Consider the following 52,381-nt stretch of genomic DNA (forward strand, 5'->3'; position numbering starts at 1 on the left):
CATTAGAGACTGTTTAGGACAGTTATAAGTTGAGAAGATGCTGAACTTAGTCTGAAAAAACAAAACAGTTCAGTCACTTCAACATGCGTCTGTATTTAAAGAATATATTTGCTAATTACATCAGTCCAAATCTTGACATTAAAAACCCAGTCAGTTAGGATGTTTTATCTGGATTTCACAGTTTTGCTGGCAGTTTTTGCAGACTTCCTAGTCAGTTTCAAACAGCAACTAGAGTAAACATTTAGTAGTATTTAGGAAAACATCTTTAGACTTTAACAATACTAAATATGTCACAGGATCTGATTTCATTATTTCTCTCTACATACTTGGATATAAACTGGATTTGTTTGCATTGTAAAGTGCATTGAGATGGCATTTATAGTAAAACTGATTCTTGTCATGCAGTAAATGGACAGCTGGTGCATGACACATATCTCAGCCTTCTTTTCTATCCTGCAAAGACATTAAATATGACTTTCAGATACTATTTGTCAGCTCTAGATGTTTCTTTAGTTTTACATTTCTTCTATTTTCATTTACTTGTCCACATTCTTTTTTATATTAGAAACAAACTCCATAATAAATTCAAAAGGACGAGACAAATTTGTCCAAAATAAACTTTTAAAGACCATCAGAAAGCTTGAAGAACAACTGATCAAGACAACTTACAAAAAATACAAAAAATAGCTCCTTAAAAGCAAAGTATAAAGAAATTGTGGTGGATTAAGACTTTTGCAGAGAGATGTATAAATATGGAACAACAGAAGTTAATAAGAAACCCAGCTTTGCAGTGAACCAGAACTGGTGATCCATCTGGACTTGTCTGCTGTATCCAAGTACAAACGGCTGCTCCTCTAACAGTGACAGGCCTACTGCTATGTCACTGTGCACTTTTACTCAGTCAAGCCCCGCTGCAATAAGAGAAGTGACAGCAGCACTCTGTGTTCAGCCTCTTCCTCTATGGTGGCTCTATCTTGTGATCCTAATCTGACCACCTCCATCTTAGAAGTGCATCAGTCTTGAAAACAGCATTTGAACAGAACTGCAAGGCAAAACAGAGAAGCTCCTCTCCTAACCTGACTAAGTGAGCTCTGCATATTCCAATTATACAACAGTTTCACATAGTGCACAGTAAAGCAAGCAGCAGTTTAATGAAAACTTTTCTTACACTGACAGTGTGCACTCCAAATTTCAGAAATTATTTCACAGTAATGAATTGACATCTTTCTTTTTCTCCCTGCATTTACCGTTTCTTCCATTTCCATAAACAGGAAGTACAATAAATCTGAACATTTTTCCAAAATAAAAGCTGCGTATCTACACATATGTTTTGCTTACGTTGTTGGTGAGGAAGCGGATTGCTATGCGGATGATGAGAACGGCCCAGAAGATATGGAGACACTGCAGAACCATAAGCAGGCCATTGAAAAAGTAGTAGCCGAAGAAAGGCGGGTAGATGGTCACTGGGTAAACCCAGGTCCAGTAAATGATCCTGAAACACACAGAGAGGATCAGGGAGGAGGAAAACAACATTCAGCTGGTTAAAATGTGTGAGAACAGTTTTAATCTTATAGTCTTTTACTTTTCAGTTTTAGTGCTACTGTTGTCTCGTTTTTATCTATCAAATACTGTTTTTGAATATAGCTAAAGTCTACATTAATCTTAGAGACGTGCTCTGTACTTATACTGAAGATCAAAAATGTGTGTAAGCGTGTGTGTGTTTGTACCAGAAGGGGAAAAAAATGAGGCGTGTGACGATAAAGACTGCAGCAAAAATGATGAAGATGTAGTTACAGGCGTTTCTCCACCCAGCATAGTTGAACATCTTAGCAGACTGTCAAAGGAAAAAGAAAGAGAATGATTCACAAACAAATGTAAACACATGAGCCGAATGATTATTGCTAATCTCTTTAAAAGCAAATAAAACTTAAATGCACGTTTTCAAACACCAGGTGGCAGTGTCAGCTTCTTTGCGTCAAATAATCCTCTGGATGGAAGTGGCTCATAAATAAAATTAGCACATATGAGATGTGGTTCCTGTCTATTATCAGGGTTCCTACAAATTTTCACATTAACATTTCTACATTTTTCTGTGTGTTTGTACAACATTATGGGCAGTTAAGTAGAAAACATTTACTAAAGTCAGGTTTTACCACTTCTTTGCTATCCTCAATCTTTAAAAAGAAAATCTCAAACTTCTAGATTGTAGTATCCATCACTATGAAATGATGCTTTATAGCAGACAGGTATTTTTTTTATTTTCATTGTTAAAATTCAAGACTTTGTTTAACCTGGAAAATGATCAAATAAATCAATGTGTTTCCAGTCAGCGCAAACCTTTTATCATGTATTGAGTAGCGATGAAACACTGGAGGTAAAATGTTGTCTGACATTCAAAAATAATCCAGTGAGGGACATTTACCTCGAGGAAGTAATCGGAGGAGTCGTGCACCAGCATGATTAGAGTTCCAGCACGGATGTAGTTCACACACCAGGAGAAGCTGATGAGGAGGATGGTCGCTACGTGATGAACTATCTGCTCTTTAAAGTCCTAAAGGGAAAGCAGGGAAATTATTCGCTCGGGTCATGAGAGAAGGAAACGTTTAAATGTGTGTTGCATGTTAAAAAGTTGTTGGGTTTAGAGCGAAATCCTGCTTAAGATTATTTCAGATTAGACCAGGGATCTGCAGCCTTTACAATACAAAGCGCTATTGAATAAAACTCGGTCAGAGTCGCAAATGTTACATGACCTTATAAAATAGGACAAATTACTATAATAATAATAATGGCGTTTGAAAACGTTATAAATCTAATTGATTCAATTTGCTGCCATTTTTAATCCACCATTTCATATCTATTTTTTTTTATCTAAAATACATGAAAGTATTAAAGTTTAGCAAAAGCCTTAATGCTATGGGATATTAGTAGTGGTGAAAAATTATGCAAACAAAAAAGCACATAGTTTCCGACGTAAAGTCAATAATAATAGATCTAAACATATATTGGTGGTGCTATTGCTGTCAGTCTGTTGTGGATATCCAATGAAAAAAAAAAAAACATAAACTGCTAAAACCTGAATTTGTGTTATATCCACATTTAACAACATGAGTTGGTTCTTTGACGTTTTTAGCCAGACTTATTAAGAGTCAACATGGAGGGTTTAAATGGCCACTGTAACGTCGGAGCCGCAGGTTTCAGAGCCCCGGTTAGACGTGTGGTGTTAGAGGAACAATCTGTGCCTCTTTTGCAAGACTTTTTTTTCCCTCTGCTCTGCACAGCTGAGCAGGCAGAGCATAGTCCAGCAAAAACACAGAAAAACACACGTGTAACAACAGTCTAATGTCCACCCACAGTCCGCAGATGTGTCACAGCTCAGATCATTCAAAGGTTATAGAGGTTTTCTCTGAACATAATGTAATAGCAGCACACAAAAAGAAAGCAAATATTACAAGTTATGCTACAAGAACCTACGACATTAATTCTAACTTTAAGTATTTGTTGGTGTCTGGACTCCACAGAAGCAGGATCTTGAGATCATCTCCAGATTTCAAATTGACAAATAGTTTGGGTCACATGTTTGTGCCACTCTTACTTTGTGGATCCGGTGTTGAAATGTTTGGGAAACCCTGTGCAAGTAGACAGTTTCTTGCAATGTCTTTCATTTGTTCTCAGAAGAGAAAACTGCTGCTGAAATATATTCACTTACTTTACGTTTGACGTCAGAAGCCACGCTGAAGAGCAGAGAGCCGTAGAACCCCAGCTCGATCATGTAGTACCAATACTGAGATGGCAGCAGAGTCTGAACAAGAGAGATGTCTTTAATACATAAAATCCATGGGCTAATGTCATAAATTCAGACTGTAAGAATTAGATTATAGATAAGAAATGCATTAGCCATTTTTTCCCCTGACTGATAAATGAAGAAGTGTGCTTTCAGGTCCCTTAACAGAGGCAGAAATTTCATCTGAAATTAAATGTAATAATAGAAAATTATCCCAATGATGAATCAAAAAATGTGCTCTACAGTTATGTGTATTTTTAAATGCATTAATAGTGAATGAAAGTACATGAAAGTAGGACGAAATATCTTCAGGACGATCTAACAAACGTTTCCTCATTATTGCAAGCAGCTCCTGGAAAGTTATTAGATTAAAGACGCATTTACTGTTTAACATGGTAACAGGATGGTTTGGATTGTTTTATTCCCTTAATAAATCAAATCATCAACTGAAAAGAGTTTCTTTATTTTTTCAGGTTATTTTGGTGTGACATTGACATTTGTTTAATGATCCAAAACATATAAGTGTCACAAAAAAAACAACAGCAAAAAACTGCAGAAGAAATCTGTAAGGAGCAAATTATTTCCAACATAATCTCAATATTTATATTTATTCCCAATTTCTGACTATAATCCATCGCTACACAACCATTTAATGCCTATTTTGTATTTATGCTGGATAATTTGAGTCAGTAATCTGATGCATTTGCTATTCTCATCCCTCCCAGAGACGTACCAGCACAGGAAAGCCTTGCCACATCTCCTTCGTGTCATACAGCCAAGGTTTCTGGAAGGAGAAACGGGACGGGATAATGAGACAGCAGGAATCAGCAGGTGTATTTATATCCACTGACTCAGCACCGGGATGAGTCAGGGCTTCATCTCTGCAAAGAGGCAAAGTTATCAAAGCAAAAAGAGCAGGCAGCTGCAGAAATATACAAGTTACAGCAACGGAAGCACATGATGGATGAGACTTTGTGTGGGTTTACATGAAGAGAAGAGGCAGTACTCACATCGATGAGGGCGGCCAGGCCAGCAATGAAAGCAAGAAGGTAAAAGGTAAATCTCCAACTGCAAGAGAACAAACACACACACACTTTCTCTTCAGTCAGTCGGGGAAAAGATGTTTAATAACTCATCTACCAGGAAACGCATAATTAAGGTGTTTTCACACCAAAACTGCAACTTTTGTCACATTCTCAGCTGGTGCGGTTGGTTTTTTTCCCAAACCAAACCGTTTGAAAAACCTGTTCACCCACACGCCTGTGGGGGGCGCTGCACAAAGAACCACTGAAGAAGACAACACAAAAACCTCAAACCAAGACATGAGGGCAACATCCTTCTTTGCAAAAATGTAAAACAAAAATAAAGTGGCATCAGATTTTAGTCGTAGGATTTAACTTTTGTTTAATAGAAAAAAACAAAAACACGAGTCATTTCTCCTGCTGGAGCAAGCTAGCGTTTGTTTTGACTGTATTTACCCAGAATGCCCTGCGCTGTAGTTTGAGTCCTGCTTTTGAAGCGGCCTCCAGTCTGGTTGCATCCACATATGCTTTCAAAACCTCGACAGAGTTCACTTTCTCCGAGCCAAAACCTGTTTGCATCAGCGTTTGATTGCGCACTCACCCCTTCCCAAACAAATCAGACTAAGTAGACAAACGAACTGGGGTTTGATTAAAACAGACTAAACAGGGCTGTGTGAATTCATCCTTAGATTCCGCACATGGGAAAAATCTGATGAAATACATCATTAATGTTCAACAACGACACGCAAACAAACAAAGCTGGACAAATGTTGATCAAACGGCAGAAATACCAGACAAAAGAGGGAGCTGTTAATATCCTGCTTCAGAGATGGAGCGAGGTCACAGCTCCCTTTGCTCAATCACACAGGTGTGGCGAGAAGGCTTCAGACAGAAAGCTGGAGCAGCGAGAGAGCAGCAGAAGCTCAGTGAGAAAAGGACAGTGAGAGCGAGGGGACACATCAGCCAAGGGGAAGCAGGAAAGACAGAAACCCTGTTGTCCGCACGCACACAATGGGTTGATTGAAAAGAAATAATGTCCTTATGTTGCAACCAACACAGTGAAAGACTCACCATAACCAGGCAGGGACAAACATCCAGTCACGTGCACCCGCCTGCACAAAACCAGACGAATCGTCCGCAGCTCGGATATAACTCACATGCAAACACAAATACAGCTAAAGCGATGACAGAGTCCCTGACACAGCTGAGGCCGTGTAGTAAATATGTTTATAGCTGGAAATGCTTGTGGGGAACCGGGCCAGAAGGGCAGACTGGCACGGTTCTGAGTGCAAGTTAAAAATAGAGGATTCACTTCGAAACCCAGAAATTTGTTTGTACATGCAGCGGGTCTGGTTAAGGTCAACGGTTGTTTTAACCTGGTTCGTGTCACACAGCTGGGCTCCAAACTTTACCCACTGTTATTAAAATGTCAGGTCACAGCAACTCTGATCAATCACCTCTGAGTTTCCTCCACCTTTAAGAGTACATATAGTAAGAGCAATTAGAATATGGAACAGATAAAAAGCTCAATAACCTGGCAAATACTTTGTTCTAGCACTTTGTGATTTAAAAACAGGATTCAGTTTTCTCTGCCAGGAGATTATCAGCCAATTACGTCATGATTTAGTTATATTTGACAACTCTGGCTTATAAAAGGACATTTATATTTAGTTCTGTTATTTGTTTTTGTGCCACATAAAAAAGTGGCATCATTAAATTAAAAAAAAGTGAATTCTTACAACTCTTATTTTGACAGATTTTTGCTCCGACTCCTGCTAACTACAGCTTAGCTAGAGAATAAAAATAAGGACTTTATTCCCTCAACAATTGACCGCACTAGTGAATTTAATACGCTGAATGCTGGATATGAATCTAAAGTTGCTTCAATAAAGTGTTAGTTTGAGGTTGAACACACCTCCGCAGCCAGGTTACGCACCTGAATCGCATGGGAGATATGTCACATTAGATGTGAAAAAAGGTTTTGGAAGTTTTTATCCAATGCTTACTTTTTATCAGCCCTACATCCGAACAGACTCTTAAGAACAACGATGTATCTAGAAAAGAGCACGCTCGTGTTTTTACCTGGCTTCTCGGAACTTCTTGAGCAAACTCGGTCGGTCCTGGTTCCTCCTCCGTCTGAACCACCGCTGCACTTGTCTTTCTGAATAACCCGTCTGTTTGCAAAGGCTTGCTATTGAAGACTGAACCAACAAAAGGAGGTTTGATTTTTGGTATTTTCCGGTACTTCACATCCTACAGCGCGCTCAGTGTCACGAGAGTTACCTGTGTTGGGTTTTTGGTCACTCTACAGTAATAGGACTCGAGGGAGGGGATGTGAGGCGCTTTGAGCCGAACCGTCTCTTTCACGCCGAGTAGAGAGGCCAGAGGTGTCGCCACTGTCCTGGGATTAAACAAGGGATTAAAAAGGAAGGACATTTTTTAGAAGAAATAGGTGAAATGAATGGAAATCAATGTAAAATCTAACCCTAACCCACAGATGATAAATGAAAGTATTATACAGGATGTGTACTGATGGTACAGGATGTTTACACAATATTTCTGGAAGCTAATTAATTACATTCAATAAATATCTGGCAACATAACAAAAGACGGAAGCAGAAAAGATTATTTTCCACATCTGACAGATAAAAGTTAATGCTTTATATAACAGACAATGAGGATTTTTACCCTTTTCTAAGTAACCGGATGAACATTTCAGCAATAAAATGCTCAAGCTAGGAGCCTAAAAATCAAAAATCAAAAATATTCAGAATGGCATTTCCAAAGAAGAATTATAAAAGAAAACTGTTTCCTTTGAAACACGTTTTTATTTTAATGTTAAATGTCCTCAGAGGTCAATGACGATGTGTTTTCCCTCAAATATGTACATACTTCTCAAAACAGATAATTTTTATTATGTAAATAGAAAAGTTATAAATAGAACCTGAAACCACATGAAAAAGGAGGTCTAAGAAAGGACTAAGAAAAGTCTGACTGGATCCAACTTTTAAACAATAAAATCCTATTTTTCAGACTATGCAGGAATCTAGAACGGCATAAAAAGAATAACTAGCTAATGAAAGTAAATGTTGTTTTTGATTGTCTGCATTTTATTCTAAATAGGTTTTAATTCATGTTATTTCTGAAACATTGGGATCCACGTAGAGGCATCTGGAGAAAACAATCTAGTAGTTGGGAACTAGGGGATGTCTGACAAAAAAGTATGTTTTATAATTAAATTAAAAACATTGCAAATTTATGAGCAACTGTGAGCAGCAGCTTTATAGGTTCATGCAAATGTTACAACTGTCTCCTTTGCTGTTTCTCTTATCACGTTTCCCAACGTTAGAGAAGGTGAGAGGGAAGGTAACAAAAGATAAATATAATGAAAGTAATAATTAATAGTGACTTGACAAACATAAGCAAGTGAAATATATGACTGCGAAGGGATATAAATACTGTTTTAAGTTGGAGATAAAAGAAGAGATAGCCGACCAAGAAAGTCACGGACAAAGCAAGGAGAAGGTAGAAAAGGTAAAAGAACAACAAAAGAGGAAGACAGGGATAAATGTGTGAACACGGAGAAAGTAAATGTTTAAATTAAACACAGCTGAGGGTCACAGGTAGGCCAGAGGACAGAGTGAAAGATGGACTGACCTTTCAAAGATTTGCCGGATAATGAGGAATACCAGCGCAATGGGAAGCGCCACCCATAAATCACGGCCCTTCGCGTAAACTCGTCCATCCCGATCCTCCAGGTCAGCCCAGCCCAGACCCTCCGGAAACCACAGCCGCTCCTGCCAGAACCACTCGCTCAGCTCCACCAGCATCCTGAAGCACCAGGACTCTGCACCACCCTTATGGCTTTATCAGCCTGCAAATATAAGTCAATTAAGCTTAGAGACATGCGGTAAAGGACAAGTGAAATCTTCATTATGAGACAAATGGGGAAAATACAGTGGTTTAACTTTGGTTTTATTTGATGCTCACTGGGAGCATGTACATATTTCCTAATGCATATAACGGAGCACAGAGACATATGAAGATCCACCTCAGGGATGAGCGAATGCTTTTCCTTCACACCTCCACGATGAACTCGTGAATAGAGTCATCTGCGATCGCTGCTTCTTTCTCTGACGTAATGATGAATATTTCGGCTGCTATGTTCAGGGAGTGGCAAGAGAGTAAAGGGCTGGCTGCAAAGTGAGACGGTACATCTGTGGGATGTGAGTCATAACTCATCTATAAGAGCAGAGCGAGTGGGGCCACCGTTACGCACGCCATCAGCGGAGTCCCCTTACAGAGCTACAGCAACTCCCACTCCTGCAGCTGCAAATGCCAAAGCCGTGTAACCGCCTGGCTTCCACTCCCATTCCCACCCTGCTGCTGCTGCCGCCGCTGCTGCCAGTAACTGAGGAGGATTCCCCCTTTGGCTCAGAGAAAGGCAGAAACATTTCTACTGCTCTTATTTTCATAACACGCCCAATAACACACATAATGTTATTGATAGGGCAGGAGCGTCAAACTAGTTTTCTTTTAGGCGCCATGTCAAGATCATGAATGTTCTCAAAGGGCCGCTTGTGCCAGGACGTGTTGATAAAACCCATCAACAAACTGTTAAAATATTAATAAAGAGCTGTCTCTGCCGTCGATAAGTACCTATTAAAATGAAGTAATGTTTTCACAATCATCGGTCTCTCCAGGATTTCAATATTGTTTTTATTTTTTGCAGTGGAAATAGCTGATTTTGTGGATTTAATTTAGTAATTTAAAAATAAATTTTGCGCATTTACCATCTTTTTTTGGAAGATGGTAAATGTGGCTTTTTGTTGCTCTCCACTTTAAACACAGACTATAAGTTGATATCAAGTAAGGCTGAGGCAGCAGTGTAGCTGAAGTAAGAAAGTTAGCAGCCGCATAACTCCAATATTTCCAACCCTTTTTGAAGGAAAATTTGCAATAAACTCACAATTATGCAAAATATATAAACCGCTTTGATATAATTGATAAAATAATATTTAAGCACACAACTGTTATCTTCATGGTTCTATTTATGTGTCAGCTTGGAGTCCGGAGGGCCATATAGAAACTATAGCGGGCCAGATATGGCCCCCGGTCCTTCAGTTTGAAGCATTTAAAATAGTGAATAAAAATGCATTAATGGATAGCAGGAAAGAAACTTTGACTATGTAAAGACACAAAAGACACAAAACACAGGAATGCAATATCAACATATATGAATGTTTTCGCATTTTAGCTAAATGATGTAATGATAATAATAAAGCTGATTCTTCTGATCTGGCTACTGCTGTAAAAGGTGCTATGGATGAGTGAGTGTGTTATTTTCCACATACAGTCATGTCAGTCGTCACAATCCCTCTATCCTGTTGCAAAAACCTTGGGCTGCCCTATTTTTCCTTTTGGAGAAAGGGGAGGATGACATATTTTTTCCCTATAATTTTTCCAGTTCTTCCACTTCAGAGATTCAACATCTGACTTTTGGTGGTCATGCATAATGCATTTGAGTGCAAAGATAGCCGCAGAAAAAGGTTCCTCGCAGTCAAACCTCAATAAGACAAGTAAAAATCAGCTGTCCAAAGGGTGTTTGATGTGTGGAAATGATAGCGACAAAATACTCCAAACTCCTGCAAAGTGTGTTGGATACAATTAAATGTAACAAGCTGGACAAACACGCCACAAAGTGAGCATGAAAAATTGACAAATACACAATGAAGCCAAGAAAAATGTTTAAAAAGTCACACTGTCCGGAAGCATTGCAACATTTTAGCATTTTGCAAACTCCAGGAGAATATTTTTAGGGTCGCTTGTTTAGGTCATCCATTGAATTCAGCATGTTTAAGCAGTTCTTCCCCCACAGCTTCCCAAAATCCTCCTGCCATTGGTCTAACAGATCACATGACCAGACTCTGACCATTTCAAAGGTCCAATAAAAGTAAAGAATGCCTCCAGCGGGTGGGAGGGAGCAAGGCGGTTCTCCCTCTCTCTCTCTATGTCAGACAGACTTTCTCTTCCACACTATACACTGCAAGCGTCCGATGACTGTAAACAGTGATTTCACATCAAGCTGGCTGAATGTCATTCCAGATATTCCTGAATCCTGGGGTTTATACACCTATAATGCTTACTCTGATAAAAAGCATCAAACAGAAGTTAGGAGAACCTAAACAAATCCAAGAAGAACGTGGCACAAAGTCCAGGAATATTTAGAGAATGTAAACACGCTGGCACCAAACAGAGGAATCACTCCACTCCGTCCCCATTTGCTCCCCTGGTTCATAAAATCATCCGGTGCTTTACAGTCCAATGAGTATTGGAAGGCAGGAAGCTGAGCAAGTCAGGGGAACCATAAGTCATAAGACTAACAATGTGCTCTGACTGTGACTCACTACTACCAGACCATCTGTGTTGTACAACCACATTTAGGATGCTCACTTTGGAGGCTGAATCATTCAAACCACAGCATTTAGCAACCATCAGAGGAATACAGATTCATGAGAGAGACCAACACCATCTGGGTTACGAGTCCAAGAACAGAACAACACAGGAACTGGGAGACTGATGCAAGAAAAGCTTCAAGAGAGCACAATAAAAACATAAACCTACAAATTGCCAATAACTAAACAGATTACAGCAGAGATGTCCAGTGTCATTCAGATGAATGCCATGTCCTGGGTTTATGCCCAGCATTAGCCCTCTTCCTTCCCCTCCCATCCCTGGTACTGGATTCAGGAAGTGGTTCAAATACTCTACAGAGAAACGGGACACTCCTTCAAGAAGCACGATCAGTTCTCACTATTACATAACCACATGTGACTTAATATACCAATATGTGTTGTGAAATCACTTGCCAAGCAGGCACTTACCAAGCAGGCACAACACGCTATTGTTACGCCTGTAATGGAAGAACAAAAATTTACAGCCAGATGTAAGGCTTACTGTATTTCCGTTTCCAGTAATGTATTGACAATATGCTGACAAAAAAAAAAAAAAAATACTATGTGTTTCGAAGATGTTCTAAAATAGCAGACTTTTAATAATCTCCAAATATACATAAGTATAATCAGTCTGAATGAGAGTTGTTATAAATGTGAATGAAATTATACTTTGTAGACAGGTTCAGTCTTTAATTTTGACATTTTAAGCCAATATTATGTTATTCCAGTGTTTCATGATAAATAACTATTTGTTAAAGAACAGTGTGAGGACGGGGACGTTTGTGAATCCGGGTAGAGGGTTGCAGACCTTACACCTGCAGCTGAAGAGAGAAGAGCTGGGCAAATTCGAGAGGAAGGGCTATTGTGTGATTTGGTGGGGGTAGTCGCTTTATAAAAGCTGTTGTTGAGGCAACACCTCTGATCACTTCGGGCTTTTTGCTGTCAGAAAATATCCCAAAGATATGTGTTTGTATTCAATAAATGTGATTGATTTTTATTTTGACTCTTTTTGTGCTGGTTTGATCCTTCACATCAAGGATCTTTATTGGGTCATAGGTATGTCAAAACTTTAAATATTTAGCGCACTGATGTTTCACTGAGATAACATGTCGGAATACATCTATAAATTACAATGCATGTCCCGTTTTTGTTCTTGAAATAATATATTTTAAAAAGATGAATACTACGTCTTCTCTTGCTTGTAAAGACAAAAAAGAAAAAAAAACATTGGCATACATTAAACTAAGCATTCTAATACTTTCTAAGTAAAACCAACCCAGAGCTTTATGTACAGCTGTATTGGTAACAATATGCTGTATGATAGACCATTACAGTCTACGTTTCTAATCAGACGTTAAGAAGTTGCCAGCGAGAGCTAACCGATGTTTAATAAAGGTGTTGAAATATTAAAGACTCAAAGTCCGCTCAGTCTCAGACCGCTCAGCCTGACCAGCCAGAACCACTCAGATAAGTCTGTAACACAAAAGCTATTTTGCAAACTGATGCACTTGTACAAAAACATCAAACAGCAACGGAGATAACAGCTTCTCTGCTAGGTGATATTAAATCCTTAATGATCTACCATCACCATGTTGCTCACACGCAGGTCGACATAAATCCGGTTTCATTTCCTGTTATATTTTCCCTGGCATTGTACTGAACTCCTGCTGCTCTCCTGTGTTTAAAGCTGATTTAAAACGCCACTACATATACACAGTGTACATAATGAGAGTGGTTAATGAAAAATACAATGTCTTTTAAATAAATTAGATTGAACAGGAGGAATACAGTTTGATTAGAACTGTTCAGGTGCAAACAGATGCTACTGCAATAAACTGAACTTAATGAAATGAGATGTAAAAAAAAAACAAAAAACAAATAAATAAAAGCTGCATAGAAACTTATCAGTTGCTTCATAAATGGGAACCATAAATAACAGCACAGGTCGTTAACTTGCAATGGATCATTTTTATAGCCCATGAGATTGTGATTAGTTTGTTTCTAAAGCATGTAGTGATACAGTAATTAGTGTCGGTGCAGTCTGAAATTGAGATTTTAGTTTAACGATTGCAGTATCAAGGTACAAACTGTCGTTTCAAAGCTTTTAAAATGCGAATATTTAGTATTTCTGTGCAGCAAAATGCATTTGTGTAACAGGGGGAGGGAGAAGAGGAGAGGGCAGCCGGCCATGCTCTCTGCTGCACATGGTCCGTTAGCCCTAACTCAGGTCATGCTTTAAGCATTTTCCAGCAAGGATAAATGATCAACACGCATCCCGCCCACATTTTAGGAATTCTTTGGGAAAGTAACTCAAAAGACATGGAGATTATTTCTCTTACAAAAAAAAAAAAAAAAACATTCAACAGATAATCTCAGTGTGTAAGTGGCAGTCTGTGTTTCATCATCCCAAAGCAGTCGGTTTATTGAATTGTTTCATGACCGTTAGCCTCTCTGCTGTGCTGTGGGTAAACATCACAAAAAAAGTCAGGTTTTAGTGACACTGATCTGTGGCTCTCATGAATTATTGATGCTGCAGGTCAGTCAGTCAGCATGCGGCTGTGAGTGGGTCTGTTTAGGAGGCACTGTCATGCTGAAATGATTTACCTCAGTGGATGCAAGGCCATGGTTACATTTACCTTTTGGTGACTAGTTTTACTCATTCAGCGGAGACCGAATTCCACTATGTTCTACTGAAGCTCCGATTACTCACTGAAAGCAGTCAAAAAGGAAGACGTAATCACAGACAGATCAACGTTCAAGTTGCTTTTTTCGATCTCAGGTTAAAGTAGTTAACTGAGGTGTGGCAAACTCATTTTCATTTTGGGCCATATCAAAGATCTGAATTTTCTTAAAGGACCAGAATGTATTGATAAAACCCATTAAACTGTTAAAATATCAAGAAATGGCTGTTTGTTTCAGTATTCAATAAGCGTTTCTTAAAATTACATCGTATTGAACGTGTTTTTACACTGATCAGCACATCCAGGATTTCGTTAAGTTTTTGTGTGTTTTTTTTCTTTTTGCGATCAAAATCACAGATTTTCTGGCGCTAATTTAGAAATATTTGTAAGGAATTTTTATGATATTTGCGCTAATGTATGGTGTTAAAAGTCACTTTTTATCAATCGCCGCATCAATCACGGACTATAACTGTACTTCAGGTAAGGCTGAGGCCAATTTGACCAATTTTAAGAAAAGAATTGCAGTAAAAGTCTGAAAAAAATGTGGATATCTGTTGATTTTGTGTGAATTTTGCAAACTAACTGATGTAAATTGGAGTCTAAAAGGCCACCTAAAAAGCTAAGGCGGGCCAGATGTGGCTCCCGGGCCTTGAGTTTGACACACGTGATTTAACTCGACTGACTGCTCTTGACTTCAATGCAGAATTTCAGTCAGAATTAATGATTTACAAACACACTGTCACATATTAGGACTAAGCAAATTAGGTTCCATGGATGAATCACCAACTGCTGAGGCTCATTTAAGGAAACTTAGACTTTTTTTTAGACTACTGCTGTTTTCCAGGTATGCCACTCCCATTCTGGTATAACAAATGAACGAGTTATACAATTATTCTTATTCATGTATCAAAGCACTTGTCCCTCACCTTTATATGAAACAAACAAAACAAAGTGGGTCGGAGAAAAATGCCTTTTCAAACCAAAAAGGTAATATGTTGGTCCATCACCTATTTATGTAATAAAACATAAACAGGCGTTTTAGGAGTGGTAAAATGCAACACAAGTTTCGATTATAAGATCTGAAGAAGCTGCTTAAAGGTATTCTCAGAGAATCATTCACAATAATAATAATGCCTTTGTCTGCGTTGTAGAACAGAAATGCAGGTGAGCCTTCATTCCTGCTGCAACAAGGCAGCAGCACAACACCTCCATGTGCATTTATACGTACCACAACTACCATTGTGTTTTATGGTACTATAGTCTTGGTGTGCTGTTGTGATTTTAGGTGCTACCTGCACACACAAGTTTCTCTTGTAGGGATTAAGAAAGTATTTATGAATCTATTTTATTAGTGCTGAAAAATGTCCGATTGAAAAATTATTGTTGAGTGTTGGGTTGCTTTCAACCCACATTTTCTTCAGTCATACCTTAATTTTCTCATTGCAATGCTCCAGCAACTTTTGCTTTGGCTTTGATTCCCATTTGGGCTTCTTGGCTCCATTGAAAAGCGATGGATTAGTAGTCCTAATCAAACCAGTAAGGGTTGGGCTACTTCCTGCTTCCACTGCGAGATAAGAACTGAGATAGCGTTGCTATATGAAAGGGCAAATGGGAGAACTGACCGTCACCTCCAGAAAATAAAACAAAGGTGGGTAATAAAGCAAGAATGTTCACAGCAGGATTTAACAAAATGGAATGTTTCCTAGCAGACCAAAAACCACCTCCTGCTAATGTGTATTTGGGTCAGTTACATCACAGGAGGCACAAGAATTGAGCAGGTCAGCCAGCATTGTTGGACAACATAGCCGGCAAGCTACATTTACAGATTTCCACTGATTATGAAGCGCTGGACGAACATTTTATTATTAAGCCCTTTAGGCTCCAAAGTCTTGACTGATGCTGCTGTGGATGGAGAAGCTAACCCAGATAAAGAGAACGATCGCTTTAGGAACTTTAACTGACGCATATCTACTTATATTCCAACTTGAATTTTTCCATCTCGTTGGATGACATGCATATTGTAAAAATGCTGTATCCTGCGTACATCTATGTTGTTTATAACTGTGGAAAAATGTTCATATTTTACAATAACAATAAACTTTGATGCCTGCAAACACCCCAAACTGACAATATTAGTTGAAATTGTTGTTTTTGATTATTTAATTTAAATATTATTTCTACTCTTCAAATGTACTTATAATCACTGTGAAAATATGCTTAGGTTATATTAATATTTGCCATTTAGCACTACAATTACACTGCAATAATTGGTGTATTGACTATATGTTAATGGGGAAAGTTTTACTTTTACAGCAGAATAATCTATACTAAGAATTGCAAGTACAAACTATTAATTAAACCAGTGGCACACAATGCTGTAAATTATCTATTTATTAATATGTTTATTTTGTGTTTATATGCATAAAATGAAGTCAAATACATAATCTGCTTATATTGCAAACAGTAGTTAGCAAAACTACAAGCTATTCGGCTAGAGGTGGTTTACTCTCATGTGATGTCATTCTCACATTAGAGCTCTGACTTAAGACACCAACTAATTAGCATTAGTTAAGGCCATACAGTGATAATCTCACATCAGGCCAACCCTACTGAAGGATGGAAATGGTTTAAAAAACAATGCAAGTACAAAAAAGATCTGATTAGTGATTAGCCGCCTTATGTGATGTCATCAAAGCCATGCAAGCTTGTTTTTTCCAAAGGGAATCAAGATCTTATTTTATTTCAATGCAAAGCACTGAAAGAAAAAAACAAAAACAAAAAACAGCTGGAACGAAACATTTTGTTACATGTGACAAACTTTATATCAACAGTGGACTTTGTTGCTTTTTCAGAAAAGTGTGGGCAGCAGCTTTACGGTGGCTACTTTTTTTGGGGGGGGAGTTCACAATTGTGGCACTGGAGAACATGTCCCAGTCAAAGTCCATTTAACCATTATATGTGATATAAAAACTAATACATGTAAAAGTCAACAACAGTATAAGCTCTTTTACTAAATTCCACCTATGTGTGTGTTAGCTGAGATAATCTCGTCTGGTTGGCAAACTTTGTTAGCATAGATCAAACACTGAGCCACGCGCCATCATTTCCTTACATTAAACGGCAACGCTTAGAAACTTTACGGCTCCTTTCCAAACACATTCACACATTAATTCCCATGTCTTTTCTCATTATAGTAAGTGAAACAAAACTGCTTTGCTATGTCGCATTAACGGATTCCTTCATGAATGCGTAATGACGTCTAAGCAGAAACAGGATGCAGAACGTAGTCTGCCGCAGCGCACACATTAACGAACAGCTAACCGCTTTGCCGACGTGAAAATGAAACGGTACTTACTTTGGCGTTTTGTTTATTGGAGAACAGAGAAATTCGGTAATTTTCGGGGAAATAAATGTAGTTTCTTTCCTCTCCTCCTCCGTAGTCCGGGTTCTGGAGATCCGGCTGTAAACCTAACGGTTCTTAACGGTGTGTGTCCAGCCGGCTGGTTGAGCTCAGAAAGGTGCAACCGCTCAAGATCCGGGCAGGTCTTTTCATGTTTTCATGGAGTATAAAAGTCAGGGTTGTTTTTTTTCTCTCTCTCTCTCTCTCTCTCTCTGCGGACTGGGGAAAAACTAGAAACCTGCTTTCATAGTGGGAGATACGCGAGGAGCTCCGATGAGAGTGGTCGGATTTTCTTCCAGCAAACGTCCAGGCTGTTCTGTCCCTCGTCGTGTCCCTGCTAATTTCATCCCCCCCCCCCTCCCTCTCTCGTGTGCGGTGTCTGCGTGGGCGTATTATCCGGACAGATGTGCGGGTCGGGCCTGCTGGAGAGAGAAGTGACTGGGATCCGGGCAAACAGAAGGAGGAGTGAGAAGGGGATAACGGGGAGGGAGGGACGCAAATGACGTCCGAGCACGAGGGAACACTTGGCTGACATGTTCGCGTTTTGTTTCCACACCGAGGAAAGTTTTACCTCACTTCTCTGCACCAGTTACTCACTGGTTCCAAGCCATGGTCATTTTACTGTATTTCGGGGTTTTTGTCACTACTTTATAAATTATTTCCTAACTAAACAATGTACTATTAAACCGTATGACTTTTATAAATGAACTGAAGAGATGTCTTTTTACTTTAATAGCTTGTTTCCCAGATATTTTAAATAAGATTCATTCTTGAGTCGACTTTTAAATTAGCTTTCATTAGGAGTTAAATATAGATCCTAAATTAGCTTATTTGATTATAAAATAATTAAAAACATGCCATTCTTTTTTGCTTTTCATAAGTAGCATAACGTGAAATGTTTTTGCAATTTCTAGGTGAAGAACTTTACTTATTGCCATGGTTTGAACAAATCAATACAATGAAATTTGTTGGCAGAAGTGTCAGACAACACTCTTCCTTGAGCAAAATTGCTCAAAGAATGAACATTTACAGTTAAATAAGCAGACGTAGTTAAAAAGCTAAATTATTATATATTAAAGGTCAATGAATTTGTATTAATTCATTATAGTTTCCTTTAATAATTCCATAGGACCTTTGGTTTTGTTTATGCCGTACCCATCTGCATATAGGTAACAGTTTCCTTTTTGGGGGGTTTTGTTTTCCAAACTACTTGAAACATGTTTCATGACCAACAGTGGGTGAAATATGTTAGAAATTGATCTGATTGTGTCATAAATAAAATTCATTTTCAATAACCTTTTCTAATTTTCCATTTCATTCAAGTCCACTTTTATTTCAGTGATGGTACAGAATTATGCTGCGACACCCATTTAAATGTTTGCCATTACAGATCAAGGATGTTTCAGCTTTAGCTGCTCCTTTTACCAACTAAAGCTCTTTTCCCTGTGACCTAAAATTGAAGCCCATGAAGGGTTGTTCAAAGTGCACAGTGACATAAGGTCTACATACAGTGCAGCTTGTAAAATAGCTTTCCCAGATACACATTCGGTTCAGTAGGACAAGCTACGTTAAGCTGCTGTTGCATCATATCTGAGCAGAGACTCGATGTTCCTTAGACTGTTTTATTATGCTGTTATTTATTTCCTTTTCCTCCAAGTAAACAGATAAAACAGTCATTGTTTGATTTCTACTTTGGACTTGGCACAGAGCTGTAAATATGAACTGGTCAGTGAAAGTATGAATTCAGAAAATGCTTTCCTTGCGGACAACAACTTATTCCAGTGTCCCATTGATATTTTATACTTAAAAAGCAGCTGCACAGCAGAGTTTATATTTATTGCTAAACACATGCATCACAAATAGATAAAAAAGTGTGTGCACTGGGATGATGCAACTTAATTCATCTGCAGCTCTCAGTTACAACAACATCATTTGGCTTGCACCCAGTTATTCAGGTCTTTGTTTCTTAAACTGAGGCAAACTGAGATAAGCTTATCCAGGGAAATAAACAGTAGTTTCTATCTTGGTAAGAAGGTAATTAACTCCAATAGTGTTCTCGGAGATAAAGCAAGTGCAGTGTGTAATTTTGCTGATAAACAGTTTGTTATAAATTAGTTCAGAAGATTAGATGCAAACCTCTTAATTAGTGCACTCAAGGTACGCCCCCTTCTGGTCACAAACGTCACATACAGTTGAAAAAAAAAATAAATCCCCCCTCCATGATTTTTGCCAAAAACACAAACAGACACGAACGACAGCAGGCCATTTAGTATGATACCTTTTATTTAAACTTAAAAAGAGTGGATCAAAAAACAGGATTCAATAAATAAGAAATAAATATAATTGCTGTAATAGTTAATAGATACATTATAATTACTCGATTGTAAGAGTCTGACAGAAACAGGCTCTCAAAAGTTTTTCTCTAGAAAATCCTAAAACCAAAATATTGCATTGCCACTCAAACATTTTCTCCCGATAAACAAAATAATTGTTAAATTAGTAAATAAATAAATAAAAAATAGCTCAATTATTAAAACCTCCCGAATAAAAGTGCAACCCCGCCCCCTCCCCTGTGTTTCACCTAAAATCTAAGTAGAAATTTAAAATAGGTTTGTGATTTCCCCATTTTACAATTTGGAATGTAATAGCTTTCTCATGAAGAATGATGATGTCACTAGTTGTATTAATAATAAGAATAATAATGATAATAATAGTTATGTTGCAGTGTTCTGTTCAGTGTTTTATCTAAAGTAGTATTCTTTTTTGCATGTTTTCTTGTTTTTTTTAAATGCTGCTCTTTGTAAACTAAACTATATACAGCTCATTAGGATCCTTTCCAAAGTCTTGCTAGCCTACTCATTTAGCCATCTTTTTTTCTGTATTTTCTTTCTTTTTTATTATGAAACAACGATCCCTCTATATTTGTCACGTAATAGACATGGAATAGACATGTTAAAGTCTACTGAAGTGATATATCATTGTTTTTTTTATCAGTGCCTTTCCTACACATGTGGTCTGAGTTCTCTTAGTTGTACTAAATACCCTTTTCCATACAGACTGTGGTCAAACCAAGCATTTGGCTGTACGGATACGTAATTTTTGTTAACTGTGTGTGTGTGTGTTTTGAGTGAGTGTCAGCAGGCATGTGTTTGTTTGTTTTTTGTGCATTTTATATACATTTCAGCTTTGAGGTTCACAATTAAGGGTATCTCTGCGTATGTCAGTGTGTGTTTGTGTGGCAGCTCTCCGCAGACGCTCACAGGTAGAAGACAGTCTGAAAGCACAATGAACCCTGGGACTTCACCTTCAGTTGGACTCTGAGAGGTCGCCTGCGAGAGGAGTTGGAGGGTAGAGGGAGTGGCAAACGAACGAGAGGAGAGGAAAAGAGAGAAAAAAATAAAAGATTTTGTTAAAATTTGTAGGGAAACTGGAGCTCTGCGTGGGTTTCTGAGCTTCACATTTTTGTCAAACATGCCCCATCCATCCAACAAAGACTCCTGTCTGGGACTCACTGGAGCTACTGACAAACTTGCTGCTCCCCTTTGTACCTTTGGACGCTCCTAGCTTTTTTTTAAATTTCAGTCTCGGAGCATCATTGGCAGATGTCAACATAATTCAATCACGGTGCTTTTACATATATACATACAGTGTCTGGTCAGATCATGCAGTTAATTACAGTAAGTCACTGGTATGCATCCTAGTATGACTGCAACTGTGTGTCTCAAAGGAAAGCATGTGTGTGTCTGTGTGTGTCTGTGTGCGCTCATGAAACTCTGGGAACTCGCATTTATGTGTTTTCAGCATGTGCTGCACTTAGGTGCCCCGGATCATGGCAAGCAAACACTACCAACAACATGCATCACTCTCTGGCATTAGCAGTATAGAAATTCTGGGTGACAATTTAAGTAGAAAAAAAAATGCTCTAACTGCAGGTTTCATTGCCTTAATTATTTTCACTGTCTATATATTCATTTATAGAAGCCTTTTAATCATTAAATATATAAAGCCTTGCAAAAATACTCACACCCGAGGAACATTGTAAAACAGTCGAGACACTGAGTTCCTTCATAAGTGAAATACTAACCGATGTTTTGATGACAGCACTTGGTAAAATGTAATGTTTCAATTGTTGATTTTTGAGTTTTCATGATGTAAAACACTTTGAACTACCTTATTTAATTGTGCTTCAAAAAGAAAATTTGGTTTGATTAATTTGATTGTCACATTTTCTGATGTTACAACCACAAACCTTATTTTTTTACTGGGATGTCAAGTGGCAGATCAGCACCAAATAGTGAACATTTGTGTTATTTTTCATAAAAAAAAAAACAAAAAACATCTGAACAAGTGTGGTGAGCATCGCTATATTTATACTTATATACATTAGACATATACTATACTCTGCATTAATTTAGAAGTATGTCTCCACCAGATTTGCACTAGATCTGGACTTTGTTCGGTCATCCAAACACATGAATATGCACTGATTTAAACCACCATAACTTGGACTGCATTTGCCCCGGTCTCAAATCTTTTGATGCCTTTATCTGTTTTTTTCCCCCCCAGGATTGACCTTTAATTAGCTTCATTCATCTTCCAATGAACACTGACCAGCTTCCCTGCCCCTGCTGAAACATGACGCTGTCCTAGTGAAGGGATGAAGTACAGTGATAGTTTCTTTTTACCAACCATACCAGTGTTAGTTTTAACCATGGCAGCTGTGCAATTTTTAGATCATGGATTAAAAAATTCTCTCCAAGTTGTTCAAAGCGGTTTTAAAACAACCCACAACTTTACCCCTAACTTCTCTGTTGTGTTTCTCAGACTTCATGATGCGTTTTGTTCACTAATCTTTTCTAAGAAAACTCTGAGGCCTCCACAGAACATCTGGATTTACAGGAAAATTAAATTACAAACAGGTGGACTCAAATAACTAATTGGAGCAAAAGCATCAGGTTGCACTCTAGGGGTATGAGAGTTAAAAGCAGTTCGATATAACTGAAAGTCCCACTTTTCACATTTTTATTTGTAAAGATTTTTTTTAGAAACTATGTATTGTTGCCCTTCCTCTTCATAATTAAGCACTACATTGTGTTTTGGGCTGCAATGTGGTAAATTGTGCAAGACTTCTGAGTGTGTGGTTACTTTTGCAAGGCACTGCATGTTACACAAAGTTTTTAAAAAAGTAAAAGTGAAAATCCTTTTGATGCCTCCACACTCTGATCTGACAGCAGCCATGTTGAAGTTTTTAACTCTCTTAAATAAATAAAAAAAAACTCTCCCAGAATTCCTATATTTGAAGGCTGTTCTCCAATGAGCAAGAGGCACTTGTTCTTCCACCATGACAACATCATACCCTTCACCCCAAAACACAAGTCAGAAGGAATAGTATAATGAGGTTGAGATGAAAGAAGCAGATCAACACTTGAAGGAGAGAAAAATGTGGAGAAGGAGAAGATAAGAGAGACAGAAAAAGAGCAGGAGCAGTGATAAAAGATGTAAAGAAGTCTCAGAGAAAAATGGAGGAGCAGGAAAACTAAAGTGCAGCATCACAGTGTAAAAAAGTCACAATCCAAGATTATGAACTCAGCCTATCAGAGTACAGCTCAACAAAATGCATGCTCGCCCATGAATACAGAGCGCTGCAGCAAACAAAAAGGTAACTTGATCTAATTCTTCTTGTTTATGTATATATATCCCATGCGTTGGATCAGTTTGCAGCCACATTCTGGAGTTATGCATACCATAAACATGTCATGTCCTCTTGTCCATCACGGCCTGCCATTTTATGCAGCAACATCCTAAAACATGTATTTTTCCCCTATCAAAGCATCATTCTTGCTCCCTGTGTTGTTGCTGTGCTCGTCTCCACCAGTTTGTTATGGAAAACTATGGACACCTCAATGCAGAAGGCAATGCAACGAAGATTATTCAGTCCTGCATTACACGCTAACAGTGTAACACAGAAACATATGCACACATAGATGTCCACGCTCACTATTTTACCCAAACAATTTGTTCAAATAATAATAATAATAATAATAATAATAATAATAATGACACCAAACAGAACACTACAGAAACTGATCAAAAACAAAGCTGCAAAAAAATAACAAGCTTTGCTACAGAATTTATCAGATAGATTACTATAAAGTGATTAAGTGTATCAAATATCCAATCAGATCAGTTGAATCAGTTGAGTGCAGTCCTGGCTATAGATAGTTATTGATCAGTATGTGCACAGGTCAATACAAAATAAAGTCACAATGCACCAAACACAGTCTGTGATCACTACAGCAACAGGACATGCAGGTCAACGCATGGCTGGTTGCTCGAGGTGACAGAACCAACACAGGCAATAAAATCGCCACAGCAACCCAAACACAGGCCAACCAATCAACTTACAACAATGTGAGAGGAAGGGGGGATCAGGGCTTTATCGGTCACTAGGCAACCATTGCCATAGCGATGGGGTCCTCGTGAAATATGATTGGACGGGAGGATCTTGGGTGAGGTAAGTTGCCGTTTCGGGAAAAGATCAAAACAGCAGGGAAGAAATAAGATTGTGAAAGAAAATAAAAAAAGGAAAACAATATCTCATTATTTTTACGTTTCTTGACACAGGGTGCTTTCAGGAGTAACCCAATGCAAATTTACTGCAATGTCAAGCTTTTTTTCCTGTTAAAAATTTACCAACAGTTAGCTTTTTACTATCATTGCTGTTGTTCCTGAAGTATACTGCAGGTCTTCTTATTTCACCTTTTGTCTCCTCGCCACCACCTCACCTCTCCGTATTTGTTTGTTCTTCTCTCCGTCATCACTCAGTACGGGCGGTTGGCATCTTTGGGCCTTTTGAGCTGCACTTTGAGTCTTTTCATGCCAATCTGAAAGCCATTCATCGCCTGGATAGCAGCCTGAGCGCTGGCAGGGTTGTCAAAACTCACAAATCCTAAAAAAAAAAAAAAGAGATAAATAACATTCATGATAGAGCTATTTTTCTCTCACCTTAGTTTAGATGCAGACATAGACAGTATCTTATCCTACAGAAGGCCAGCCTTTGTGTTTTTTTCACTTGTCCTTCCCTCGCTCTAGTAAACATGCCCCTTCCCTCCCTGCTCCCCCACCCTGTGTGTGTCTCACCAAAACATTTGCTCTGGTTAGTAGCTCGGTCCACGAACACTTTAGCCGATATGACATTGCCAAAGGGCAGGAACATCTGCAGCATCTCAGAGTCACTGAACTCCTGTGGCAGGTGGTAGATGAAGATGTTACACCCCTCTGGACCTGACACACACACACACATACACACACACACACACACACACACACACACACGTAGGACGAAGACTCATAAATTACCTCTCGCTTTTAGAAAACAACCCTAAACACGCTCACTATCAAAAGGGTGTGGCCCCAGCAAGACAGGAAGTCACATCACCTTCTCTTTGCTGCTGTTGCTGGGGCTGCTGGTGTTGCTGAGCAACCAGTGTCGGCTGCTGGGGAAACGGCTGCCCAACCAATCCGTAGGCAGTGGGGTACGCCGCTATTGGAAGAGAGACAGGGGCATTAATGTCTTATTGGGTAATAACAACAGGTGGCAACATGAGCGTGCCCAATAGAGACATTTCCTTTTAACTGAGGGGTTCCCTGTTGAAGGTGAAATCTATTAACTACAGAGCGGAGCAAGTCTACAGAACAAAGACACTGTTGATCCCAGTCTGGTTTGCACACATTGCATCATCGCTGTAATCCCTGGTTATAAACATCATCTATAAATTGAGTCTTTCTGAACTCAGATAAATCATAAAATCAATTACCCTTGAAGATGTTTCACCCTTGACAGCCAGACTAAAGAGACATTGCTTGCATGTTCTTCATTTAATCTCCTGTATGAACCATCGCTTTGAGCAGATGGGTGCATTACTACATGTGCATGACTAGATTCCCAAATGTATGTGTAATATCCATCCATCCATTGTCTTCACATGCTTATCCTTGTAGGTCACAGGAGTTGGTGCCTATCTCCAGTGGTTACTGGGCAATAGGATGTTCATCACAGGCCAATACAGGCAGGACAGGAGAAGCACTCATACATGTACACAGTCATACAAAAAGGCAATTTAGGATAACCAGTAAACCCATTTTGGGAGAACCTGGAAACAACACATTCATGCATCTCTCCAGGTTATTGGTTTCTTCCCACAGTCCAAAAATATGCATTTGTAATTAGTTAATTGGTGTTTCTAAACTTGAACCTTAGGTATGAGTGTGAGCATGCATGGTGGTTTGTCCTGTCGGCAAAATCAATTATCAAATCGATTTATCACTCAGCCCTAAACTGTATTGAATGAGATGAATTTGGACTCAATCTGATTGAATGAAATAAATAAGGAATTAACTAAACTGAATGAAAAGAGCTGGTGTAAAAAGAATGGACTTAGTTCAGTTCAGTTCAGTTTGAATGCAAAGGCTTTGAGGTAAACTGACCTGAAATAATGAATTTGGGATCAATTGAGTTGAATTAATTAATTGGATCGTGTGTAATTGGACGAGCCCTTTTTCCCTTTATAGAGTGCTTTACAAATCTAATCTAATGCAAACCTGTGTAGTGCTGCATGCCTGCATAGGCTTGCTGAAGAGGGTCCAAAGCTGCAGCTGGACTCTGGGCTGGAATAAAAACAAGAAGAGCAGCAGAGATTAAGAATCCAACCAACATGATAATCTACAGTCGAATGCTCTTCCTTTATCAAGCTACCTTGGTATGTGTGAACTCCATTGGTGTACAGCGTTTCTGTTTGCTGTCCATTGGTGGGAGCTGGCACGCTGCTGTAACCATTCACTCCTAATGCTGGAGGGATAGCTGGCACAGGTGTTGCTGCGATAGTTGGTGGAGTGTTTGTACCTGCAGACAAAGATTACGCCAAAACAATTACTTCCTAATAAAGAACAACATATAAAATGTTTTGGTATTTACAAGGTTTTCCCATAGCAAAATCCAGGTCATTTCAAGCATTTTCAAGTTTCCAAACTCTCCAACACCACACTTTGGAGATAAAAACAATACAACTGAACAAAGAAATGCTGTTTTAATTCACTATTATCTATCATTTATCGCTGTTAGTAATAATGTGATGATATTCAATGTTCTTCAGCAGGAACAAGATAAACTAAAATATAGCAAAATTTTATGTTTTAAAATGTCTCTCACACATTTTTACACCTGACTCATCTGAGCCCAAAACACTAATTTAACAAAAAAAATCCCCCAATTTCACTAACTTTGTTCAGTGTATAAGATAAAAGATGATAAATAAATCACTGAGATATAAGGAATAATAAATATTTGTTTCATTAAAACAATCCAAACGAATTGTGTCAAGGTAAATTACCTTCCTGCTCAAATTAAATGCTTAAACACAATATACAAAGTAAAAAAAAAAAAATCTCTAAAAAATGTTTTCACTAAGTTTTCTGGCTTTTAGCAAATAGAAATAATTTAGGAAAATGTCTAGACAAGAGAAGCTTAATCTGATTTATCTTCAGACAGTGAGAACATTTTTTATCTTATTAGGTGTATGCAAATATCTGATTTCAGCTGTAAATATAATTTCACAAATTTAAGCTTTGAATCAAGCAACTTTACTACAAAACTGCGCAGTTTAAGTATAAAGCACGTTCAAGGAATTTAAAATCAAGCACTTTCCAAACCTTCAAAACACCTAATTGAAGTTCAAGAATTTTCAAGGATTTCAAGGATATCTACTCTGCTGAACCTCAGCAGGATGAGAAGATTGGAGACTTTAAATCTTTACACACAGCAACACTGACTTTCCTTGTAAAAGGGTGAAGAGTTCAAACCCTCCAATCCATAATCTAAACGTTTCTTTATAGTTTGGTTGAATAAAAACAAACTGCAGCCTCTCTACCTTAATTCCAGGTACTTATGGAGTATGAAGAGTGTGCATGAGGGGAATTACCCGAGGACGGTGTGATGGGTGTGATGGGTGTTGCGATGATTCCGTTGGCATTGAGTGCCGCCATCTGCTGCATCTGCACGGCAGCAACTGTTGCGACAGGAGACAAGTACGCTGACTGGGCAACCAGGGCCTGCTGTTGGACAAGCTGTAGACGAGGGAGAACGAGAATGGAGGAGAGAGCAAGGGGGTTAAATTGATATGGGAAAAAGAGAAAGAGAGAAAAAAGAAGATGAAAAATGGGAGGAAGGGCCAAGGAGAGGGAGTGATGGAGGAACAGATGAATAGAGATCTAATTACAAGGCCATTATGTCCCAAGTCAGTGGGTTAATGGTTGTGTGTTGCGGGAAGGCTAATGCCAGATGACGTATGCTCTGTTGTCTGTGTAATAACATTAGCTCCAATTAGACCACTGATAGCCTCTTCAAACTTATTACATCCTTTCATAAGCACAGCACTGCCCTTGCAAACTTTGTGTGCAGCAAATGTGAGAGCCGTACAGTTGGCTTTTGTGTGCTTGTGCTTGCCTGTGCGTTGACCGCCTGCGTGTAGGCATTGTAGGCAGGAAAGTTGAGGGTCATGGGGCTGAAGATGCCGAGTTGGGAGGCCACCTGCTGCATCCTCCTCAGCCCCCGCTCCTTCTCCGTGTCAGCAAACTTCACCACCAGACTGGACGACGCTCCCTGTGGACGGAGAGATAAAGTTTACAGTGCTCTCTAAAGGTAAATAGAAGAAAACAGACTCTATGTGTGTAATTTTATCTCAGTTTAAATGCAGCCGTTCTATGAACGCCTCTGACCAGAAAGGTCAGGGATAAAGTTCACCACTGTGAAACATGGTGGTGGCAACATCATGCTGTTGTGATATTTTATCAGCAAGTGCAGGGAAACTGAAGGTAAAAGCTTGTTATGGGTATTTGTGGCATGATTTACAGATTGTTTCCATCCAGCCTGACTGAGTTGGAGCTACTTTGTAAAGAAAAACATTTCGCTTCCAGCTGTGCAAAGCTAACTGAGACATTCCTCATAAAGAGTTGCAGCTGTAATCGCAGAACCAATTGCCAATGCATTTTCTGTAAAATCAATCCAATCTGTGGAAATCCATCCAAATCACAATTATGTGCTGTTTTCAATAAGTTTGTCACTTAAAAATACATTAAATACAACCAAGTTTAATGCATCAACATTTTAAAAGGGTATTAAAACTTTTTCAGGACAGAATCCAAACATTTTACTCAAATTAATCACATTTATGTTTTTAAATCATTAGTAATCGTATGCATGGAGCTTACAGGCATTGTGCGGCTCCCGTGCAGGCTGTTGATTGCAGCTTGGGCTTCGGCATGACCCTGGAATTTCACAAAGGCGCACCCTGCACAACAAAAACAAACACACTTATCAAATTAGTAATCAATGCTACAGCAAATAAAGTTGTTTGTACTATATCTTCCTTGAGCAGTTCAACCTTATGCAATTTACCTTTGCTTGTGCCATCTGGTCCTCTCAAAACGGTGCACTCCTCTATGCTGCCAAAGGGCTCAAACAGCCTTCTGACATCCTCATCACTCTGCTGCTTTCCCAGCATGCCCACAAACAACTTCCTGTCCTCTGAGACACCAGGGATGTGCAGGAGAAAGGAAAACAAAAAGACATAAAATCAATTTATTTGCCCCCAAACTAGTAACATATCTTCTTAACACATAAAGGTTGAAGCTATAGAGGGAAATATACTGTTTCCGTCCACCAGGGAGCAGTGTTGACTACCGAGACTGGTAATTAGAATGGTGAGGTGTCAGTGTGAACGTCTGTGTAAGAGTACTTAGTAAAACCATGTCCAGCATGAAACCTTCTAACATCTATTAAAGATTATCTGAGGTTGACAATTTAAACACACCTCAAAATTGACAAAAAATAAAATATAAAACGGACTCACTGAGATGGCCGAGTTTATAGTTAGGGAAGACATTTTGAAAATGTGTCCTCACAAAAGGAGAAAGACGACTCACCTCCTCGGCCTTCACTGTCAGCTGGTTTGACCTGGATCGGCCGATTCATCTGAGGGACAAACAAAAGAAAACATCAGCAAAGCAGGTCAACATTAAATGTCTTTCAGTCACACTCAATTCAACTCCACGAAAGATATTCAACTGTCTGGTGAGATGTATGCTGTCCTTTAAATATTAGGTTTACTCTAATGATCGATTTATGATGGTAGGTTTTTGGTGAGAAGTTCAGTATTCAAAAAAAAAATTGACTCTAAATTAAGAACATCTTGAAAACTATCAACAGAGGCAAAACCTGAGACATTAAGTGTCAGACTTAAATTTGAAATTATTTTTATTTAAACAAAAATGAAATGAGGTGCCTTAATATTACAAAAGATAGGGCAGAGCCATTTTTTTAGTTATTTGTATACCATGGTTGTGTTGGGAGTAGAGATGCACTCTAAAAGCTTTTCTTCTCCAAAACTGATTTCCAGTCTATTTTGAGGTCTGACCTGCATAGCTGTGATTTAAACTTTTATAAAAAAAACTTTTATAAAAACACATCAATCAGAAAAACAAACTCTGCTACATGTTCATGAATAAAGTAATTTTAAACCTAACAGGAAAGTAGGAATTACAACACTATTTCCACTTATGTCACTAACTTTCATCTGTTTATTTATTGAGCTCCTTCAGATGACATGCTATTAATTGATGTGCTTTAAACAGAGAGGGTTCTTCTTTTTGATGCATTTAATTACTAGGAGAAATATTTTTACTATTTGATCTGCCAATTACTAGTCAGAACTTATCAAAGAAAGAAAAAAAAAAAAACAGCCAAATCCATAATTTCAACCTCAGTAAAAATGCAGTCTAACGAAATACATTCTTTAAGAAATTTGTAGTTTCATTTTAAAATAATTCTTTCATTTCTAAAAAAGAAAAAATCAAATTAAGGTAATGACAACAGTCAGGGTCTACTCATGTATTTTTGTTACTCAAGTATTAAGGTTATGGTTAGATAAGCAGCAATCAACCTTTTCATGACCGACATGGATTCCCAGTTTTCTTTGTGGACTGACCTGACAACTCCAATTTAGAAAGAAAGCATTTTTTCATTTTAAAAACTGTAACAAGATTATCCTCATTTATGCATCAAAAATATGTTCCTGACCTTTATGTGGCTTTTATTCAAGTCAAAAGGGTGCTTTGAAGTCGATGCTGTTAGGTGATGCTTATCTGGTTTGAAAATGGTGGGATTTATTAGTTTTGATATGTTTAATAAATTTACTTTAAAAAAAGTATTTTCCAGTATTTGATCTCCGGATTGAGGGCAAATAGGTCAATTGGCCGACTGGACTGGTGCTTCTCTAGTTAGCAGGTGACATTTGCTTCAAGACTCAAACATAAACAGTCTTTGATTCGTCCCACATACACACACTCACAGACCGGGGGATTGAGAAGTGGCGAGATTAAGAATGCAGGCAAGCTGATCTGGATTACCTAAAAAGTAGGGATTAGATGAGGGACAAGAGAAGGCAGAGACACAGAGAAGAGGAGAAATGAGACAGGGCAGGCGTGGGAGAGAGGGGGAGATAATGTTGTTCAGTGAAATGACAAGTGTGTAAAGGGAACGGGCACAGTCAACTGAAAATAAAAGGATAGGAAAAAAAAACAACTCAGAGGGAGAAGCCTGGGGGACCCCGACTCACATCGACCGCTAGAAAGGGCAGGTGGAAGGCTAAAAGGAACCCCGGGGAGCAAATGGAAAAAGAAGTATTACATGGAAAGTGCGAAAGCGAAAGGCTGAGAGTGGAGGGATGAAAGCAGAGCCTGCCCCTGAGAGAGGATTCAAAAAGAATAGAAAGAGAAAGAGGAGCAGGCAGGCGGACGGGGCGTGATTCAGTCGTGACTCACTCCGTCTAAAAAAATCTCACGACTACCAAGATCCTCTGCCAAGAGTGCTGATGCATTATCCCAAACGCACGTTGCAAACATCCCTCCCATTCATATCTTCTGTACCTTTGGCTCACACAAACAAAGAGAAAAAAAAAAACTACAAAAAAAATAACACTCCACACACACAGTGCTTAGTCATAGGTAGGAGAAAGAGGGATGGGCTGGAGGAGCAGAGCTGCAGAATGATGGTGGCAAAAAGAGGAGAGACGTGGAACGAGGAAGAGGAAGCAAGGTAGACCCAGAGGAGGAGCGGAGGAGAGACGGGACTCAACTCAACAAAGGACTGTGGAGTCGACTCTCCAGGAGGGATGACATAACTTCTTTTTATTTGAATTGTTATAAATCTTGCTGGAGTTTGAGCGAATGTGTGGACTGGAAGAAAAGGACGGAAGATGTAGAGGGAAGGGATGAGAAGGAGGAAGAATGGCTCGGCGTTCCAGTGGGGTGTTAAGGCAATGTAATGATGCTGGTAATTGAGGAGAGGGCAGAGCAGAGAAAGACAGATCCATGCATTTGATTAATCAGCTCTTAGCTGTCACCACAAAACTATCGATCTAGGGCAAGGCCATCCCACACACACACACGCGCACACATGCTAAGACATCATCGCACGCAGATGAAAACACACCTCACATCTCTTCCCAAGAAACACTCACAAATTAGGAGCGAATCATAGAGCACCTTTACTGGAGAAATTCATCCATCCATCCATCCATCCATCCATCCTATTCTGGTCCTAATGTTATTGCTGTCCATCCAAGTTGCCATCCATCAGCTCATTGATCAGTCCCGTCTTGTACATTGATTTGGTCTTCCTTTGTAGAGAGGCCTGATAGTTGCAAGATTTGTGTCCACCAACCTTCTCTCTAACCTTGGATCAATCCATCACCTCTTCAATTTCTTCCTCCATTAAGCCTCGTCTTTGTGCACGTAAAACGGGCTAAACAGAAAACCCCCGGCACTTCCAGTGGAATCACAGCTTAGTGATTAGTGTATATACACAGATATGCAGATCACCTTTCCTAAAAAGCATCCCCACAGCATGATTCTGCCACCGTCAAACATTGGTATACGACTTTCTAATCAACTCTGCTTCAACCTTCTCCACAACTCCCTCCCTGCCATCCCTGCCGGTGTTTCTTTCTGAGTGTTCCCTAACAAACCTCAGAGGAATTCACAGAAAAATTAGATTAGAACTAAGATTAAATTACACACAAGTGGGCTCTATTTACTAAGTTGGCAATATTTGAAGGCAATTGATTGTACTGGATTTTACTGACGGTATTGGAGAAAGCTGAATTTTAATGCAAGCCACATTTTTCAAATTTTTACTTGCAAAACATTCTGAAAGCCATGGTTCATCCCCCCCCCACCCACTTCACTATTATATGCAACGTTGTGCAGGTTTGTCACAGAAAATCCCAACAAAATACACTGAAGTGTGTGATTGTAACATGGCAAATTGCTGAAGGGTTCAGTGGGGGGAATTAATACTTTTGCAAGGCTCTGTATATGAGCGTTGTGACATTACAATCTTAAGCAAATAATGTGCGTTTCTGTGATTAACTTGCTTGAAACAAAAAAAATGAGCAGGAAAAACTAATGACGTGAAGAGAAGCAGCAGGTGAGACGTGCAGACTGCCTCTTCAGAGACATCACAATGGGATCGGAAAATTCGCATGGCAACCAGCTTGTTGTCATGGCAATCATATGACGGCACACTGAGTAGGTAAACAAGGATGCTGGTTGCCAAGGGCGACTGCTGTGTTCTTTGGGTAAACAAAGAATTAGTGCCAGAGGATGCTTTAGTGGCTTTGTACTGCCCTCTAAATTGTCTCTACAGATACTGGCATGAAAACCAGGAATATGAGCACCAAGTATGAGTAAAAACGTTAGAGAAGAAAGAAATGTACATTGAAGAGAGTAATGAAGAAGGTGGCAGGGGCCAGATATGGAAATAAGTATGTGGCAAATCTATACTGTGCTGATTAAAATTCCCTTGAGCCTGGTTAGGCAGTCAAACTGTACTCCAGTTTGTCTTTGTCTCTCTCCTTTACACAAGAACAGCCGCACACTCCTTTCATGTCAAATTATCCTCTAATTACTCACGTTCCAAATAAGACTTAATTAACAGCAACCATCTGCAAACGTGTAGATGTAAAGAGGAGCCAGGACTCGCGCCGGAGTGCGGTTTGATCTATCCTGCTGCATACTAAGAAGATTCCCAAGTTGCTGTGTCTCTGAGGAAAGTGAACTTGCATGTGGGGCGATGCATGAGGGCATATATGTGATGCTGCATGAGCACACACACACACACACACACACACACACACGCACACACTGAGTGAAAGCCCGGTTTCCACTCATGCACTCCTGACCAAAACCTGCATGCAAACACAAGCCCATTTACACGCTGTGGTGTCAACAGAAATACTATAGACACACAGTGCATGTCACTTATCTATGCAAACACACACACGCACGCACACACACACGCACACACACACACACTGAAACAGTTTTACGGTACGCCTTTCCAGTGTCTCACAGCACCCGACCTTTTGCTCACACAGAAACAAACACATACTACACACTTACAGTTAATCTTACTCCCTGCAGTAATGCGGAGAGGATTGTACCAGGATTAGAGGATATTAAATCCTTGGATTATCCAATCAAATCGTATTTTGCCCCCTCCCCCACCCACGCAAAATCAGTGGAACAAACCATCCAACGTGATGAAGGGGGGGAAGTGGTAGGAAAAAGAAACTGTACAGACACAAATCAAAGCTGCAGCTTTATTTTGTATTTGCTTCTCTTTTCCCATCAAAAGTATTTCTGCACAACAGGAAGGAAATATTCACTTTGACACTTAAAAAACAACAAGGCCACATACATTCATGTGAGATGCCCTCTTGAATCCTCTGTAAACGCTTATGTTCACACCTCCTCATTCCCCTTTTACTCTCCCTCGGGACGCTTCAACCTAACAATTTCAGAAGTCCATTTTCCAAAATGCCCAAGGAATGAAAACTATTTTTATCCCCACTCCACAATCTCGCATTATTTCTGCCTCTCCTTGACTCCTTGGTTCCTTGCTCTCCACATCCAGATTTATAATCCTCCATATTCTGCTTTTGACGGCGGTATCGCAGCTTTCTTTTCCTGGAACATCTCTTTTTTAATCTTCAGTGTTTGTCTAATTATTCTGAGAAACTCACCAACAGCGTGTTGCAATGATGATAAAACTGAGAGCATAAACTAAAAAAATTGACCATTTTTTAAGTTTATCCTTACGTACAAACAGAGGCCCACAAAAAAAAAAAATTATAGAGAGAGAGAGAAAGAGAGAGAGAGAGAGTTCATAAAATATTCCCTTCATCAAAAAGACTTCTTCCCTACATTGGTTACATTTAGTACCCAACTATGCTGAAAACCCACCCACAGCAGTTTTAATCCAGCATATCTTGAAACATAGATGCAGCTTTTATTGAGGCTGCGTCTGCACACTTACATCTGTAGCTGAACAAAAATAATTAGCAGCTCATGCACACAATCAGCCAATCAGCATTTTAATCAGAATTATTGAATAACCGCAGAATTATTGAATAATATACAAGTATATTGATTTTAGCTAAAAGTACACGTTTCATGAAATTGATTTCAACCCAGTTTATTTCTATAGAATCAGGATCAGCTTTATTGGGCGACATTTTGTGCACAAAGAAAGAATTTGCCTTTGGTTTTCAGACGCTCAAAGGGTACAAACATAAAGTATAAATACATAAACTTTAGAGGAAATAACATAAGGATAAAGAAACTGTGTGTGCATGTATTTGCAGCCATTTTTCTATATTTGTAGAAAGAAAAAAAGGACTGTTGTGACACTGCAAATATGTTATTTTTGTTTCACAGTAATCGCTGTGTAATGAATGTGTTCATCAGAGAAGAACCATTAAGCACAGACCTGAAGATATATAGCTCCAAATTACAAAAATAAATGTCATCTCAACACACACTACAATTTGTCCAATTCATATTTAGCTAAAAAGACCTTTAGATCCAATCACACATATTTCAATTTGAAGATCTCTACTTCATCCAACAAAACAAATATACAACATAAAACTACCAGAACTGGACTCTATATAAAATATAGACCAGGGTCTTATTTTGCACTGCGTGAATCAAAATCTATGAAAAGTTAACATGTCTTTACAGCAAGAAAACAACATTCATGTAACATCCTGTTATGACGATCAAACTGAATTTGTCCCTCTCATTTAGAGCGACATGAAAACATCAAAATGTGAGGAACAGGGAGTGAGCGTTAAGGGGGAACAGAAGCACAGCTCCACCCCTCCATGCTATCATCTCTATTTAGAACCACGTTAGGCTTTGCATCCCTCAGGTCTCCTAGCAACCTGGCATCTGGCTCGACTCCGTTGCCTAGTGACGCAGGTCTGCAACCATAATACAGGCTCCTGGTGCCCCGTCCCCCTCCCCTCTCCTTCCCCTTCTACTGTCTCTGATTCCTTTCTTCACACCTGAGAGGTCTGCCCTCCATCTCCTCTGTTCAGTAAGTTATCTGGCAGAAACCCTTCACCAGCCTCTCTGCTGGAGCAGCAGCTTATTCCCTTTCCTCTGACTGTGTTTTTCTCCTCATTTGCCTGCACAATAATAACAACATCAAACCATGCATAAAGCAGCGCTAGCCACCGTGTTGATCCCTAGAATATTACGCTGTTTTTGTCAAGCCCAACGAGAACATTCAGCATGCAGCAGCGGAGCACTCACTGAAATTTGATCCTGTGGATTTAGTTCAACATAATCCAACAGCACTATAGCGGATAACTGTTAGACCTATGCACTTGGACCTTCTTTCTATTTTCGGGAGTGTAAGTCCTTTGGGAAATGAGCTGGTGAATTAAAAAGGCCGTTCAAAGCCATACAGATTCATGGCTGCAGAAATCTCACATTCACTGAGATTACGTCCAATCCGGAGCCTGACACATTTATGAAAGCTTGGATAGTTATGGTGTGGGCGGGAATCCGGAAAATAAAAGACTGATATCCAAATGGATTTATGCTCTTACATGGTCACATTTAAACACACTGGTTTTTAACTAACATTTCATGAATGGGTACATAGAAATATGTATGTGTCGTAAAATGAGGTCAGTGCAACCTCAAGTGGACAAAAAATGAGATATATTACATTGTGCCATTTTTTTCCACTAATCATAGCAGATTACAGGATAAATGCCTTCTTTTAAATGCCTAAAAGAAGGCATTTAAATGCCTTCTTTTAAATGCCTTTTAAATAAATGCCTTCTTTTTTAATGCCTACTTTTTAAGTAGGCATTAAAAGTAAAAGAAATCAAGTCAATTTTTAGGAATAAATACAAAAGTTTCTAATTTAATGGCAGATGTGATATTTGCAAGATGATATATGGATATAGTTTTTATAATATGGGGAAAAGAATAAAGTCTGAAAAACAAATACTTTTCCTCACCCCATCATGAAATATATATGAGAGTTGACTACTGCTCTTAATCAATCTAAAATAATTATAAGACAGTCTATGAGAAATATTACAAGGAAAAACTAGATGGTTAGTAATCATCCAGGCAGGGGAAGTTCTCACAAGTTTAATGAGTTTGTAAAAAGCTCCATTTCTCTGTGGTCAGGGTGAAAGAACTCAGTGTTTAGATGGAAAGTTATGGTTTGATAAGAGTCACATCCCGGGTGCAGATAAAGTCCTGGCATCCCATTTCTCTGCCTAATCACACACACACACTGTGTGCAGGCACACACACTCCCCTTTGACAGATGTCTCTCTTTAAATTGACAGAAGTCCGCCTGACTCCCTCCCACCCCTTCTAGCATTCAGAGAAAAGCCTTTCTTCTATTGCACCGCCCGCCTGTCCCTTCCTCCACACTCATTACAGAAAACTTTTGTCCTGTTTCCTCCTTCTTTCTGCCCCGACCTCCTCTACTCCGCCCCTGTCTCACCCTGCCCCCTCCCTGTCTGTACGTCCCTATTCATAAAGAACCTCTTCAGGGCCCTCCTCTACGTCTCCTAGTCCCCATTTCATTCATGCAAATTCACACATTCATTCAGGCGCCTCGTATGGACCGGTTCTATATGTCCACATCATGAAATATGGGCCATGTAACCTGAAGACGGTTTATGCCACGGACATTTGAGATTTTTCTGAAAAAGCGGTAAAGTTTATACTCATAATCAGCAATTAGAGTAAAACAGAACCGCCCCTCCCCACATGTTGCTGTGTCCTGCTGGTCTACCACACCGTATAAGAAAGAGAGAAAACAACAAAATAATAACTTTAAAAATATATATATTTAAAAAATAAAAACAAATACATTTGGAAAAAATCATTTTTTCCAAATTAAATTTTTCAGTTTAAATTTTTCAATTTAATTTTCATTAAATTTCCAAATTAATTGTCATGTTTTTTAGGACTACAGTTGACAAGCTGGATGCAGCATTTTTTTCTTATCCAGATGATTGCTTGAGCATTATATCAGCTTGGCTTACTTTTTTTTTTTTTTTTTTTATAAAAAGCAGAGCGCTAAATTTATCTAAAGACTATGTATCTCAGTCAAATGCTAACATCTATCATCGTCATTAGTTGGAATGATTATCGCTTTTCTGTTCTGAACAAAAATATTTACACCAATTTCTGTTTCAATTTCTGTGTGAATGGTTTTGTGATAATATGAAACCAGGGCGTTACCCCTTAAGGTTGTTTTATTTTGAGAACCTCATACCAGCCTAGTGATCAAAGCCTCATCTCTATGCAAATGTCAAAGGGAGCGTACTGGTCGAGTTTACTGCTGTTAATTTAGTTCCTCATAAACATAAAAAATGCATAGATAAAGGAGGCTGCGTTTTACTTTCAGCAGTTGGTCTGTGTGAGATATTTGTTATTTTGCACAAGCAAATCCAACATCTGAAAAACACAAACTACGCTCTCGGTGTTTTTGCTATTTCACAAAGTGTCAAAAATAAGACAAAATGATGAATGTTAATTGCAACTGAGCAGCATTTTTTTCCCTCTGTGTGTACATGGAAAACAGAGCCTGCAGAAGCTGGCTGCATTTGTAAAACAGATGGTGTTGGAAATGGACACAGTTCAGTTTAAGGCTACTTTAGAGCTCGGTTTATGAGACACACGGTTTGGCAGAGAACATTCAGGGCAACCTGCTACTCATGTGTCCAAACAAACATAATTATCAAAGTAGCTAATCGCTTAAATTTTCCTATTGGTGTGTGTTTCTGTTTTCTTGTTTGCTGGCTCATTTGGACCATTTTCTGGTATAATCACTGACCTTGATCTGCAAGCGTGTGTGTGCGTGTGTGTCGGAGGCCTTAAAGAGGCAGGCTCTCTCCAGGGTCAGGCTTTTATGAGGCTATGATTAGATTCTGCCTCAATTTTGTGGTGAAATATGAGGCAGGCGCTCTTTCTCTCCGCATGTTGCATGCATAAATGTACCCACATATGGACCCACACACATACAGTGTTCTGCTAAACCATCCATGTCACATTTTGTCACAATGAACCCCCAACATTCAATGTATTTTAGTCGAACTCAAAGTGGCACCTAATTTCAGAATGGAAGGAAAGTAATATTAGGTTTTCAAATGTTTGAAACAATTGAAAATCTGAAAAGTGTGGCATGCAATTAAATTCAGCCCCCTTAAGGAATTACTACGCAGAACCACAGCTGCAGCTCTGCTGGGTTTATCTAAAATTGTCAGGTTGAAAGTATTCAGTAGTGACCAAAATTTTTCTGTTTTTTAAGAAGTGCATTTTTTTCCATGGAGAATTTTTATTTTCCTGCTCAACAATAAGTTAATCTCACAATACTTTAATTGATCAAACAAAGTCAGTGCAAAAATAAAAAAGGTGCCTTTAACATTTGCTTAACTGAAAAAAGATATAAAAAGTCCTACATTCTGAGGTTAGTAGGTTTTAATTGTCTTGGTATACATTTTTTTAAAATGTATTTATAGCAAAAAATCAGGACATGCCTCATGTTTTCTTTGAAAATGCTTCCTGTATTTAGCCAGGTTTATTGGATGGATAAAAAGCCTAAGTCAGCTTTTTAACAAGGCAATGCATGTCAGTGGTCTTTTTTACTGTAAAATGGAAAAGGTTAATAAAAGACGAATACTTTGAGTTATATCTTGTATTTTGTTATTTAAACACCATAATTTGGAATTTATTGTATTGATAATTCAAAATTCTTACAATAAGAAATGTACTACGATAAATAATAACCGATACGATAAATGCCCAACTCCAGTGAAGAATTTTATTTGTAAACCATGTCTCCCTTTAATTCCATTTGACATTTATGTGCTACTTTGTACTGGTTAATCACCTAAAATCCCAATAAGATAAACTGAAGTGTGCATTTGTAAAAAAATGTGATAGAGTTCTGCATATCCTCAAACACAAGACTGATAGAAAGCACGTCCACATTGCTATTTAAGCCCGATCGCAGACAGACATTTGCCTTAAATAAACAAGCTAAATCTCCTTTGGTCTTAGATGAACACAACCCTACACAAATACCCTCAGCACTTCAAACCCCCCTCGGTTCGGCTCCTCCTCCTGTCTACCTCTCTCACACTCGCACACACACAAAGCCAAATCTACACCTGTCCCTTTACTGCCATCCCGTCCCACACACAGTGAGGATAAAAATAGAGAAGCAGCCTGAGGGATGGGGGGAGCGATACACATCACAAACCCCATCAGGAGGAGAGAGATAGAGGCAGCGGAGGAAGAGATACAGAGATATAAAGACAGAGAGAGGAAAAGAGAGAAAGAAAACTGGGGTCTGCTCTAAATTGAAAATGCAGCAGTAAGCAGCGAAGGGGAATAGTAAACAGTCCTGCTGACCACATAAATATGCAAAATTAGCCTACAAACTCGCCCTAGTGGATAATTGCTCATCATAGCTTTGCCCCACAGGGAGGATGTCTGGCAGGCTTCTCAGATTCCACGTAGAAACTCAAACACTGATCACACACCACACGAACAAACCCTAAGCGGATCTGATAAACATTTATCACACATACGTGATGATGGACACATGCAAACGTGCTGCCTATTGTCGCAGGCTTAGAGCACAGAAAATACACCAATACTAAGTGCTACAGCTAGTAATTACATTTTCTCAAAGTGATGTAACAGAAGTGAAAGAAGGAGCAACAGCAACTCTGAGCTGCCGATTCTGCCCCCCCGGTCATGCTGCATGCATAAAAATTTCGGCCTTTTTGGCCAGGGACATCCATAAATTCATGCGTCCTCCTTCGGAGAGGACACGAGCTCAATAAAGGGAGAATAAAACAGCTCCCATCATGTTTACAGCTGTAACCGTGAGACTACGGTAATTCAATTTATCGGCTCCAGTGTGCCATCGGGCCTGTATGTGTTCAATCAATATGAAAAAACTACAAACTGTTATTATTTTTTAATAAGAGTATTGATCCTCTGCTGTATCACTTATTGCTAACTGCTTGTCTTTTGGCACTGCTGGCTTTTTAATCATTTAGAAGCACCAAGAATGTCATGGGAAACACAAGGTGTGTATTTCCATGTGTTTGGTGTGTGTGCATGCACCGTTTTGGCTCTAATCAAAAAACAGGGAGCAAAATGCTGCCTGGAGAGCAGTAAAGCATGACAACACACACCTGGTAAGCTGCTTATCACACTTTAATTTCACCTACACTCAGATCTGCGGATGCCAGTGTGATTAAACAGATGTGTGCGTGTGTCGCTGTGTATACACGTGCGTGTGTGTGTGTGTGTGCAGAAACAGTCGTATGTGAAGTAGCACAGAAGATGAAGGCAGAGATAAACACAAAGAGGCTGCAGATTAAATGGGGAAAGAGAGATATCAACAGCAGAGAACAAAAGAACAGATAAGAGGAAAGATATGTGGGGAAATACAGCAGCAGTAAGCCGTGGAGGGATGGAGGGATAAAGGTGCAGGGAGATATGAGGTTAAAACCTAACCAGGACGGGGAGGGAAAAAAAGAGGGATAGATGGATTGACAGAGATATAAGGAGTCTCTTATGAATCAATACTGTATTAAAAAAAAAACATCTGAATGATGACAAGTTTGATTAAATATATATTTTTGACAAAGTGAGCAAACGGCCTTGCAAAACATATTCATAAATTGGTTTTATGAATATTGACTTTTTGTAAAATTACCACCACAAACTTCGATGTGCAGCTATATCTGGATCTTAAGTGACAGGCCAACACGAGATGGAGCAAAACTGAGAAACTGAAGGAGATTCCTACATGGTTTCAAACTGTGTTCAGCGCCTCTGAGTAAACACAGCACATTTGGCCTCGATTGCTTTGCTGAGCCTGTTTCTACCAGCTTTGCATATATACAGATCTCACGCCTCAACGCTCTGGACCGTCTTTGACACGAGTAAATATATAAAATCCTTTCAAAGACCAGTTAAGACATTTTTCTGCTTTAGAAACGTGAAACAGAACAGAAAAGCAGTGGCCTAATGCACTGCGGCAGAGTATGTAGGACCTTATATTTACGGCGGATGTCATGATCGCCTGGAAGGAATGCTTTACTGCTCTGACAGCAGCCTCTGCAACAGACCCCCACCCCTCCACCAAACCTTGACCTCTGACCTTGCATATTGCCAGCATCTCTTCAAACTAACAGTGCACAAAAATTGGACTAGGGCAGAAGAATATATTTAGAGCAGTAATGAAGCCAAAACTGTGTAATATATGCGTTTTGTATGCAAGATAAGAAAAACACCTTTGTCTGTAAATGTGTTCAACCCAGAACTTCACTCTGTTCAAATTCCTTATAAAGCAAAAAATGTCTTACCCTCCTTTTGCTATTCAATTATTAATGAGTTAATCCAAACATCAACCCGACAGTATACAGACGTTAAGTAAAACAGAAAGGGTTGAGCATGTTGATGTTAAAGTTTTTTTTTTCTATACTTGAATTTTTTGTTACAAATGATCCTGGATTCACCAAACGAATTTGGAGTTATTGCCTTTTAGCCAATAACATATATATATATATATATATATATATATATATATATATATATAAAAAGTTTATTTGCATCTTTTAATGTATTTCTAATATTGTATAACAAATAAATAAATGAAAAATTCTGCAGAATGTGCCAATTTAAAAAAAAATCTAATTAATCGATTAATCGTCAGAATAGTCAATAGAATAATCTATGACTTTAATAATCGTAAGCTGAAGCCCTGAACCAGACGTAGCTTTTGCCCATTGACAACTCAAGGTTTCTAGGGCCTTTGGAAAGAAACAAGCCCACAGCATCACAGATCCATTCCCATACTCAACAGTGGATATGAGACAATTTTCATAAAAACACAGTGTTAGTTCCAAATGTTCACGGTTCAAGTAGCTCTTCGACAACTGCCCATGTGTACACTTGTGATTGTCAGACAGAAAATGCTGGTACATTTTATGAACAACCAATTGCCACATATAATAATAATAATAATAATAATAATAATAATGTCTCATTCCTTTTAGGGAGGTTTGATGAGCCGCTGGCAATGTGCTATTGGTTTTAAATTAAACATCAACATATTAAGCCAAAGATACATTCCTGGGAGTAACTTTTATGCCTCCAGTATTAAGGCCAATGGCTTGGCGTGAGCTTATGTAAACACCTCCCAGAGGAAAACTCTGGACCACTTCTAACCAAACATCTACAAGCTACAATATAACTTCACTTAATAACTTATATTAATTTATTCTACTTTAACAAATACTGCGTAACTGTTGCTCTTCCCATGATGTGCTTCCTCTTTCCTCCTTCTGAGTCCAAGCTAAACAAAAGGCGCAGGACTCCCTGATAAGGCCATCTGTTCATCTCACTCTCAATCCCTCTGTATTTTTTCTCAGTTTCCAATTGGAAAATCTCTTGCTCTGCAGAGGCTAGCGAGGAAATCTGAGACAGAGCATTCCCCTTTTGTTTTCTAATGCATCGCTCTAACTGTTGTACATGAATTAATCTATATAGCTAAACTGGAAAACATTGTATCAAGCACCTTTTAATTGCTTTGTGATTACTGTACAAGGCAAAAACACATCTATACAGGAGGGATGCTTCTCTTCCATTAAACATTCATGATGAGCCTGATGCTGCACAGATTTAAGCTGAATCTGGGAATGGATAAAAGTTTGCAGTAAACTCATCTAAGAGCCGTACAAACAGAGCAGGGGAGGACGAGCAGAAAGGGGGAGGAGATGGAAACGGTCAAAGGGGTCAACTAATCAAGAGGAAGGGAAATGAGATGAGGGCTAGACGAACTGTGGGGGAGAGGAGAGGAGAAATACTGAGCAAGACTGGTGTAGAGCGGACGACTAAAGAAGGGTTGCCATAAATGACTGTGAAATGAGAATCTGAGCAGAAACTGCGAGTGTGCAGCGAGAGGAAAAATGTGAGCAGAAGACAGCGGGGAAGGGAAAAGAGGTGGGGAGGGGAGGGACGTGAGAAGGAGTACCATGAAATGAATGGATTGGGGGAAGTGGGGAGAACATCCTGTAATATCCTACTGGTGCGCGGAGACTGGAAGACAGGAGGGGAGGAGCTGAACATGGGACAGAGGGGATTTGAGAGAAGGAAAAGGAGATATAATGGAATGAGGCAAAGGATATTGAGGGTTGGGGACAGTAAAGGAAAAGCATGTCACAGGAAAAGAAAAGGATAGGACAATGTACAGAAGTGTGAAAGAAAGTGAAAGCCATTTCCAAATCCTGTCAGAGAAAGCAACAGAGGCGGGCAGGTGGAGCCAAGGAGAGCAAGGAAGGAGGAAAAAAACCCCGTCACATTTGGTGGAAAGTTAAAGCAGAATAAAACCTCAGAATAGGTTAAGGTAAACAGAGTTCAAAATCCATGTTTCAAAGAAAGGATGTACAAACAAAAAGCGAGTGATTGGACTGGTGTGATTATCAGTTTCTTAAGAGGAGTAATCATATTCAAGCGCAACCAGGTTGAGCTAATACCACTCTTCAGTGTAGATGCCTTTACTAATCTAAGAAGTTCATCATTTTTAGTATCATTTTAGAGTCATTTAGTATTATTCATGTTTCAGAAAGGAGGTAGAGGAACCATAAAAGATGGAAATCGTAAATAGGTCACAAATCTCTGAAAGGTGTGTCTATACAAAAATCTAGCTTTAGAAGAAATGTCACACTGAGCCGAAACAGTCAGGAAAAACAAAATGTAAATAACCGAATAACTATGACATATGAATAGTAAGCAAACTGTGTAAGGTTTATTTGATGAGCTGTCAGCGCCACAATAGTATCTTAGTCAAATATAGTTTCACATTGTTATATGCACCTGATTTGAATATAAAATGCTCTCATGTTCATATAAACCTCAAAAGGTTGGACAAACTGAAGACATTTAAAAGAAGGGTTCTCATTAATAGTTCAGGGTTACTAAAAAAATCCATCACATGATAGCCACACCCATTTTTAGCACAAAAGGCAGTGGGTCTGATCCCGGCTCTTCAGTCTCTTTAGTTAGTATCCACCCTGCAAATCATTCATCTTTGTGTTCGGAACAATTCCTTCAGTTTGACTGGAAATATGCTGCAACTTTCAGTCTGTGAAATTTGCCTCCATACAACATAGCACCGATGTCACAAGCAGAAAGGGATGAGATAAAACACAGTAGAGTCAAAACAATAACTCCAAAAACAAAGGGCGGCACGGGAGAAAATAAGAACCAAACAACAGACTGCAGAGAGGTGTTCTAAATGCAGAGAGGTCAAACGTCTTAGCAGCCTGTAATTGGATTAATGTCATTATGAACACGCTGCTAGTACAGGTGAGTGTGTACGTGTTCTCCAGCTACATGAAAGAGCATGCATGATGGTGCTAAGTATGTATGTATGCAAGGATTTGTGCTCATATGTGTGAGAACATTTCCCTTCCCCCCCACGTTTTCTCTTCAGGCTCTCCGTCAACTATTTTCTCACATAGATCTTATCAACACTCCAGCTTGCGGAAAAGGTGCAGGAACTGAAACTGTGATCGGCTGCAAGGCAACACAGAGAAAATGAGATGGAGAGACTTGCAGTAACGGCTGAGGCACACTGACTATTCTGTTGTAATTGCTGCGAATCCGAACTAAGATAAGGCAGAAAGTGGCATTTTTTTCCTAAGTGACTTGCATTTTTATATCTCGCCCTCCAGCAGTCAATTTTGCTTATAATCCTTTGTGTAAAAACATAGAGTTAGGAAGTATTTCCAATAAACATGCACCAATAAATTGTCAAGACATTGACATAGGTTAATGTTCCTTTGATCTGTCCAGTAAATTGTTGTTTATATATAGCACAAATCATATACTGTACTCCCAATTCATGAAATGCATCAAAACTCACGAGTTTCTCTATTTTGAGTCTACAAACCCGGAAAACTTATTTCATTTTTTTCTGACTTATTCAACATTTTTGTTCTCTTATGTCTTGCAGTTCAAATAATAAAATATTGGAATCATTCACACGTCAAAGACACATGTAATTATAAAAGCCACAAAATGCCTGATCTAAATATCCCAAACAAGACACCTGGAAACCAGGTCAGAGGAAAAAAAAAAAAAAAAAAAAAGGGAAATGCTAAAGATAGAGAGCTGCAGCCTATGAGACAGACGCTCTTCTTGCACAGTGCCCCCTCCATAATGAACAGTGTCCTACCCCTGCACAGTCATTGCTCACAATCCCTCAGCAGAGAGACTGTAGGGAGCCTGGGATGAGACAAAGGGGAATGGTCACATTAATTACACACACTCTCTAGACGGCAGCTATCACCGGAGGCTGACGGAGGGAACGACGGTGAGATGGAGTGACAGCGAAAGATAGAGAAATGGAGATGATAATGCTCACGGAGCACCCTATATGTCTCCAGCGAGAGGGGGAGTGTTTGTCCTTAGCAGCAAGACGCCTGCCGGCTGCTGGGTTATGTCACTGTGTTACTAATGGGAGCAGAACCTCCAAACACACACACACACACACACTGAAGTGTGTATTTGCCTGCACGCTAAATGTCTATGTATTTAGGTGCGGGGGTGGGATCTCTAATACATATATGCAAGGTTGTGTGTATTGTTGCATAAGTAAGCGCTGCCTAGTGCCATGGGAAGTGTGTGTTTATGGCTGTTTGTTTTTGAGCACGTACCCCTGGTAGTGTTTTCTGCTCGTGGAGAGCGCTCTGGGCTTTCAGGGCCGACTCTCGTGCGCAGTACGTCAGAAACGCGCATCCTGTCAGAAAGAAGGAGGCAAACAGAGGGAAAAAGAGGGCGAGGGGTAGGAGGGGGAGCAGGGGTATTGGTACAAAAGGTCAGTAAATGGGTCTTTTTCTGCATCATCTTCCAGCAAACAATTTATATTTTTCTTTTACTATTGCTAGCCACATCACTTTATGGGTTAAATTGAACCATGAGTTATTAAGATAAACAATAATGTTGTTTTGAGGCCATGTTACAGTAATATAATGGTAATGACATAATAATCCAAGCTTCCACTCTCAAAGATTAAAAAAAAAACCTTTAATTTCTAACAAATGTTTAACACTGGAACTGGAAGAGATTTTAAATATCCAAAATAAGTCAACAAAAAACCTGGAACAACAAATAAATAAATGAAACTGCCAGTCAAAACAACGGGCTAGTCGAGACCATTGCAATAGACTGAAGCTTTTTGTCATCCAGTGTTTGATAGAAAAAAAAAAAAAAAAGAGACGTGGAAAACAAGCAATTGTGCAAATGGAAATAATCGAGCTTGATTTAATTGATCATGTGACGAATTGGTTTATTGCTTATTGTGACAGGCTTAACTGGTTGAATCTTCCGACTCTGCAATGTTTTTGCAAGATAATAAAAAAGTAAACGTACAGCTTAATAGTGAGGATATTTTTTGTAAGGACTCCACGGCACGAGTCAGAGCACATGACGACAGCACAGACGTTTGTGTAGCTGTGGCAGCGTCCGGCCCTTAATCAACCACTACGCAGAGTTTGCCATCACTCGTCTGTGCTCCTATATGCTGTACCTGTGTCTGAGTGTGTGTGTGGGGGGGGGTGAGTAGTAGAGCTGGCTGGGCAGAGCTGTTTACTACACCTGTCACCAGCACATCAGACAACAAGATTAGCAGCAAGTTAGCATCCGCTGTGGCATCTCACACGGACTTACATAGAATCAGATTAAAGAGTTTAATTCACACAGAGTGTGAATCTGTATGAATTCATTGTGACTCAACAAAACAAGAGAGGACAAAAAACAGAATAACTAAGATGGACTGGCACACGTGCCACGCACACACAAAGACACACATGAATCTTCTCGTCCATCTCATTGCTTTTAAGAGGGGCTTACTGTGGCTATGGGGATTCTCGAAACAACAAATTCTTTCCCTTGTGTCACCCAGGCTTACAGTCCCATTACACTGATTGGAGCACACAGCCTAATCTGGTTCATGTAGCCAAAAGAACCCCTGGTCACCGTTTGTGCAAGGCTGTGTGTTTGTGTGTGTGAGAGAGATGGCATTATATATAGAGACGCAACGAGAAATTGGCTGATGGCCGGAATTGGGAGATTTTTTTTTTTTTTTTTTTTAGCTTAACCAGTGACTGACCGGCTGGAAACCGCTAAATAAGGGCCAGAATCCTTCAACTTTAAATCTTTAAATCTTTTTTGATCAGTACGTGCGCTCAATTTAAGTGGTACCAGATCTACGCTAACACTCTTCAGTGTGGAAGTTGTTACTGCGAGAAGAAGGCTCAAAGTTAGCTATATTTAATATCAAAGAGGTGTTTAAAAATAAGGTAAGAACAAGAAAAAAAAACCCGTAGAAGTCATTTCAAAGGAAACTGTGTCATTTATGAAGCAAGCTAGATTTTGGCAGGTGCAGGCTATTTCGCTCCTTTGCCATTATTTTTTTGAGGTCGATTAATACTTGACTTTAGAGGGCACAAAAAGGACCAGAATGGACTGTAATTTTGACCCACCTTTTATTATGTTTCGCTGGATTTTCAAAGGACGACTTCAGCAGATAAAACGAACGCTGCACAAATTATAGGAAAGTTGCTCTGAGATTCCAGCCTCTATCTGTCATGAATGTGCTGGATTTGGAAATGCCAGCACTCTACACTAAATCTCTCGAGAATACAAAGGGAGACTGATGTCTTCAGTTAATAATGTTACTGCGTTAATCACTAGTAGGATATTAAATCATGTTAAAAAGTCGACTCACACTCATGTCTCTGTTTTAAAACAGCATAATTCAGTTTTGCAGTGACTGGCCTTACAAAGTTGCCTCTGCTGCTAAACTATATTTTATATTAATTAATGACCGCTAGAAGCAGTCAGGCTATATAGAATATTTTCTTGAAGAGAAATTGGTATTCTCTTGATGTTCTAGTTCTTATAAAAGAACAAACATAAATTAATCAAAGATTTAAATCTGAACGTCAAACCTGAAAGAAAATTTTAAATTGGTGTTGGCTAAGAAAAGCCAGATCAGTGCATCTCAAGTAGCCATGTCCAGTTAATTCAGAATAGCTCCATGTACGGATGGGAGATATCAATTTCAGATTTTATCACAATTATTTGAGGCATTTGTTGTGATTACAATAAAAGTGATGATAAAATGGTTTTGAAAATTCATTTGTCAATTCCACAACTAAACAACATGATAATTGCCTCAAATCATATTTAAAAATGTATTCTTTTAAATTATCCTCCTATTCAGGAAAACTGCAGAACTATTGATCTCAACCATCCTGCCAGTTTTCAGGGTTTGCAGACTTCATCAATTAGTTTAACGATGTCACAATATCTATGAATTTCTAACATAACTGTTTTTTCCACGATAATGATAAATTTTACGATAACTGTCCAACCGTAACTTTGTGCACTAAGTGAGGTTTCCTGACTGTCTTCATGCTCTCACACCGCGGCGATAACAGGAGACGAATCCACGAGGTGCTGTGACAGTTTCCATGGATACATCTGACAGCTGCCTCAGAAAAATCCACCCATCTAACTCCCTCACTGTCATACTGTCTGTCTATTCAGCACTGCCTATCCATCCCCCCTGTTTCTTTCTTACTCGTGTCATTTTGTCTGTCTCTCTGCTTACTGTTTACAGTAAGTGGGTGAGACCTACCTTTGTGCATCCCGGTGTATTTATCCTTAATCACGGTCAGTTCGTAGATCTTGCCAAATTGCTCAAAAATGGGCTTGAGGTCCTTCTCCTCCAGATTCCGAGGAATCTGCCCCACAAACAACTTGATGGCGTCGGCCTCCTTCATCGGTACAAAGTGGAGGTGATGGCTGCAGGACCTGAGGGTGGTGGGGTGGGGGGGTATGAACAGATCAGGAGCAGGTATTTCTGGAGAGGACCAGCTGTTGCTGGACAAGTCCTGATTGAAAAGGAAGAGAAAAACATTTAAAAAACATTTATTTAGATATCTAGATTTTTAGTAAAAAAGCAACAAAAAAAAGCTGCAAAACTGTAACATTTATTACAATGTTTTTAATAAGCCATTTATTGTATTTAAAATAGCATCATCATGTTTTCTGTGAACATATTTGTTGGTAAAAATGCATAATTTTAGTAAAGATGTAAATCTGCTCCCCAATTACCAACAAATAAAAGGATCTGAGCAGTCATTTTGAGTATTTATTGCCCTGTTTGATGACAAAGGGCTCCAGTACCTTCTGGGAAAACAATTATGCAAATGTTAATTAGCCAATCAACAAAACAATAATGGCACCTTTCCCTCCAATTAAATATATATAAAAGAAAATATCTGTGAGGGGGGGGGAAATTACCTTTTTGGTCGATAAACGGCGTTGGGGATTCCTGTTGACGGAAAAACAGAGAAACAGAATGAGAATGGATGGAAATCATTGCACTGGAGCAGTTTCTTTGTTTAGGCAGCTGTAGGTTAGTGCACACACACGGATGTCATGGGGCTCCGCGGCTCTTTGTCCGATCCCCTCTCAATGTACACACGCATATACATACAGACCCCAGAACAAAACAACACATGCAAACCTAAGGACTACACACATGGAAGAGCTTACCGCTAGTTAAAATCACTCATGGAGCCCGCGTAGATCAGAAAGATGCTCTCGGTCGGGTCCCCGTTGTTGTCCTCGCCGCTCCGCTCCGCTCCGTCCCGTCCGCCAGCCTCCTCTCTCTGGGTGCTCACCGCTCTTTGTGCCCAGCCGCGATCTCCCTCCTCCTCCTCCTCCTCGGCGTATACGGATACTACTACAACTGGCTCGACTGTTTACGTGTGTGTGTGTGTGTGTGTGTGTGTGTGTGTGTGTGTGTGTGTGTTTTTAAAAATAAATAAATGAGTAAACAAACAAAACAATACAAAATGTGCTCCTGGAGGAGAAGGAGGAAAGTCCTGGCAGCTGACAGCTTCTCACCAAAAAGTGGACGTCGCCAGCTATGGTTATCACTTTTAATTCCTGTTTTGCAACCGAACTGTTTTTTTTTTTGTTTTGTTTTTTTTTAAATTTAAACTAACTCACGATTGTTTGAACTTGGCTGGCCTCGCGTTACGACCTCTTTCCGCCGTGACGGTATTGTTCCCACCGTAATGAGCGGACAGCTACCTCGAGCTTATTTTCTGTCCAACGGTTGTGTATCTTCTCACGTCCTACTGATGCCGGTGTCCCTCCGCTCTCTCTAGGCCCCTCCCCCTTCATGGCTTGCCTGTGACGTAACATCAAGGGACCGTCAACAAACATGTTCACGTTGAAAACACGCGGGAATTAGAGATGTTGAATATCCTGTTGATAAATCACAGGGCTGGTCCGAGCCTTTTCGGGGCCTCATCAGATTTTTATTTTGGGGACCCCCTTCACCATTACATCAACACCAGATGCTTTATCATTAGAAAAGCTACTCTATGTGTGAAAGATACCTATTATCAATGAGCTTAACTTGTAATTAGCTTACATCATACTAGTTTATTGCTCCATTCAGGAGCAACAAACTAAAAGCAATTATTTGGATTTTTGAAATGCAGAGTGTTATTTAAGTGTACCATATTAGTTCAATTATTTGAACATAATATTAGCTAAAGTCCAGTCTTTCTCCTAAATCTAGAAAAGATACTTTCAACATATCTGATTCAAGAGGGGCGGATCTCCAGTTGTGCTTAACCAGAGTTTTTTTGCGGAACTACAATCATCTGCATCAGGTGTGGTAAATCAGTGTAGCGTCTAAAACAGGGTCTCAAACTCCAACCCTGAAAGGATTGCATCTTGTGACTTTTACGTTTCTATGCTTTGGCACACCTGGCTCCATATTAGCTCATTAGCAGAACTTCACTGCATTCTCCTGTGGCAGTTTCAACATTTAATTAAAGTATTTAGGCCAAGGGAGACATGTAAAAGTTGAAGGAATCTGGCCCTTAAAGAATGTAATTTGAGACCGCTGATCTAAAATATGCAAGGCAGAGTGCCTTGAAGATAGATGAAGTACTTCTAAATTACCTTTGTTTTAAGTCCTCTCAATGATTTTTTTCCTCCAACTTTATTTTCTTTATTCATCTTATTTTGAGACCATCAACAGATGTTTACTTGAAATATAATGAATCCTTGTCAAATTAGATTTTTTTTTTAATTTGAGTTACTGTAGTAATGTAGTAATGAAAGATTTTTTTTTCATTCGCTCAGATTTTAGCGGCTATTTGCTGGGATGAACTTAGAGGACGGTCCCTGGGCACACGGTGCGCGAGCCGCCTATTGTTCTCGCCGCGAGCCCTGGCCTTGGTGCTGAAACGCCGCTTCGGCGCGCCGCCGACAACGATCACGCAGTCACGACTGCTCCACAGCTGTTCACGCCCGAGCCCCGAAATCACGTTCACACCCTCACTGAGAGAAGAGTGTGACAGAGGGTAGAGAGATAGCTCGGGGACGGAGCTGGCCTACTTTACGCCCTGCACTTTGGAAAAAAAAAAAAAAAAAAAAAAAGCAGAAATTGAGCTATAGCAGGGTTTTTTGTCCTGTGGGCC

General features: G+C 39.3%; 2 protein-coding genes and 1 long non-coding RNA gene across 4 annotated transcripts; 1 reads left to right on the plus strand and 2 right to left on the minus strand.

Annotated features, from left to right (window-relative positions):
- Positions 1 to 1,302: 1,302 nt before the first annotated feature.
- On the minus strand, positions 1,303 to 17,384 carry LOC106955455 (ceramide synthase 2-like). Of its 2 annotated transcripts, XM_015045656.1 has the most exons (11): positions 17,295 to 17,384; positions 13,895 to 13,967; positions 8,461 to 8,677; positions 7,087 to 7,204; positions 6,886 to 7,004; positions 4,792 to 4,849; positions 4,515 to 4,565; positions 3,707 to 3,799; positions 2,423 to 2,551; positions 1,728 to 1,834; positions 1,303 to 1,492 (listed from the first exon to the last, which is right to left on the minus strand). In XM_015045656.1, exons 3-11 carry the CDS (start codon positions 8,631 to 8,633, stop codon positions 1,318 to 1,320), a joined length of 1,023 nt encoding a protein of 340 aa, XP_014901142.1. In that variant the 5' UTR covers positions 8,634 to 8,677; positions 13,895 to 13,967; positions 17,295 to 17,384; the 3' UTR covers positions 1,303 to 1,317. The 2 variants fall into 2 exon arrangements, with proteins under 2 accessions (XP_014901142.1, XP_014901140.1); XM_015045654.1 differs by lacking the exon at positions 13,895 to 13,967.
- On the plus strand, positions 16,328 to 17,774 carry LOC106955456 (uncharacterized). The gene is made up of 2 exons (XR_001426578.1): positions 16,328 to 17,286; positions 17,380 to 17,774. It is a non-coding gene; the product is annotated as an uncharacterized LOC106955456 (long non-coding RNA).
- A 1,830-nt stretch (positions 17,775 to 19,604) lies between these two features.
- On the minus strand, positions 19,605 to 51,039 carry LOC106955454 (CUGBP Elav-like family member 3). The gene is made up of 15 exons (XM_015045653.1): positions 50,433 to 51,039; positions 50,178 to 50,208; positions 49,510 to 49,765; positions 46,523 to 46,605; positions 29,319 to 29,367; positions 28,792 to 28,920; positions 28,605 to 28,684; positions 27,841 to 27,996; positions 27,317 to 27,461; positions 26,095 to 26,241; positions 25,941 to 26,006; positions 24,778 to 24,882; positions 24,480 to 24,623; positions 24,125 to 24,288; positions 19,605 to 20,668 (listed from the first exon to the last, which is right to left on the minus strand). The coding sequence occupies exons 3-14, from the start codon at positions 49,652 to 49,654 to the stop codon at positions 24,161 to 24,163; spliced, it is 1,377 nt and encodes a 458-aa protein (XP_014901139.1). The 5' UTR covers positions 49,655 to 49,765; positions 50,178 to 50,208; positions 50,433 to 51,039; the 3' UTR covers positions 19,605 to 20,668; positions 24,125 to 24,160.
- Between the last annotated feature and the right edge of the window lie 1,342 nt (positions 51,040 to 52,381).

This window comes from Poecilia latipinna, unplaced genomic scaffold (genome assembly GCF_001443285.1).
Source record: "Poecilia latipinna isolate Pla-1442-1.1 unplaced genomic scaffold, P_latipinna-1.0 Scaffold737, whole genome shotgun sequence".
NCBI classification, from domain to species: domain Eukaryota; kingdom Metazoa; phylum Chordata; class Actinopteri; order Cyprinodontiformes; family Poeciliidae; genus Poecilia; species Poecilia latipinna.

What these genes read in the sequence shown, in the direction of transcription:
- LOC106955455 (XM_015045654.1), bottom strand. Translation starts at nt 8,633, where the DNA reads ATGCTGGTGGAGCTGAGCGAGTGGTTCTGGCAGGAGCGGCTGTGGTTT. An exon ending in ATCCGGCAAATCTTTGAAAG is followed by an intron (nt 7,205 to 8,460) that starts GTCAGTCCATCT and finishes GTTTAATCCCAG; the next exon opens with GACAGTGGCGACACCTCTGG. An exon ending in AAGAAGTTCCGAGAAGCCAG is followed by an intron (nt 4,850 to 6,885) that starts GTAAAAACACGA and finishes GTTCTCTTGCAG; the next exon opens with TTGGAGATTTACCTTTTACC.
- LOC106955454 (XM_015045653.1), bottom strand. Translation starts at nt 49,654, where the DNA reads ATGAAGGAGGCCGACGCCATCAAGTTGTTTGTGGGGCAGATTCCTCGG. An exon ending in ATACACCGGGATGCACAAAG is followed by an intron (nt 46,606 to 49,509) that starts GTAGGTCTCACC and finishes TCTTTCTGACAG; the next exon opens with GATGCGCGTTTCTGACGTAC. An exon ending in TAACCAGAGCAAATGTTTTG is followed by an intron (nt 24,289 to 24,479) that starts GTGAGACACACA and finishes TTTTTTTTTTAG; the next exon opens with GATTTGTGAGTTTTGACAAC.